This window comes from Poromitra crassiceps (assembly GCF_964638095.1).
Source record: "Poromitra crassiceps genome assembly, chromosome: 11".
NCBI classification, from domain to species: Eukaryota; Metazoa; Chordata; class Actinopteri; order Beryciformes; family Melamphaidae; genus Poromitra; species Poromitra crassiceps.
This window is the reverse complement of record NC_139643.1, coordinates 34,087,845-34,156,335: the sequence shown is the minus strand read 5'-3', so window position 1 is coordinate 34,156,335 and position 68,491 is coordinate 34,087,845. Positions and strand designations below refer to the sequence as shown.

The following is a 68,491-nucleotide window of genomic DNA, read 5'->3' as shown; positions in this document are numbered from 1 at the left end:
TTGCTCATAAAGAAGCTGTGACTTTCTGTGGTCTGTCTCTAAAACAAGGACTCCCAGCAGTCAGGACAGGAGTGGAGATTTAACATTTTGAGAAAGTAAACTAGAGAGGAGCTTGAAGAAACTTTTTGTACTTTTCCTGATAATCAGATCTGCTGAAAATGGCTTTAAAGGTAGACACTTTTTTAGGGGCCTTCAATCATAAACTAACTTTTTTACATAAGTAATATTCTTGAAGAGGAGGACTTCTAGATGGACAATATGCCCTGTTTTTGCTTTTGCTGTTGATATCCTTTAATTTTTTTTAATATTCTTTATATCTTATATTTTTTATATATTGTATTTGTTCTTAATTTATCCTATGTTACTTGTGCACCAACCACACCAAGTCAATTTCCTTGTATATGTGAAAACATACCTTGGCGAAATAAAGAATTCTAATTCTGATTCATGTTCAAGAACTCTGTCAGAGCTAAAAGATACTTTAAAATGCAAATAAAAGTTTAAAAGGCCCCTAAAAAAGTTGCATAGTATACCTTAAAAAAAGTCTTTATAGGCCTGAAACCATATAGCCATATAGATTATAATATTTATATTTTTCATTATCATGAGGATGACATGCACGATGCAGTAATTACAATTGTCCCTTCTATTTCAAATCAAACCACAAATTCTCACTTGCATGTGCACACAATGCACTCACACATCTCACACATGGTGAATGGTGATATATGACCACCAGCTCCACCATGATAACATCTTCTTTCATAAGAGAAAGAAAGAACACATGAATTGAGACTGCACATGTTGATCCAGTCCTACAACTTAAATCATATTTTAAAGTATTTACAGTACAGGGGAAAAAGGGTCACGTGTTTTGCGCACACCAACCTTGTAACTCATCCTCATAAAGCAGGGTCAAAGTTTATAGTGTCTTGTGATATAATGTGCCTGTGTGTTTGCCTGCTCATGTGAGTGAGAGAGAGAGTGAGAGAGAGAGAGAGAGAGAGAGAGAGAGAGAAGGGGAGAGAGAGCAGTAGGAAGGAGGGAGACAGAGACACAGGACCTGGACTAACTTATCTTCATGCTCCATGCAGTCTGGTGCTGTCAGCCATGAAGGAAACCTTAATTTCTCTTCCCCGTCCTTTCAGCTTAACCTCTCTGTAGCTCTCACACACACACATAGCCTACATGAAACATGAGAGGCCATCTGTGTGCACCTGGGCAGTGAAAAAGAATGGGCAGCCTGGTGAGTGCGGCCTGCTCTTCTGGACTTGGAGGAGCCAGGGAATTTATTTTGCTTCACCCTTGCCTGCTGTGTGACCCGGCTGGGGCGCTGCCCACCTGGAGAGAGGTAGGCCTTCTGTGATCCAGAACAACACAGACACATATTTAAATGAACAGGAACTCTTTCAGCTGGCAATCTCTACCGCTCTCCATCTCTTTTGTGTCTCTGCCTCTTTGTCTCTCTCTCTCTCTCTGCCAGGCCACAGGTGGTGTAGGTGTAGCTTGAGTTAATGAAAGTGCCAATGGGGTAATGAATTATGCAATGTAACTCGGTTTGCAGCCACCACCGGTCAAGCATGTGATCGATCATCAGACTATCCTGTAGTGTGCAGGGCTGCAGGCTACAAGGGATAAGTTTGACTGAATTGTGTGTAATATGAGTATTACACCATAGTAGTAGGCTAAGGATTTAAAGCATATAGCCTAACTGTAACATAATACGAGTAATAAGATAGCCATTGGTACAGTCACACAAAATGAGGAACAAAGGTACACCTGTTTTTACAGTATGATGTTAAACAGAGATCGTCTGTGCAGAACCTGGCATGGTGCTGTAGTAGGTTAAAATTGTTTGACAGTATGGGAGAGCTTACAAGAGATTACAAGATTTGTTTTTCATTGTGGTAAACCAGTGTGGGAAATACCTCATTCGTGAATATTCGTATTGTATTGGCTCTGTCAATCACGACTGTCACTGTATTGTGTTTGTCGCTGTCAATCAGTTACGGGTGTGTTGCCGCGTCATCGTTTTTCAGCCAATCGCAGGGCGACGTGGAGAAACAGGGCACCCGAGACGTAAAGCTTGCAACATGGCGACGCTCCGAAGAGAGTACGGAGACTGGAAATACAACCGTTTTTAAACGAGAAAATAGCCTCATATTCGCATGTTACGATGTGGTGGGGTTAGCCAAAGCGCATACAGCCTTTTAAACGATGCTTGCAGAGGTAAGTTCGTGCGGGCGAAACACACGCGTGTACTCTAGTTTGTTTTCCCAGTGACAGTTAGCTGGCTGGCTAGCTTTCAGCAGCTAGAGCTAGCGCCTAGCTTTGCCCCACAGGTAAACACAGCCAGGGCGGCAGACAGCGTTTCTGTTTTCAGGAAAGCATCAGCTATAGTGGCAGTTAGCCCAGGATTACACAGCTAATAATACGATGAGCTTAGGATGCCCGCACTCTGGCAACGCCGTGCTTGAATTAGCTCGACACAGGCGATGTCGATCATATTTCACGTTAGATGTTTATGAGTACATTTCTGTAACGTTAACGTTGTTATCACAACATATTCAGGTGAGATGGGCGTCAGCCATTTGACCGGTTAGCTAGGCACATAGATACCGTAACTTCACAGTTGAGAGAAAGTTGCCTACCTAGACTTGTTGGCAAACTGTAACGTTAACGTTACAAGTGTGGGATACGGAGCTTGCTTTGGCATTCTAGTAGTTTGCATAGTCTGGGTCTCGGTGACTCTGAGTCTGAGGCAGTTAGCTTATTCTGGCAATGAACCGCTGTGCCTGTGGTGATGTTTTCAGGACCATTCAATAGTCTTTAGTTTAGCACTGACTGCCAGTCAGAGTAGCTCGCTGACCAACTACATACATCTCCCATAAGATAGGCTTGAGCATGGCTGTGTCTCTTAAAATATTAATAGGGTGTCTTTAGTCCATGTTATCTATTGACGAAGCAAAGCCATTGTTGTTTGTCAGTGGCTCTTTTATGGTGGCTAAATGGTCTGCCACTGGGTTCTGATGTAGTATTTTGCATTGTTTGTGATGACTCAGTGACAGGTCTTTAGTGTGACCTGAGATGACATGGTATGTTAAATTGCTAAAATTGTGCAAGGATACGGTTTCCCAATACACACTTCTCTGGGTGTTACTGTAACACCCAGTCCTACCCATGAATCTTACTTCATACATCCTTTAAGGCTATTTTCAATAGATAGACCGGTTGTTCATGATGATATCTGTTGATTATCAAAATAGGCTACACACTCCAGTGACTCCACCTCACCTCCTGAGGGACAGGTGACCCAGGCCAAGATGTACTTGACAGTTGACACCTAGGGTTAAGTAGAGGTTTAACTTTGGTAATGAAGCTTTAGCCTGCACTGTACTATTCTACATGTATGACAGAGGTTGACGTCTGTGTAAATACTCATACAGGCCCATTTATTGTTGCCACTACCTCTGTGTAAAGTTGCTTTCATATGTAACCTCTAGTCTGAGGTGATGATCATATCGAACCATCCCACAACATGTCTGGCTTTGCACCAGCTTTAGAGTGTCATCTTTAATTAATTTTCAGTGTATTACAGATTAAATTTGCTAGGCTAGGTCCAAGACATGGCCCTCCACTAACTTACAGCTTTAATGTCTGTTAGTCTGACTCATTCTTCACACTTGTTATCATCATGCCAGGTCATAATCATATTAACATTCTGCTAATGAGCTGCTGGCTTTGTTCAGTTCTACTCTGCTCCAATGGGACCTCTCAGGATTTTGTTTTAGTCCATTTTTCTTTTGTTTTAGTCCAATTTTCTTTTCTTTTCTCAGATTTACTAGCTTGATACTTGATGTACTGTACAAGTGATTGATGTACTGAACACTCTTCCCGACCACCTAAGAGCTCCACAGACGGTGGATGCTTTTAAAAAGGGACTGAAAACCTTCCTTTTTAATAAAGCCTTTTAGTTTTGTGCTTTCCTTAGTTTTTTAGGCTTTTATGTTATTTTTTTTATGTTCTTTTTAATGCTCTTTTAATCTTTTATTTATTTATTTTTATTCTCCTTTAATTTTTTATTCTTTTAATTATTTTATCCTATTTTTATTTTATTTTTACTCTGTAGCACTTTGGGATTTTGTCCAAAATGAAAAGTGCATTAGAAATACAATTTATTATTATTATTATTATAAGTTCATCCAACAAGGAAGTTGGTTTGCTGATGCAAGCCAATGCTTGCAAACTTACAGCAAGCCGTCGTTTGACTTGACAAATATATGGCTGCACAGTGAAATGTTCTTCCTTCTATGTCTGGTGATTCTGTAGCTCATTGGAATTGATCAACAACACAAGGTCAGCTGCAAACACTGGCACGACTGTAGCTATGAGTGGTTTACTACTCTGAGGAAGCAACGTTCCTCTACATACAGTAGCTTGTTGAATTGTTAAAGGTATAAGTAAGTGAGTACACTAGTACTGTTTATTCAACAATAGGAACGTAGAGTTATCTCACTGTTTTTCAAAAGGGTGTTTATCCAGGCTAAATCTCATCAAGGTGTCTTAATCAATGCTTGGGGGCTAAGGACAGTAGTACTACAGTACACCGCTCTCCCTGGCTCTGGCTCTTGGAGTGGTTGCCCTGTCATGGATGGATTAGGATATATTGAGGGTGTTAATGGGAAAGGCTCTTTTCCATTTTTACGTTGACATTTTCATCTGCATTTTGACACCCCATAACTCCCTGTAACACGGTGACATGTCATGTACCCCCCCCCCCCCCCCCCCCCCCATTTTACCCCAGACATCAGGGCTGTGGAGGGTGAGGTGATTGTGGACTAGGGTTGTGTGTTGAGACTAGAACTTCTAACTTTGGCACCGATACCTAGGAAAATATCGATACTCTTGATACAATTTTCGATACGGTTTGGGTGGGGGGTGGGGGGGATTGACGATGACAACAACAAAGGCAGATGGAGGGACAGACACACACTTCTCCATAATCTAGGCCCAATAGAACCCATTAAAAACGTTGCACTTACACAGCAGATTAGCCCTGCTCTAGTCATCAGCCTATCGGAACACTTTTAGCTTGTTTGAAGCTAAAGATACCCTCCAATGATAGGGAGGGAAAAATGTGTAGTATATTTCATTAAGAGAAAGCACTGTTGGTATCGATACTGTTGTAAATGAGTATTATATCCATTCCAAATTGATCAATACTTACCGATACTATTGATACCTATTGCAAATGAGTATTGCATCCGTTTACATTTTTTAGTATTGATACTTATACTATCATTCCTTTTGACAACCTTAATGTGGACTACTGTAAAAAAAAACACACACTTTCATACATAGATTGAGCTGTTAACTTTTCCAGCAGCGCTAGTGGTTACCCCTGTTCACACAGTATAAGATACTATCTGTAAAATATGTGTAGAATGTCACATGACATGACTGTGTCGGATAAGTGAGGCGAGGCTATATGATCCATAACTCAAACCAGACAACATATTAAAAAGTACGCTTCACCCACATTTCCAAGTCATTCTTTCAGGTGAGAAATGGTGGGCGGAGTGTTCATCCGTCATGCGTGTTTGCTCTCCTGATATAGGCCTATCTGTTCCATACTTTATGCTAATTTGGTTCAGCAAGCATGGCTAAAGGCCTGTTAGCGGGGGATTGCACAGCGCAGGTTTAGTATTAGCAAGCAGCTAGATTTACCCAGGGTCTGCTGTACTGCTGTACTGTCTGCCTTGTCACTGTGGGCTGTCAGCTTTTTGACGGTGGAAATGAGCTGATGATCACCTTCAGATGACAGACTAGGTCAGGCAGTCTGGCTGGGTGGTGTTGGACTCCAGCCAATATCCTGACAACACCGAACAGACCAGGGCTAGATTTCAGCAACATTTGATGTAGGGCTGGGCGATATGGGCAAAATCAAGTGGCACAATATTTCTGACCAAATACCTCGATATCGACAATATTGTAGGGATGACAATTGGTACATTCACAAAATATTTACACAATGAGATTTTTGATAAATAATCATAAGTGATGTGGATATAATGACTAAGTGGGTAAAGGCAAATAATAGAACAGCTAGAACAGTGTGGTAAGTTCAGAAAAGTACATTACTTTACTGTAATGCAGCCTAAAACCAGGAAAAGACAACAGTCTTATTATCAGGGCCGTGCAGTGCTACATATATGTAGCACGTGCTAAGAAAACAAATCGGTCTGACTGTGCTATGAATGAATTTACCGCAGTAGCACACACGTGCTATACTGTTTTGAAACACTTTTCATAAAGGATGGTTTTACCGGTAATCAACCCACTTTGTATCATATATAATTTCGGTAATATGCACATGGGCAGTGTTCTGCCTTCTCTCTCTGTTTACCTCATGGAGAAAATGCTCCTGCTCCTGCCTGCAGAAACTCCGCCCGCCAGCTGCAAGTCATTAGGGCTCGTTGAAGCTCTCCATGCAATTCTCTGTGGATGTGCTGCATACTTAAACAGTAAAAATAAACAATAACAGCTGCCCTCGGAGCAGATTCTGCCTCTCCAGCAGAACCTCCGCAGCTCCGTTGTGACGCGTTGTGACGTAAAACGCGTCAGAACGGAGCGCTTTGCCAGAGGAGGAAATGGGAGATCTCTGTGAGCAAAACGGAGAGAGAAGGTAAACACTGTCCATGTGCTTATATTACAGAGATTATTAATGATACAAAGTGGGTTGAATACCGGTAAAGCCCTCCTTTTAAGGTTTTATATTTTATGTGCACTGTATGCAACATGAATGTCCTTTGCCAGTCACAGACCTGTTTAAGTGATGAACTGCACTACGATGGTAGTTAGTTATTTTTTATTCTGGTGGTCCTGCTGGATTAGGCCAGGATCGTCACTGTCATTCCCCTTGTGCTCACTCTCTATCAGGAATGAGCCGTGGATCTCCCACTGGACAGGAGAGCTGTAATGGGCTGAGATAACCTTAGTAGCGCTAGCGCTCATGGACCTGTGTATATACGCCAATGAAATAGAATTGTCCATGCCCAAATCTTCCCAGGCGTGCGTGCGTGCGTGCGTGTGTGTGTGTGTGTGTGTGTGTGTGTGCGTGCGTGCGTGCGCGTGTTGCACCAAGAGTCTGGGAAGTGATCATTCTGTCTCCAAGCCACCGATAAGAGCCAGTGTGTATACGTGCCGCCTGAATGTGTCTGGCGTCAAGGACATCAACTATGCACTTCAAGAATGCAGGACAGGTGTCTTTATGCCCCCATCATGCATTTAAGAATTCAGATTATGCACCCAATCATCTCGTGTGTGTGTGTGTGTGTGTGTGTGTGTGTGTGTGTGTGTGTGTGTGTGTGTGTGTGTGTGTGTGTGTGTGTGTGTGTGTGTGTGTGTGTGTGTGTGTGTGTGTGTGCGCGTGTGTGAGAGAGAGAGTGGGTGGGTGGTTGGGTGTGTGCTTCAAAGAGCATAGCTCAGGGTGTGTGTTAAAATCAGAGGAGATGAGCTGTTCTTTGAAATGCTAGTCTCTGTTTACAAAACATTCCAGACAGTCTGGATTTTGGCTGTGTGAAATTTAATAATGTGTGGAGGTGGAGGTGCAGATGCTGGGTGGGTGTGTGATGTGGAGGTGCAGATGCTGGGTGGGTGTCTTTGTGATGTGGAGGTGCAGAAGCTGGGTGGGTGTATTTGTGTGTTCCACTATTCTTGTCTCTGAATTAGGGTTACACGATTTCAAAAAAATACTTAATTGCATTTATTGACTGATATTGCCATTGCGATATGATGAGCGATACATCATTATTCTAATTTTCATTGAAAAATATATTGAAAGGATTATGGTGTGATTTTTTTGCGTGGATCTGTATGATCTGTACCAAACCAAGATGTTTTGTTACATGTAAGTCTTTAGAATATGATGTGTATGCCAGGACATCTCTGCAGCATGACAATATTTCATTTAAAGGGGGATTTAAGGCCTAATTATACTCTATGTTAAAGACGGAGACGGACAGAGCCTTCTGTCCGTACTCTGCGTTCATTTCGTGCGTTTTCTGTCCGTCATCTGAAAGCTTACGGATACGCATGAAACGGAGCAAAACCACACACACACTCACACATTTGACTCTCTACTGCCCACTGGTGAATGTATTGCTTAACATGATACCAACGTGAAAGACGCATGGAAGTATGTGGGCAGTGACGTTTGAAACGGACACATCTATTTACGCATGAAAATGGAGTATAAATGAGCCATTATCCCCCAGTTTTCTGGCAAAACGGGATGCTGCTTCATTTAAAAAAAGAAAGGCAGCAGATTCCACCCGCTAGTTTGTTCCAATGCTAATTGACTGCAGGTGTAGGTACAGGATCTACTCGCCCTACAGGATCGGCTCGCCCTACCGGAAGTGCTCGGCTCGGGGTCCACAACTACAGATGAAGTTAAACTCTCACATTTATAAAAAAAAAAAGTAAGGCTCATGTTTATGAGAAATGGTCCTGTAACACTTGAATCGTGATTATTGAATGTTGTTTATGATTCATATTTTTAATGTCTATCATGTCTGATAACATCAGTAGCTTAGCTTGTTAGCTAATCTAAAGATGTCGGCCATTTTGCTCACATTAATCCCACGTGCCCGACGTACAGCCAATCACAATGTGTGCCCGAGCCGATCTTGTTGCCGTTCTGAAATTGCACCGACACAGGCGCACTGTTGTGAAAGAAGCAGAAGAGCGTCTGCTCTTGTCTCACTATACTTTTCAGAATCAGAATCACTTTTATTGCCACAGTATGCAAGTTACAGTACATACGAGGAATTTGTCTTAGTGTCTGTAATGTATGCAGCGTAGCGGTCACATTAATATACAGAGATAAGAAGTAGGAAGATAACTAAAGACAATCGCAAAGTTGCAAGTGCAATCAAATCGAGTAAATATATACAATGTACATGAGTGGTGAAGTGTTCTGTGGATGATAAATATGAATTTACGTTGAATTTACATGAGCTTTACAGACTGAGTTAAATAAGACGTTAAATAGGCAGTGGATTTACGTGAATTTACAGTCAGAGTTAAATAAGAGTTTACATTGAATGTACATGAAATTTACAGGCTAAGTTAAATAGGCATTGATGTGCAGGGAATTTACATGAATTTACAGTCCCAGTTAGACAGGCATTAAATTAGATATGAGTTCCAGTTTTATGGGGGGGGAGTTCAGTTGAGTTGAGGAGGAGGTAGTGAGTTTGTGAGTGGGGGCGGGGGGGGGGGGGGGGTTGTTGGTGAGGTCCTTGGCGGAAGGGGTTTCCGGGCCTTGTTGGTGAGGCTGATGGCGGTTGGGAAGAAGCTGGTCTTGTGGCGGGTGGTTCTAGTCTTGGCAGACCTCAGTCTCTTGCCGTGGGGGAGTGTCTTAAAGAGTTTGTGGCCAGGGTGGGAGGGGTCAGCCATGATCTTGCGAGACCGCTTCAGTGTCCTGGCTGCATGCAGGTCCTGGAGGGATGGCAGGCTGCATCCGATTATCTTCTCAGCGCAGCGGATGATGCGCTGAAGTCTGTTGATGTCTTTGAGAGTGGCAGCAGCATACCAGACGGTGATGGAGGAGGTGAGGATGGACTCAACGATGGAGGTGTAGAATTGCAACATCGTGGCCTTTGGCACTTTGAATTTCTTCAGCTGCCGCACAAAGTACATCCTCTGCTGTGCCTTCTTGGTGAGAGCTCTGATGTTCAGCTCCCATTTTAGGTCCTGGCTGATGATGGTCCCCAGGAAGCGGAAGGACTCCACAGTGTTGCCTGGGGAGTCACCCAGGGTGATGGGGAAGGTGGGGCTTTGTTCCTCCTGTAATCCACAATCATCTCCCATTGTTTTTTGAGCATTTAACACCAGGTTGTTTTGACTGCACCAAGTCACCAGATGGTCAACTTCCTGTCTGTATTCCGACTCATCTCCGTCTGTGATGAGCCCTATGAGGGTGGTATCGTCTGCGAACTTCAGTAGCTTGACGGACTGGTAACTGGAGGTGCAGCTGTTGGTGTACAGACCAAAGAAGCAGGGAGAGAGGATACCGCCCTGGGCAGCGCCGGTGCTGATGGACCGAAAGTCAGTAATGTGTGCTTACCCAGCCTCACGTGCTGCTTCCTGTCAGTCAGAAGCTCTTTGTCTGCACTCAGACTGGAAATATTTACCGGAAGCAGCGCCATGACAGTTTGCCCGCATCGAGAAAAACATTATATTAGAGCTACAATATCCTTATAAATATGAACAACTATTATACATACCGATAATACATATATTGTGATTTCAATTAAATTTGGATCAGTTCAGTCCTAGTTTTAATGTGTATTTTGCTCACAGACTACTATTGTTACACTCATGGCTGTGTGAGTACGTCTTAATGTGGGTTGCGTAAGGAATTGCGTAGCAGTTTAATGTGCATCTCCCAGTTGCACTTGGTGTTGATGATTGGAACAGATGGTCCGTGTTTAAAACCCTGGGTAAGCTGTAATGACTCAAGAGTGTCAGTGAAGCCTGGACCGCCTCTCACCTCGTCACCCAGGCCACAGCCCTGCTCACAGGCTCCAGAGACTCACTGGCCTGCCCCTCACTGGCACCACTGACGTCAGACCGGACTGCCATTTCCAATGCATTTGAATACTTTGTCAGGTATTTAATTAATTTAGCAGGGTGGAGGCCTACTATATGACAGTATGTCCTTTACATTAATTTTGCTACAGTGGCCCGCACATCTGGAAAATTCACAGCCTTCACAGCCAGAAAAATCTAAATGTAACGGTAATTCATCATCTAGCTGCATTGCTCAGCACGATCCTATGTAGATAACACAGTAACAAATGCAAATACAGCAAGATTGTTCATATTTCATAATACAACTATCCAAATAAGATGATGATGATCCTGGGGAATGGGCCCAGCCAGGACTGAACCTCAGTGTCAGAGCCAGCCCTCACATTTACGAAAGAATGGTGAGAGGAAAAGGACAAGTACTGCAAAGAAAATGCTGCGAGTAATTGAGGTCTGCTCTGGTCATCCAAGTCTAGGCGGCTGTTTACTGTATAGAGCAGGGGTGCCCAACCTTTTTTGACCCAAGATCTACTTTTCAAGTAGCCAGCCTCCCGAGATCTACCAGTCCAGTTTCAACATCGCAAACGCACACACATCGTTTCCAGCCTGCAGTAACTAACCTCACAACACTTTCTCGTTGTCCCACAACCACTTGACATTAGGGCTGTGAATCTTCACTGGCCTCACGATTCGATTATGATTCAGAGGGCTACGATTCGATTCGATTACGATTATCGATGCATCTCGATGCATCTTAAATCGATGCATCACTTTTTTTCCCCAATACATGATTTCTTTTTTCTCACTTTCTTTTTTCTCACTGTGTGGCTACTTTTAAAATAAAAGTGCATTTGGAATTGCATTGTATTATGATCCATAATTAAAATAAACAACTGCATGTACTTCCATTATATTTTATTTTATTATTATTATTATTATTATTTTTAATAATCGATTTTTGACACCCTTCGCGATCGACCTTGGGTCAGTCAACCAGTAGACCGTCACCGCGATCGACTGGTTGGGCACCCCTGGTATAGAGGTTCAGTGGCTGGTATAGCTACTTCAAGATGATATGGGAAGTCAGGCCTTGTTATCGCAAGAACTGTTATCGTGTGTGTGTCTGTGTGTGTGTCTCCTGCTAGCATGTAGCCACCTGGTACTAATGAATGTGTCACTGTCAATAACGATGATGACTGTAACGAGCTGCTGAAAGGTTTGGAACACTGTCAACAGTGGAGAGCTGCAGTCTCTGTGCTTACTGTAGTGACTCCAGCAAGTGAAGGTGAAAGGCAAACAGATTAGTTGTGCTATTAAAGGTCAAGCAGTTGCAAATGTTGAAGGTCTGCATGGACTTGATGAACTTCAAGTTCAAATTGGTTGTCTCGTAAAAGGAGACATTCTTGTGCCACTTCCCTCTGTTATGGCTGAAAGAGAGTTGTCTGACGTGTCAGTCAGAGAGCTCAGGTCAGACAGTTCCTTCAAGATAGTCAAAGCTTGTGGAGGTATGAAGAGTTCTCTGACTAGTTTTCCTTGATATTTCCACCACTCCTAGCTCAACCGTATAGAGCTCAACAGTCACATGACGTGACATATCTTGCCCCAGGAGGTGAGTTTCCCATTCATTTTCTCCATAGACATCAAAAACCCATATACTGTATAACGAGTTTTAAGGCTGGAGCCAAACCACCCCGTGACCTACTGGATCAGGAGTGACCATAAAACATTTCACTTGAACAAAAACCAAAAAAATAAATACACGAAAAAAAGAAAAACAATGTTCTTTTTTATTTTTGCTCCAACTGAAATGTGTTATGGTCACTCACGATTCAGTATGTCACAGGTTGGCTTGGTTCCAGTCTTAAAACTCGTTATATAAGGATTTTTAAAAATGTCTATGGAGAAAATGAATGGGAAACTCACTTCCGGGGCAAAATATGTCACGTGACTGTTCAGCTCTATAGGAAGAGTTCTCTGACTAGTAGGGCTGCACGATTTATCGTATTTTCATCGTCATCGCGATATGAAAATGCGCGATGAACACATCGCAAAAGTCACGTGTTATCGCAAAAAAAAAAAAAGCTTCAAGAGTGCATTTTTGTTCGTATGACCCTCAACACAGGCTTTGAGAATCCCGTGCCACTTACTGATACATATGCTTAAATTAACACACTCGTATTGCAAAATGAATTTAGGCCCTCACTGTAATACTTCAGAAGTTGAATTTGAAGTTCAGCATTAATACATTTGTAATTTTTTGTCTTAGATTTACCTTTGTGTGTTATTGCAATATAAAAGTACATAATTGAGATTCGATTCTAGATTCTGGAATCGAGAATCGTTGGAATCGAGAATCGATTCTGGAATCGGATCGTGACCCCAGGAATCGGAATCGGATCGGATCGTGGCTTAGCTGGATCGGGGCACCCCTACCCATTAATATTTTTGTTTATAGCATTTTATTTATTTATCGCAGGTCATATCGTCATCGCAATATTGAACAGTGTTATCGCACATCGCAGCTTTTCCTCATATCGTGCAGCCCTACTGACTAGCCTTCTTTAACTTTCCACCACTCCCAGTCTCCAGCTCAACCGTATAGGAAGAGTTTTGTGCTGTGAGCTCAGACCAACCCTATTGTCTTCCCAGTCTCCTAACCCTACTATTAGAGCTGTCGTCCCAGCCGGTGATGGCTTGGTTGGGAAAGAGGCCAAGCCAGTTTGGACACATTCTCTACAGCCTGTCTGCATTGCCTCATGTGTTCTAAAGTCATGTTCAGAGATGCTAAAGTGATCCCATAGGTTTAAAACCCGTTCTGCGGTCTGTGTCGACCGGGCCTAGACTCTGACAGGGCTTAGCCTGTTTGGCAGGCTGGGCTTATCATGGGTGCCTTGGAAGCGAGGAGCTCAGTCAGTTGTGCCTCTAGATTTTGCTGAAAAGTTTCAAAAGTCAATATCAAACAAAACTACTGAGTTTAGAGAACTCACCCACTACAATGTACTTGTTTTGCTAATGCAATGAACACATTTATATTACATTTTGGATTTTCTGGGGGAAGGGGCGACACCCAGCACTGGTCTACTCTACACCCACTGGTCTACCTGGTTTTCCTAGTTTACCACGTGAATAATTTGTCCAACTCAACGTCATTTCAATAGCCTGCCTGTGTGTTGCGCTCATGCTATACATAGTAAGCTAAGCTCACCATGTTTCAGAGTGGGACACAGTTGGCAGCCAGGCTAATGCGTGTCATCCGATTGTCCATAGCTGGCTGTGGCAGAGAGAACAATGTGTCAGTATCCCGAGGAAGCTCTGTCTAGCCCTCTCTCTGGGTCTGTCAGTGCCTGGAGCTGCTCTCTAGTATCAGTCCAGGCTTGAGAAAGATCTGTCTAGCCCTCTCTGGGTCTGTCAGTGGAGCTGTTGTCTAGTATCAGTCCAGGGCCTGATGAAGCTCTGTCTAGCCCTCTCTGGGTCTGTCAGTGGAGCTGTTGTCTAGTATCAGTCCAGGGCCTGATGAAGATCTGTCTAGCCCTCTCTGGGTCTGTCAGTGGAGCTGTTGTCTAGTATCAGTCCAGGGCCTGATGAAGATCTGTCTAGCCCTCTCTGGGTCTGTCAGTGGAGCTGTTGTCTAGTATCAGTCCAGGGCTGAGGAAGCTCTGTCTAGCCCTCTCTGGGTCTGTCAGTGGAGCTGCTCTCTAGTATCAGTCCAGGCCTGAGGAAGCTCTGTCTAGCCCTCTCTGGGTCTGTCAGTGGAGCTGTTGTCTAGTATCAGTCCAGGCCTGAGGAAGCTCTGTCTAGCCCTCTCTGGGTCTGTCAGTGGAGCTGTTGTCTAGTATCAGTCCAGGGCCTGATGAAGCTCTGTCTAGCCCTCTCTGGGTCTGTCAGTGGAGCTGTTGTCTAGTATCAGTCCAGGGCAGCTGAGATCATCTCCGCTGATGATCAGACACCAGACACTGTGGCTGTCACTACCAGTACCACAAGCTGATAACCCCACAGGCAGAGCGTGAGCTTACGTGTGTGTATACAGTGTAGGGCTGGGTATCGTTCAAAAAATATCTATACGAGTATCGGTACCTTGACTTTGATACCCCTTCCTGAACAATACTTTTTTTGATACTTTACTCTCTCTAATAACAAAGATCTAATTTCAGTTGTAAAAAATTAGTCCAAACTTCTCAATTTCAACATTAAATATTTATTTAGAACGTTATTTATTTTACACACACCACACAAAATAAACCCATCCCACCTCCCTCCCTCTCCCTCTCCCTCTCCCTCTCCCTCTCCCTCTCCCTCTCCCTCTCCCTCTCCCTCTCCCTCTCCCTCTCCCTCTCCCTCTCCCCTCCCAAACCCATTCCTCCAACCTCCAACCTGTCACAGTCGGTCACCACCAGGCAGGTATTAATAGATTTGGAAACCAATAGGATATTGATGGGTTTCTGCTGTGGCACTGACTGTGCTGTCTGTCTTGCCCCGCCCATGTGCTGTCAGTCATGTTTTCACTCCATGAGGAATACCATTTATGATTTTGTTTTTCACTGCGTGAGAAAATGGAATTGTGGTGGCGTGTTCTGCGTTGAGAGTTGGTAGTCCTGGTCGGGATCAGACTTGTAGTGTTGCCAGTCTCCCGGCCAAGACACGTCACAAATTGATGTGGTCTAGTCTGACATGGTGACATTGTGAAGGACAAAAACTATTGTGTAGTCTGATCCTCCTGGCATTAGAGAACCTCACATGGTCTTTAAAGGCCTCAGTCGATGGCCAGTGGCCTTCAAGTTCGGCAGGGAACAAGCGAGTGGGGTGGGTGAAGGAGACAAGCCGGGTTATGATGTCCCAGAGGGGTGAGAGAGTGGAAGGCTGAGGAGGGTGAGGCATAGGACACCGTTGTAGTGGGCTACCAGGCGCCCCCGTGGTGTCGGGGGGGATCTGAGGCCGTATGGTTTTGCCAATGTGTTGGACAGGACTGGTGCACTCACTGTCTTGATGTTCCTGGAGGTGATGGTACGGTGTGTGCGCTGCTTGGGGAGGGAGATAGGCACAGTGAAGAGGATAGCATACCAAGGTGATGATCAGATAGAGCTAGGTCGAGGGCGGCACTGCAGGTGGGAGGGAGCTGAGAAGACCCAGCCAGCAGCACACTCTGATGAGGGGACATTTGAATACTGGGAGCTGTTTAACCAGGATGTCAGCTTGACGCCACGACCCGAGGAACAGGGTTTCTGCATCACCTGACACGACCCGAGGAACGGGGTTTCTGCATCACCTGACCCGACCCGAGGAACAGGGTTTCTGCATCACCTGACACGACCCGAGGAACAGGGTTTGTGCATCACCTGACATGACCCGAGGAACAGGGTTTCTGCATCACCTGACACCACCCGAGGAACAGGGTTTCTGCATCACCTGACATGACCCGAGGAACAGGGTTTCTGCATCACCTGACACCACCCGAGGAACAGGGTTTCTGCATCACCTGACACGACCCGAGGAACAGGGTTTGTGCATCACCTGACATGACCCGAGGAACAGGGTTTCTGCATCACCTGACACGACCCGAGGAACAGGGTTTGTGCATCACCTGCGGGTGTGGCTTCACTGGCTTGGTTTAGTGACAGAAGGTCCTGCTGGTGTTGCCATGTCTCAGTTAGGCAAATGAGGTCCATTTTATTGTCAGTGATGATGTCATGGATGAGTAATGCTTTGTTATTTAGGGAGCGAGTATTCACCTTATTCTTTGCCCATACAAGGATGCTTCTGCATGACGTCATTTCGTAATCGTCTTTCCGGTTTTAAACACAGAAGTAGAGTACGCCTACCGCAGTCATTTAGACTTGCCAAAAAGCTGTTTTCAAGCTAAAAAACCCCAAACTGTTTTAAAGTTTTAATATTTGTCGGGTGAGAACGTAACATACTGTATATGTGACCAGTTTATCAGAAAAACGCCTATTGGAAATCTTTAACGAGCAGCGAGGACCGGGAGCGCTGACTGTGCTGACACCGGTCGGACTAGCTATCTGTCAAACCCTACTGTAGGTTAGTTAGGCTACTGGCAGTGAGAAAACACTGTCGACGTGCTTTTGTAACTAACGTTAAATGCCGACCGGGTACAGCCATCGGCTCCTCGCAGCAGTAACGTTATGAACATGTAACTGAAGTTGGCCGCAGTGTAGCTTAATTCTGAATGTTGCCAAACTTCATTCATACTGACGTTTTATTTTGAAAATGGCTGCCAACTAGCGCTGAACCGGAAGAACAAATACGTTGTGTCAAATGCGGATGAGAGAAAAAGTGGGCGTGGTGAATAAGGTGAATAGAGAGGCAAAGTGACCGCCTACTTCCTGCTTCAGCACTGTACCAGAGATTTTCATCCGGCATTTATTTTCCCATACACATTTCGTAAAATGCATATTCAAATAGTTTTACTGGTTCAAACCAAACGGTACAGATATATTTAGAAACAGGAGAGATCGCATAACATTTCACTGGGACCAAAACATTTAAAAAAATGCGGGTTTAAAGAAAATTGATTCTTTTAAGTTTTGGTCCGAGTGAAATGTTCTATGGTCTCTCCCGATTATAGCGTTAGCTGAACCGTTTGGTTTGACGAAGTACAACTATTTTATAAGCATTTTACGAAATGTCTATGTAAAAATAAATGGCGGATGAAAGTCTCTGGTACAGTGCGGAAGCAGGAAGTGACGTTCCACTTTGGCTCTCTATTCGGCAGAGTTGTTTACAGAAGCAGGGGCATGCGATGTGTGCCAACACAAGCCAGGGACCGCAGGTTGCAAGTGTGCACGTGTGGTTAATAACTTATGAGGACACTGTTGTGTGTCTCAGAGGAAACACATCCCGGATCCATCTCGCACTTGTAGCAGCAACACGGCCACTGCCTTGAAGGTATCGAAGTTCAATACCCAGCCCTACGCCTGTGTGTGTGTGTGTGTGTGTGTGTGTGTGTGTGTGTGTGTGTCACTCTGTGGGACCTCTCTGTGTGTCACCATCATGGGCTATGTAGTGTGAAGCAGACCCCCCCCCCCCCCACACACACACCTTACCCAACCTCATGACGCTGCATATATTATGGTGCTTTGCTAAGCTTTGCATGGCCTAGTTTCATTTGTCCAGCCTGCACCTGCTGGCTGCTGGAGTGGTGAAGTACCCTTTAGTGGAGCATTGTGGCAGGCTCATCCTTCACAAAGAACCCCCAGTGAGGCACACGCACGCACACACGCACGCACACACACACACACACACACACACACACACACCTGCACTTGCCTGGAAACATGCACTTCTTACACTTCTCACAGAATGTATAAGAATGCCAACTTGGCTGAACTCCGAGATCATTTTGTCAGCATTGTGGGCCGGGGTAGTATAGTGAGTGGGCAGACGATCCTTCACCAGGGGGTCAAGAGCCCCCCCATGTCCACAACAAGCATGGGACCATGCCTAAGTGTTTTTGAGCACAACACTGAATGTGTCTGTAGCTGCTCCAGAGGCTGTTCTGGTGCTGCTGACCCTGCACTTGGAGGTTCCTGTGTGAGGGGACTGAGAAGAACATGTCTCTTTGGGGTTCAATAAAGTCTGACATTAGTATTTGTTTCAGACACACATTTAATGCGTGATGTCATCTGTAGTAAATGTAATGTGAGCGAGTATATCAGCTGCCGGCTTGGAGGTCACTCCAGTTTAAAAACCCTCAACTTGCTGTATCTGTGCCAGTGCTGCTCAGTTAGCTTTGGCCTGCCTGGCCAGCTGGCCTCGCCTTCTACTCTATAAATATCGAGTGGCTAGAAGTAATATTAGCTTTTTCTGTATTTTCTAAATGAAATAATGGTGCTTGTTGTTGCGTTAGCTTAGCTAGCACGTGATTGAACAGGGAATTACCTAGCTGCTAGACAAGTCGATAGCATTAGCTTGTTAGCTTATGTGGTAGGCTGGGTTGAAAAGAATATGGGTCGGTGCTTTGCTAGCTGGAAACTAGAGCTTTGTTTCCTGCACTGACAATAACAGGAAACCTGAGGATGTCACACGTGCGTACACACACACGCACGCACACACACACGCACGCGCACACACACACACACACACACACACACACACACACACACACACACACACACACACACACACACACACACACACACACACACACACACACACAGCTCTTTGTCTTTGTCTCTCAATACAGCACCCCATAAATTATTTTAATACTCTTTTTCCTGTGTTGATATCTGAAGTGCAGAACCTTTTTTCCTGCTCTGAGGAGACGTCATTGTACAATAGCCGCCTAATCATCTCATTTAGTCTGTGGCAGGCAGTTGCTTTTGATATTGATTTTTTTCTTTGAAGCAGAATGAGCAGTCGAGGCCAAACAATTTTTTTTATGTGAAAAGTGATGTCAGTGATGGGGTAATGATCAACCATCTTTCAGAGAGTACTCAGGAGATGAACAGAAAAAGACAGACCCAGAAGTGTTACTTGGACTAATAGCATGAACCCACCACAGGGCAACCTATCTTTTACCAATTCAAATAGATACATTATGCCTTTGTCAATATAAGTAAGCAACCCTCAGGCTGCTGTAGTCCCGGAGGTTTTAGCCTGTATGTTTTCTGTGTGTATTCCAGGCCAGTCTGTCCATCTGGGGATGGGGGGGTCTTGGAGTGGTGCTGTTCCTCGTCACCTTCGGACCCTTTGCCATCTTCTACCTGGCCTTTTATATCTTCTGCTTCATTGGAGGGTGAGCGGAAGTCTTCTAAAACCACACACGTCTTTTATTTAAGCCTGCTCTCTCACAGTAAACCACACACGTCTTTTATTTAAGCCTGCTCTCTCACAGTAAACCACACACGTCTTTTATTTAAGCCTGCTCTCTCACAGCAAGTGACCACAGTATTCTACACACAGTAGCCTGATGGATCTGTTTGTAGCTGTTCTCTTCCTCTCACCTGTGTGGTCCAGGGGCTTTGCGGTCACTCTGCTCTATGGCAAGATCAACTCGGAGAAACACCTGGAAAAGTGCGAGCACTCCTACCTGTCACCCACTCAAACTGGTATACTGAAGGTAAACATGCGCGCGCGCACACACACACACACACACACACACACACACACACACACACACACACACACACACACACACACACATGTCCCTAGTGCTTTGGTCCGATTTTCGATAATATACAATATCACGATATTTGCTATTTGACATCTTTTACAATATTGCCCCATGATGCTGTCGGCACAGGTTGCTGATGTAGGCTACCTTTTAATTCAAGTCATAATCTGACAAATGCCGGTTCAGCCAGTTGGCATTAAATCAAACCGGTTTAAGCTCCTAAACCGGACCGCACCGGCAACACCGGAAATCGACCCAACTCTAGTGGGAAACACCGCACACTAATGGAGTGACCTCCCCAAAACAAACAAACTCATTAGTTGCTAATCGAGTTCCGTCGATGCACTCAGCCAGCCAGTTACTATGCAGATAATGAAAGTTGTTATTGATTTGATTACACTGCCTCTCACTGGCTCTCCATCTCTGTGTCTCTCTCTCTTTCAGACATTGGATGAAATGAAGTTGGAACTGAAGCCCATAAAGATTGACAGGAGACTGACTGGCTCCAGCTTCATAGATGAACCATTACAACAGGTATGTGTTTTTGTGGGTTTAGTGCAACGAACCGGCCCACGCTTGTGAACATGGCACCTGTCAGAATTATGCTACAGCATAATTCATGTCAAACTTGATGGGTCTCTGTTTCCCCAAACATCAAGTTGGATAACATGAGATTAATAAAATCGTCGCACACATGACCAGGGTTCAATATTTAGATTGTGTGTGTGTGTGTGTGTGTGTGTGTGTGTGTGTGTGTGTGTGTGTGTGTGTGTGTGTGTATGTGTGTGTGTTTTTTGTGTGCATGTGTGTGTGTGTGTGTGTGTGTGTGTGTGTATGTTTGTGTGCGTGCGTGTGTGTAGTCCTTATTGTCTCTGTCTGTCATACACTGCATGACCCTAACCTTTCATGCACCATGCTCTCAGGAAGTGTGTGTGTGTGTGTCATTGGATGAATCTGTCAAATCCTGTCATTCACTGACAGAAAGTTGAAGTGAAAGTCGCTGTACTGTTAAGTTGGCAGTGTTGCATCCAGGCTGTCTCTGTCACGTGACTCATGCAAAAGCCAAAGGCTATTTATTTCAGGCTGGAAAGTAATATTTTCACCCACTGACTGGTGCAGCTGGTGACTGGTGCAGCTGGTGACTGGTGCAGCTGGTGACTGGTGCAGCTTCACCCACTGACTGGTGCAGATGGTGACTGGTGCAGCTGGTGACTGGTGCAGCTGGTGACTGGTGCAGCTTCACCCACTGACTGGTGCAGATGGTGACTGGTGCAGCTGGTGACTGGTGCAGCTGGTGCAGCTGGCGGTGGTCGATTCACAAATTCAACCTCCCAAATGATGGTTTTGTTGACGGTTAACGTTGCAGACAGGGAAGACAGATTTACCGGCACGATAATTGCAGGAGGAGGTTAGGTGCGAGTCTACCCAAGTAGCCCAGCAGGCTGGTCCGGGTGCTCTCAGAGAAGGGCAATCTTTCAAGAGAGACTCCAGCTACGGTATCTTGTCCGACATATGGCACTGGAGCACACGGATCAAGTGTATAATATATACTTTTATTGAAAGACTAACATTTCAACACCAAGTGCATCAGAGTCAAGATGCAATACTTTATTGCCATGTCAACAGAGATGATCTGAGTTTGTCTTAGGGCAGCTCTAAAAACAAGACAGATAACATAGAAAACACACAGGTGATTAAAAAAAAGAAATAAGTACAGCAAAAACAATTATCCAAATTGTACATTAAAAACAATATGGTGAGACGAACCATTATAAAATGCATTCTGCTACAGCATACGTTTAAGGTGCGTGTAGCTTTGTGCAGCTGCCGTCTGCATTCAAAATGTGGCTAAAAAGTAGGGATGCACCGATCCACTTTTTTCACTTCCGATCCGATTCCGATACCTGAATTTGGATATCTGCCGATACCGATGTTATTCCGATACCAATATTTTTCTTGAATATACAGTATAGGCAAAGATTTGGCCAATTAAAGATTTTTTTTTAAAATATACCTTGCAAAAAGCAGACAAAATTAAGAAAATATACAAGGCAAAGAAGGATACTATTATACATGGGCAAATTACGGCCAGCGGCCCGCGCTGGAATTGCAAATTAATTCCGATCCGATCCGTGAATTAGTGCCATATTGGCTACCGATATTGGATCGGATCGGCCCCATCCCTACTAAAAAGTGTGGACAGCCGATGTGCTGTTCCTGAGGCGAGATGTCCTGCACTTAAGAGACTGGAGTCTCCTACCGGAGAGCAGGGCTTTAGAAGAAGAGATTCAAGATTCAACATTCAAGATTTTTATTGTCACTCCATGGTACAAGTATCACGTGTGAAATTCTTGTGCTGTGGACTAGTGGGGGGTGAGAGGGGTCGGCCATCACCTTCTGCATCTTGCGTTTGATGACTTTTTTCCCCCTTTTAAATAACCTCCCATCAATTAAGACTAATTTAGTCCACTCTGGAGAGAAAGGGAGGAGATAACAAGCAGACAAATATGATTAAAAAAAAGGGGGAAAAAGAGCAATACATATTTAAAAATTACAAAAATATGACAAATCATCAGTGTCAAATATCAAATTTCATAATTCATCATTAGTATGAAAAGATACATAGGCTTTTAATAGATTACCTATTAATAGGTGCGAGGGACCTTAAGTGCAAGGAGGCCGGGTTTCCAGTTCCACCTATGGTTAAAAGGAGGGGAAGAGAAGGACGTTATATCAGTAAGCTCCACTTTCCTTGAAAACAATAAACAACATAGTCTATCTCACAATTGGCCCCTACATAGATTTACCGGCATTTGCCTGATGGCTGCTGTTATTTTCTGCCCTGTAATAGTACCAAGCTTTGAAGGTGTGGTCAGTGAGGCAGCAAGGCAGACACAGTTAAGTGCACACACAGCAGTTGGTGATGGTCAGATGACACAGCGGCTACTCGCTGTCTCTCTCCACTCCTGAGAATGCAAAGCTACAGAGATACAGAGCTTCTGCACAGCTATGCGTGACACCATGACACCATGTGTTCTGCTCTCTGGAAGAAGTGTGCCATATTGCCCTTTCTGGTACATGCTCTCTGTCATTCTCTTCCCCCCCCCCTCACACTGACACTAACTGACACCCATCCACATTCAAACACCCCTTTTTAGAACAAAGTGTTGTCTCTTTCTGAGGTTGGAGTGGGAAGACAGACACTTGGATCACTGTGTTTTTCGGTGATGTGATTACTGCTCGTTTGGTGAGACAAACTTGTCAGGCCACAGAGTCACTTAGTTAGATATGATGGAAATGTGGCTCCCATAGCAGCTGCAAATGGAGAAGATTACATTAAATGATCTGTTGGCTTGATTTAATCATGTGACTCAACTGCATCCCAGTTGTGTGTAACATGCTACAGCTAAAGCTTAAATGGTTCCCTCAGATCAAATCGCTTGGCTCTGCAGTCTACTTCTTGTTTGTTTGTACCAGATAGTCACCCAACAAATTTAATTTTCATTCAAAGAAGAGTCCCCATACTTAGCCGTATTTCATTCACACACTGCCCCACGCCTCTGTCTTCCGTCTGTCTGTCTCTGTGTGTGTCTCTCTCTCTCTCTCTCTCTCTCTCTCACACACACTGTTGTCTGTCTTTCTCTTTCTAGGTGATCCAGTTTGCTCTGAGGGACTACATTCAGTACTGGTACTATACTCTGAGCGAGGATGAGTCCTTCTTATTGGAGATCAGACAGACGCTGCAGAATGCCCTCGTCCAGTTCTCCACACGGTACTGGGCGCACACACACACACACACACACACACACACACACACACACACGTGTGCACACGTACAGACACACTAGGGTTGTCATACTAACTAATCATTACCTAATTTTATGAGTGAAAACTTGAATTTTTTTGTCTTGATATATCACTGTGTGGGCACATTATAATTGTCAATTCTCATTGATTGTGTGTGTGTGTGTGTGTGTGCGTGCGTGTGTGTGTGCGTGCGTGTGTGTGTGCGTCTCAAGGTCCAAAGAGGTGGACTGGCAGCCTTACTTCACCACTCGCCTGGTGGACGACTTTGCCACCCATCTACGCGTCTTCCGGAAAGCCCAGGATCGCCTCAGCGACAGAGAAGACAAGCGGAGTACGTGCGCGCGCAGACACACACACACACACACACACACACACACAAAGCGACATGCTCTCTCATTCTTGCACTACACATAATGGTTTCAACAATGATTGTGTAGTCCTCATTAGGCTTGCCGCAGTAGTCGGTGTTACACGGTGGTCGGCCACCGACACAGTCATTTCTTTTCGTTTTTCTCCATGGCGCAGAGCAACACATGCCAAGTCTCCTGGCTGGGCTTTGGGCCAATCACGGTGCTTAAACACTGCAAACTCCACACCACCCGGACGCACCGCGTGACAAACAAACAAATGCACCTTCAAAAGCCAAGCAGCCACAGTTCAAGTCAATTCAACTCGTTTGTTTTAGCAGCAGTTACGGATACACGGCTGACTTTGACGGACTAGCTTGTTTCGTAACTTAGTAACTTAGTTTAGTACCTGTTATAAACAGCCGGGTGGAGACAGCGGGAGCCGACTCGGTGTTCAGGAAATGCAGTCTTCGTTCCGGGAGAACACTACCGCTTATGTCCACAGGGGCCGCTAAAATCAACACAAAATGAAAGTTCCTTGCAGCTGCTTTAAAGTCCCTGGAAACCAGAAATATTTTTTTATTATTTAGCATTTTGAGTTCATCACATCACAGGAACCTACAGTATGTTAATAGGTTAACAGCCAAATTTGAACGATGATGAACGTCGCAAAGTATATAAATTTTGGTTTGACAGTCATGGCAAAAGTCATGAGAATCAATTAGATTTTAGAGTGTATTTTCTCCCGCCGACTGTGTGAGCGTGTCCTGTCTGCAGGACGTCTCCGGTCTCCTCCGAGAGAGAGAGAGAGAGAGAGAAACGGGGGGAGAGAGAGATGGAGAGATGGAGAGATGGAGAGATGGAGAGATGGAGAGATGGAGTGTGTGTGCGTGTGTGTGTGTGTGTGTGTGTGTGTGTGTGTGTGTGTGTGTGTGTGTGCGTGTGTGCGTGTGTGTGTGTGCGTGTGTGTGTGTGTGTGTGTGTGTGTGTGTGTGTGTGTGTGTGTGTGTGTTTTCGGTCGTTGCATACTGACAGAGAGGAAGATCGACTCTGCCGCTGCGAGTGAACAGCGCTACTGTGTGTGTCTCAGTGTGTGTGTGTGCGCATGCGTGTGTGTGATTCGATTAAATCTTATGAGGTGATAAGATCATGCATTTTAGCACCGCGCGCACCGCTCTCTTCAATGAGGAAATGGAAATCCAGACCTTGTAGAAAAGTGTCGATTTTTGGGGTTAGGGTTGAAAGTAATGTCAACCACTTTCTGAACCACACAATTACTCACATAAGACCCTAAATTTAATAGTTAGAAGGTTTTTGTAGATTTTAGTTTCCAGGGACTTTAACATTAGGTTTATGATCAATTCAGAAAATGTGGTGATGAGAGTGAAGAGTGATATTTGATGAACAGGGGACTAGACATGTAACGGTATGACAATTTCACATCACGATTATCGTGACCAAAATGATCACGGTTATCATATTTTCACGGTATTTGTAAAAAAATGCTGAAAATTTTCAAAAAGTACTGAGAGATCATTTTACAATGTTTTATATTGAAAACTCGGACCCAAAAAGGATTGATACACTCACTGAAATCATTTCTCCAAGGCTGCACGTTTGCATCTGGGAGACGGATGCCAACTTTGGTTGATGATGGACAGTATTTACCATGTTTTTCAAAGCACTGTAATCACGGTACCACGGTTTTAATGATAATGAAAATTTGAAACTATGGTTATCGTAAGGAATTTTATCACGGTTATCATTAAAACCGGTTATATCGTTACATCCCTACAGGGGACATAACGGAGGAGCTGGTGGAGTCATTCTTTGAGGCAGAGGTGGAGATGGAGAGGAAGATCTGTCGAGACATGGTGTGCACCTCGCACAAAGATGAAGAGGGTAAAGACATTTTCCAATGATCCGTGGCTTTACCTTTCACACTGTCGCACAGAACACATTTTACAAAAGTATTTGTTGCTATAGGTGGTGAAAACAAAACGTAAGCTCAGTTTCTGTGTCTGTGTCACTCAGGTTTCCTTCGGGATCTGTGCGAATTGCTTTTGTATCTGTTACTACCTCCTGGAGATTTCCACAACAAGAACATGAGATATTTCCTAAGGGTGAGTTGGTACATAAACACTCTGATGCATAATGTGGACATCATGTTATTTGATCACAACATAGTGGCTGATGCGATGCGCAATAACACAGATGCACACAAAATCACAGTCACACAATAATAATGTCACACAGCCTGCTTGGGAAATTAAGCTAGTCACCTGCCAGATGCTCCCACTTTGGCAGCTAAGAGCATTGTTTGTTTCTAGGCTCTTGGATAGACTATGCTGTATGCAATACTACAATGGAGCTGGACATTTTTGCATTGTAAATAGTTAGGACTACATTGTTAGTAAAAAATAATGATGATAAAACTTTGTATAGCACCTTTTAAAACCAAGTTACAAAGTACTAGATACAATCAAACACTCAAGCAGACCCGAGTAGTGCAGGCTGCGATCTCGCTCATAATAAGGGACTGCCATGTCAGAAATGTAAGTACCGTAGGTGTGTCAAGCCCTGTAAAGCTTTAAATGATATCAGTAAAATGTTCAAATCAAATCTAAAACTAACAGGCAATCCAATCCGTCAGAACCAGAAATCACACCCACATTTCGGGCAGCATGCTTGACACTAGTGGATCATTGAGCTGTAGACAGCCAGCTGATAATATGCACTGTAATGATTGTGTTATGTGTAGGAAGTGTTGGCGCGAGGCGTGCTGCTTCCTCTGATCAACCAGCTGAGCGACCCAGACTACATCAACCAGTTTGTCATCTGGATGGTGAGATGTGGCACTTATACCCAATCCATACCCCTTCCTATCACCCCTTGTCCTTTTGTTAAAACAATATAAATACTATACGCCCCCATCCAAATATGCAGACAATCCAAAAGGCAGTTAATATGCGATAGAAACTGACAATTGGCAGTTTGTGTTTGTGCGCGTGTGTAGATAACTGACTCGAGCTGTAATTACGAAGCCTTCATGAACATCCTGAAGCTGACAGACAAGCCTGCTGAGCTGGAGGCCGTCAAGGACAAGGTGCTGGAGGAGCTACAGTACCTCCGCTCCCTCGACACCGCTGGAGATGGTACCCTAGACATCAATGTGATCAAGAACCAGATTAACAGTCTTCTGTTTGTGAAGAAGTTGTGTGAGGCTAGGATCCAGAGACTACAGTCTGGCAAGGTAAAAACATTAACTTACTATGGAGACACCATCTTTTTGCCAGCCCTTGACACCCTTTGTTAAAAATATCCATGAATGAAACTAGCTGCTCTCTTGATTTGAGCTGTTACTGTGAGCGTCAAACTCTTCCTGCATAAATAGTAAAGCCCCATTCAGCAACTTTTCCTCAACAAAACACAGCGCCAGAAAGCTCTATGTACATGTTGTGACATCGGGTACTCACCACGTGATGAAATAATAATCCGTAGTTAGGTGAAACGTCATTTTCGTAGCAAATCCGCACGAGTTACTTCCTTGTTTTCCTGAACACAGCGCTTCCACTGTACAGCGCATGTGTGGTATGCCGCAGATGCTGCCCCCGGGACGCCGGCACAAAAAGGCTTAGTCCCAGGAGAGGCCTTTGGAGGGCGGGCTGGGACCCATAGAGGAAACATTCTCCCTGTTACAAGTCACTGTACCATCTTCAATGACTAAAAAGCTGTTATATTAAGGTGAAAAAGTTACTGATTGGGCCTTTAACTGTATCTGATCTGATCGTCAGATTGCTTAATTAGATCCCATCTTTATATAATCTCAAACTCTGAATTGGACTCGACTGGACTGAGAATGATATTTGATGGTATCTGCTAAGTGTTATAGACGTTGCTTATCCTGTCCTTGTGTTGTCTAGGAGGTGGATGCCTTGAAGCTGGCAGCCAGCTTTGGCAAGCTGTGTATCATCCCTCTGGATCACATCCTAGTCCACAACATAGCCCTGCAGTTCTTCATGGGTAATTCTAGGAATGCAACATCACACCCTCTACCACTGATACCAAACATGACTGTAGTCCTCCTAGAGATCCGAAGTCCCTCCCCTTCCAGTCGGGGCCTATACGAACAAGCATCGGAGAAAATGTGAATGGTGGTGAATGGCGAGAGACAATAATCTTTTTCATCCCGTTTGAATTGTGCCATGAGGTACACATATGATGTTTGTCAGTTTAAAAGATAACTTTGTCGTAAAACTGTTGCACTATAAGTTATTAGGGGTGTGCCGATTAATCGTATAAGCGATGTATCGCGATTAGTCACGTGACGATTAAAATCGATTCACAATGTTCGATTATCGATTTGCAAAAAATTGCAAAAACCGAAGTACTGGAAACTGGAATCACTGAAGAAAGCATGCAGGGTGGCTGTAACATGTGATGCGTGGACTTCAGTCGCAACTGAAGATAATGGAGGTACATTTGTTTGTTTACTTTAATTAATGGATACTGACAAATATACCTTGCTTAAAAAAAATCCTGTTGGGTGAAAAAGATGCATCAAAAATCGTGATTAATCGTAATCGTTTAATAATCGAATCGTAGCACCCTTAATCGTAATCGAATCGAATCGTGAGGTGCCTAAGGTGGCACACCCCTATAAGTTATACAGTAAATCAGAAAGACTACACACAACCAGTCCCGCCAGGCCATGTCGGTGTGACGTATATTGTGCAAAACGTGAGATGTAGTTGATTGAGCAGTTTCATACATATTTCTTGACATGCAAAGTTATCTTTTAAATTAAGGAAAGATCACGTGTACTTCATAGCACAATCCAAACCCCATTCATAATTTTTTCAGACGCTGGTTCGTACGCTGAAGCAGGAAGTGACGCCGACTTTGGCGCTGTATTACTTTTCGGAATGTCTCTCACTCCCACATGACCTTGTCCGAGATTATGAAAGGTCACTGCACTTCACACATCTGATTAGGATGGTGCGTGTGTATCTACTGTATGTAAATACCCAGGGTGCAAACTAGGAGTCAAGCCAAGTTGCCTCAGATCTGGTGTGGAAAGAATTACCACCTAAACATTGTGACTGGTCCTCCTGTGTATACCAGTCAGCATTTACCATTGGCATATACATTTAGTTGAATCTCTTACACAGAACTACTTACAAGTCATTCTACAACAACATTAGATGTGTGAAGAGCTGAAACATGCGAGTAAACGGTATTAAATTATGTTTGCCTTCAGCTGACTGTCTTATGCAAAGTGCAGCAGTGCTTACAAGATCACCAGAAATCACAAAAGCAACCAAAAATACGGAGCAATAAAGTGCAGGACTGTTTTAGGGCCATACAATTTCTGCAGCGCACACAAACATGGACGGAATCACAGAATCTGGTAATAAAAATGGAATCAACTGTAAAACATGGAATAATTGTTATAGTAATTGTTGTAGTAACCTATTTCATAATTGTAAAATAGGCCTAGGGAACGTATTCCATTTTTGAATGGATGTTTCGAGAGGGGGGGTCAGTCTTGCATCACAACTTGATTGTCACTTTGAGGAACCTGTCGAAAAGGCTGTCTGAGACGACCAATAAAAAAACAGATTTAATATGGCCCCAAGTGTTCCTGTAACCACAAATGAATGAGGAGAGAGTGGCAGCTAGAAAGAGAGGTACAATCTGAATGAAGGGGAGCGATAGCATGTCGTTTTTTTGGTTTATTTTATTTGGCACCGACTGGTGTGTGTCTGTCAATGCAGACTTCATGCAGGCGGCGGGGGCCCAGGCCGAGCTGTTCTTCTGGCTGACTGTGGAGGGCTACAGAGTGACGGCCCAGCAGCAGCTGGAGGTGATGCAGGGCTGGCAGAGGGACGGCAAGAAGCCCAGCGCCACCAAGGGGCTGCTGAGGGCCGCTGCACTGGGTGTTTACGAACAGTACCTCTCTGACAAGGTAGGAGCGCTGTTACCCCACTCACTCACATGCATTGCTTAAAGACCCCCTAAAGCCATGTTTTAAGATGTATATTAAAAAAAAGGTTTAAATCATTTTGTTAAAATCCCTAAAATGACTTCCCCTCCTTCCCTCTTTAAAAACTCCAAAGCAACCAATCAGGGTTATCTAGAACATACTGTAGCTAGCCAATCACAGCATACAAACAAGGGCTTTAACTGTTGAATACTGGACAGGGATTGGCTCCAGTATTCGTGATGCCACGAATCATGGAAATTACCTTTTCAGTGAGCACAGGGAAACCTTCCACTTTCAGCAGATGATTGTGGATACAGCCTTCTAGTGTCAAACTCTGCACAGACATAATTCTGCACAGTGAAGCTCACACATCCAACTGAAGAGACAAGAAGAAAAACATGTTTTTGACTTTAGGGGGTCTTTAAGTTAATTATTTCACAGTAATGCAGAAAAAGGCACCACTGAGATTAAAACTGGAGCCAAGCATCTGTTTCAGTAGCTGAAAAGATCAACTGATTATGCCCATCCCCTATAATCACATGGTAAATTACATACACACACAAAATCCTTTTTTCTGGTTAAATAGAGCAATTACTTGGTTTAAAGGTCTGCCTTTTTTTAGCCTGTGTGGTCTAATCTTGTGTGAAATGATCTCCTATCCTCTCTTCTCTCCTTGTCTCTGATCTCTCACCAACTCTCTCCTCCTCCCCCCAGGCATCTCCTAGGGTGCAGGTGGACGAGGCGTCGGTGGTGAAACTGGGGGAGAAGCTGCAGAAAGCCGACGACCCCACGCCAGAAATATTTGATGAGATCCAGAGAAAGGTGTGCGATCTTGTCTGCAGAGCATAGTTTTTCCCCTGTTTCAATCCTGCTTTCAATCCTTTCCTGTTCCTTATTTCACCTTTTTGTTTTCAAGGCCTCAGGATTTTTTACAGTAACTCTTCCCTTTTTACTGGAGATTTCCTGCTTTACAGAAGATTATTTTAGGTTGTTTGGATTTCTTTCCTTGATCCCTGATCCTTTGCATCTTTAAATGTGTGTATGTGTTTGCCCCTCCCCTCCCAGGTGTATGATATGATGTTGCGTGATGAGCGCTACTACCCTTCCTTCAAGCAGAGTCCTCTCTACGTCCGCATGCTCGCCGAGCTGGACATGCTGAAAGAGCCCAGCTACAGGGGCTCTGATGACGGTGATGGAGGTGTGTGTGTGTGTGTGTGTGTGTGTGTGTACATACATGTACATACATTCACAGGGCCTAAAATTCATTTTGCAAATTGTGGGGGGGGGGCTTATATTGAATCAAAAAATGCTTGCAACCATTGCTGAAAATGAACTAGAAAATACATTGATGTAGGGTGTGCGCCCTCGCAGCGGAGTTCCGGTTTTTCCACCAGTGCAGATGTTTATTGAACATTATTAGAAATTGTTGTAAATGTGTGCAGGAATCTTCCGCATTACAAGTGCCCTATCTGCGGGAATTGATTCAATTATGCGCAAAATTCTAGGCCCTGAGTTCATGTGCATGGTGTCGAAATCAGCTGAGCAGGGCAGGGTTTTCCTCCATGGGTATCAGTAGCCATAACTGAAAATGTGTACTATTGGCTATTGGTTCAACCTTGACTTAGCTGTGTGCCGTGCTTGGCTGGTCGACCTTAGCTATGTAGCTGAGTTGCTTGGGTCCGTTACATTTGTCCTGTTAACTTTGTTCGTCTGCCCTTCACTCCATAGAATCCTTCAACGGCTCTCCCACAGGAAGCATAAACCTAGTAAGTCCTCTTCACTCCTTACCCAACGCTGCCAGACACCGCCCCCGTCTGGCAGCATATATATATATATATATACACACACACACACACACACACACACACACATGTTGGTGGTTATGACAGTGTCATGTCAGTCGTCATATACACCCTCAAGTGTTACCGAATTCTGTTCTCATATGTTACTTATGGTTATTGTTGGATACTGGTGTTGATTATGTATTGTTATGAGCCGTTAGTGAAATGTGTGTTTCTTGTGATTTCAGTCTTTGGATGACTTGTCCAATTCCTGCCATGATGAATTTATGCAGCTACATGCCTTCATCTCTGACACAGGTACACACACACACACACACACACACACACTTACCATAATGCTTAATAGATAGATAGATAGATAGATAGATAGATAGATAGATAGATAGATAGACAGACAGACAGACAGCCATACATTCTGGCGTTACAGCAGCAGTTTACATCTATGACAGTCTATTTAAAATCAAGTAATCACTGTGGTACATCTCACTTAATATTTGGCATGTTTCCCAGACTACTGATTATTGAGCCTTAAACATCTGCATTTAAAAGACAACAACATCTGTCTCTGGGAAGCTCCTAATTTTAAGATCATGCTTTAGAGTCTAGTACATTCTTTAGATTTTAGTAGACCTTCAAGCTGTCTTTAGATTCCTCAGACCTCAGGTCCATTTATATTCTTGGATGAATTTCCCCCATGGGAATAAATAAAGGATAACTTAACTTAGCAAGTGCCAGTGATTCTTAACCCTCGGTTCAGTTTGACACGGGAAGACAAAGTATCAACTGGAACACAATACCTTGTTACATGAAGGACTGTAAATTAGGAATTGTCCTATATATGTGGAGGATCTTAGCCAGCAATTTTGTTTTAAGGGAGAGAAAAAAGATGCATGCATGGAAGATTTATGCTGGGCCCTTTATTTTTGTAGTACAGCCAGCCAGATAATCATAATTCATGAGAGGGGTTTGTGGTTTCTGATTTTGAAGTGTTGTAACTGCTGGTGTTGAAGAGTGTATGTGTTTGTATACTGGACATGTAGTATCCGCTACTAGCCCTCCCCCTCCCCTCTTTGTTTTTTCCACTAACCTTTTCACCTCCTAGCTTCATTCATCTGCATGCATCTGTTCTGTCACTAAACATTGTTCTGTCACTAAACACTGTTCTGTCACTAAACACTGTTCTGTCACTAAACACTGTTCTGTCACTAAACACTCTTCTGTCACTATAAACACTGTTCCAGTATTCTTTAATTTCTTTCATTCCATCACCTTTACCATTTTTCTGTTCTTCCTTTTTTCTTCCTCCTCCTGCTCCTCTCTCCCTGGCTTGTCCTGTCATCCTATCACATTTTCCTCCTTATTGTTATCATGTTTCTACACCCTTTGTTCTGCATTCTTCTCTTTCTTCTCCACACTTTCCACCTGAGCTTGCTTTCCTCTCTTTCTTTTCTTCTGCTTTCCATGGCCCATGCCATCTTCTTCTACTCCTCTTTTCCTTGGGCAACCATCCTGCTGTCCCCTACCACCCATACCATTACCCCACACCCCCCCACAACCACCACCACCACCACCACCTCCTGACCCCCTGCGGTTGAATTGCCGGGTGGGGGTAGCTGACGCTTGTCTCCCCGGCTTCTGGGGTGCTGCAGGGGTTTGCAACGACCATGGTAAGACCTACGCGCTGTACGCCATCACCGTGGTCAGACGCAACCATGACGGCACGGAGGACTGCTGGAAGACCTACCGCCGCTACTCCGACTTCCACGACTTCCACATGAGGGTCATTGAACATGTATGTATGTATGTGTGTGTGTGTGTGTGTGTGTGTGTGTGTGTGATCTTGTGTGTTTGACTGTGGAAGGCTGCATGGATGTACTGTATGTGTGATGTTGATGGAATGAATGTAAATATTCAAACCAGTATTACACTTCCATGACATGCACTTGCATTATGTTGCATATCAGGTGATCAGAATGAGTGAAGACTGGTTTTGTGTTTTGTGTTGTGCCAGTTTGAACACCTGACGGCGATCCTCAAGCTGCCAGGAAAAAAGACCTTTAACAATATGGACCGAGACTTCTTGGAGAAGAGGAAAAAAGACCTCAACGCTTACCTACAGGTAACGTGAATGTGTGTTGGTGTTGATTAGTTCACTTCTAAATGCCTATTTTGTCATGCATCATCTTGTACAGTGTATGTGTCTAACTGTGTGTGTGCTCGTGCTTGCGTGCCTGTGTGTGTGTGTGTGCGTTTGTGTGCGTGTGCCTGTGTGTGTGTGTGTGCGCGTGCGTGCGTGTGTGTGTGTGTGCGTGTGTGTGCGTGTGTGTGTGTGCCTGCGCTTGTGTGTGTGCGTTTGCGTTTGTTCCAGTTACTGATGACCCCAGAGATGGTGAAGGCCTGCCCCACTCTGTTCCCCTATGTCTATGACTTCCTAGAGAACAAGGCCTACAGCAAGGGCAAGGGAGACTTTGCACGCAAGGTAAGTTCATGTTTTAAAACAAAAATTGCATCGTTTGAATGTCAGCAAACTGCCACCAAATTATTGCAGTCAGTATTAAATTATTGTAGTCAGTATTCGGTGCATGTTATATCAAGTAAAATCTCAATACACAAATGTAAGTCAAATCACAAGCATAATGCAAAGATCTACGTGTTCTCTTATCTACACATTTAATCATAGATCATTTTTTAAGCAATAAGCCTTGGGATGCTATGCTTTACAGTGATAATTTTACAACAGCGAAGAAGAGTTATAGTTTGGTATGACACGTAATGATGATAACATACAATACCATGGTAAAAAAAAATGCAAATGTTAAAAGAGGACTTTGCCGCTTTTTAACCACCTTTGTATCATTATAATGTTGGTAATATATGCAGATGAACAGGGTTTACCTTCTCTGTGTTTCCTGCACCGATAAAATCCCCGTTGGCCTCTGCCCCAGCCAGCTGGTATGGGTGTCGTTAAGGCTCCACCGTGGATGCACACGCTCCACACGCTTACAGAAATATAAATAAATAAACATTCTGTAGTTCATACAGCCGCCCTCAGGCAGAACATCTGCTCACTTCCATCTCCAAATGACGGAAGTGCCTGGAATAAACTGCAGCGCTCTCAGCGCAGAAAACATGAAGGGAAGGTAAACACTGTTCATCTGCATATAGTACCTCCAACATTGTCATGATACAAAGCTGGTTGAAAAGTCCGCCTTTAATAATTGAAGAAGAAGATATTTTGTTATTAAATGTTTTTCTCCTGCCAAGCAATGTAGTTGTAGCATGTATGAGGGGGCAGTTTCAGTGTAATATGTAAATCAACATTTATTTGGTCACAGGTGAGCGTACAGTAAATCAGTTTTGAATGTGACCAACTAATGGCTGACTATCCGTTTTATAAAAGGCATTTTCCCTACCGTTCCTCTCCCCCTATCAGATGGACACGTTTGTGAACCCTCTGCGGAGCTCCATGAGGAACGTGTCCAACGCGGTGAAGGCCCTGCCAGACAGCTTTGCAGAAGGCATGACCAAGGTCTCTGACAACATGGGCCGCATGTCAGAGAGGCTTGGCCAGGACATCAAACAGTCCATATTCAAGGTATCACCATCATCATATACAGCACATATTGGCCACCTAAAGAAAGTAAATGTCTATTCTTGCATTTGTTAGCCTATTTTGTTCTAGTTTCATTGCAGTGCAGGAGTGTCTTTTGTTGACACTGGTTTGTTTCTGTGTTTTGAACCTATTCACTTGGGTGTGATTATAATGTATGGACTTCCAATAGGGGCCTGTTTATTTCCCCTTGTTCACAACTGATTTAACACTTTACATGCTCCAAGTGCAACAAAGATCAAGGCCGTATCTATGAAAAACAGCCAACATGTCTCCAACCAGTTTTCCATTCGTCTAACTGCTCCGAAATGCCTCTGACCACCCGGTGTCTTCTTTCTGCTTTCCCAGGTTCCTCCACTCCTCCCTAAGCCCGATTTTGACCCAGAACACTGTCGAGTCTCCGCCCAGCTTGATGACAATGTGAGGGTCTATAAAAATAGACAATAGGCATTGTAGTCTAGTTTCTGTAGTGTCTCGTAGAAGAAACAAACAATTTATTTCCTTGTGGCTTTTTCGTAAAATTGACATTCATCAATGATGTCTGTCTGTCTGTCTGTCTGTCCGTCCGTCCAGGTGGACGATAACATCCCACTGCGGGTGATGCTCCTGTTGATGGACGAGGTGTTTGACCTGAAGGAGAAGAACCAGTGGCTGCGCAGGAACATCAAGAACCTGCTGCAGCAGCTCATCAGGGCCACGTATGGAGACACCATCAACAGGTCAGAGAGAGAGACACGTTTATGTAGCCGACTGCCTTTTTAGCCATTTTAGCAAGCTAAGATAAGCACAATTGTGTTTCAACAATTTGATGGATACAGTGGTTGAGCATATAGTTTTGTGTGGCAAATATATCGTATATAGTTTTCTATTATTAGCCGAGGATTGCTATGTAGCTAGCGTACCACCATGGATGCTACTGTTTACAACAGCTAGTGTGGGATTTGCTGTACTGTGTTGAATATTCATTCATTTCACAAGTGCCATTTTGATGGTCAAGACAATTATCAACGGGGGAGGGTAAACGTTTTTGAAATGTGGCAGAGAGTTTACTCACCTATTTTCAGATCAACTGCAGAGCTCACAAAGTAGCGTTAGTCCCACAGGTGGGCTGAGACTAGAGCAGCTAGCCACAGGCGCCTTCTTCATGAAGAACAACGAATCACTTTACCACTGTCTTTTACACAATAGTGCTCATTTGAGCATCCAGGGGCAATACAAAATGATCCTCCTCGGGTCCGTCTTTCGTTGGGTCCTCCATCTGTGCTCTTACTTACTAATGTTAGTATGTCCGTGCTCCATTTTTATCGGTGAGTAAACACCAAGCAGCTGCAGCCTGGCTGCAATGCGTGTGACGTCACCATCTAGCTTTCAACATGGCAGCGCTCCACCAGTCAGTGTTGCCAGATACAGCTTACGGTTTCCAGGTCAAAAGCTGTTCGAAAACTAGCCCAAAATATTTGAGGAGGAAACCTGTACAAAACAAGCGAATCCTCCCCTCCACAGTAGCCTACCAATTATGCCACATAGGCTACATACAGTACACAGTAAACAAATTTACGGTAGATATTTTTAGACAATCGATATTTTTACGCAATCCAATCGAGCCCAATTGGCCGGAAAACCAGCCCCTCTGGCAACACTGGTAGCAACAGCACTCTGATGTGTGAAGGTGTGCGAGGAGTCGTGCATAGAGTCATTGGGACAGAGGGGATCATAGAGGCCAGTGCAAGCACCGGCCTAAAAAGGATATGCCCAACTGTATCCCTCACTTATGTTTAAAGCTCCACTAAACAATTTTCCAACCACTAGAGGGGGACAGAAACCCCAACACATTTGTAAACTCACAGCAAAGCTACTGGGCGATGGAAGGCATTCAAATCTCACTAACACATTACAGACAAACAATTACGAACATTACAACCATACAAAGCTACGAGTAACCACCTGACATACGCAAGACACGCTAGCATATTTTCCCTTGGTCTCCACAGGAAAATTGTGGATCATGTGGACTACATGACGTCACCAGAGCAGGTGGCAGACTACGTCAAGAAGTTCAGGTACCTCCAGCCCCGTTTCCTGCAAATGTCTCAGTGATAGGTCAGAAGAGCTGTGAGTAACCATCTGTGGCTCCGCCCACTTGTAGGGATTCATACTGGCCCAATGGAATTCTGGCTGAGACGCCGCCACGGCGGGACAAGAACATCCGCATGAGGACACAAGTAGCCGCCAAGACCAGCCTGCTAGGCATCATGCCAGGTGAACACACAGACACACACACAGACACACACACACACACACACACACTCTATGTGAAATTAACATTTTGGTCCACCTGCCAAGGGCTGGTGAAAAATGTACCCGCCAAGAGTAATGTGCAGAGAAATGTCACTCTAGTGTTTTTCAGTGCTATTTGTGTATAATAACATCAGCAACATGTGTGAAACATTCCATAAAGAGATGAGAACAGACTGAGTTTTAATTCTTTAAAGTTGTAGCAGGGACAATGTTAGAGAAGAGGCCAAAGACCGTATGTAACTGAGACATGCACATGTCGCCTCAAAATGTTACCAGCCGATGTGGTGATGGGTGACTTACTGATTTATATACCAAACCAATTTTACTGGCATTTGTTGGGTATAAAGGATTTTCTCTCTTATCTATACATCACTATATGGTTAATGTATGCAAAATCACCTTAAATAATCAAATTTAATGTTCATCTCATTGAACCAAATGGTAATGTTAGGTGTGATGTCATTTTTTTTCTTCCAAATAATATTCCTACCATACCTCATTTTATCAGAGTTTTTAAGTAAGTAAAATGTGCTTGTCATCGTCAATTTAGACTGCAGAAATGTGTGTCACGATATTCAAATATCTTTGAATTGAATTATTGCCCAGCCTGCAGAACGTGAACACCTCTGCAAGGCTAATGTTCCCCTCCAGCCTTTCTGGCTCATCGAGTAGAAACAGTATGGACAAATCGAAACCTTAGCAACGGTTTCTACTGTTACACCGCCCGCCACTAGTTACGACTCACGTCTGACCTGTCTCGCCCTCAGATGAGCTGAAGCACATCATCGGGGCGGACACCACCCGGAAGGGCATTTTGCGCGTCTTCGACATGTTCCAGCACCAGCCCATGAACCGCCGGCTGGCCTACGTCTTCCTGGAGGGCTTCCTGGAGACCATGTTCCCCCAGTACAAGTTTCCCGAGCTCTTCGTCAAGCTGCACTCCCGCTCGCCGCGGACACACCGCTACAACCAGAAACTCAAATCCTGCTCGCTCAAGAGGTGACAGGAGAGGACGGGAGATGGGCTGATTAGACATACACACACACACACACACACACACACACACACGGACAGACAAACACGGACTTGAGCGTGTAGAGTGGGAGTCAGGGGCTTGATGAGTGGGAGTCAGGGGCTTGAGAGTGGGAGTCAGGGGCTTGATAGGAACATTTCGAGACGTGTGATTTCTGCTCTCTCACTTCCCTCACTTTCAATGTCCCGCTCCAACTGTCCAGCTGACTGTCTGTCCAGATGGAAATGAATGAACAAGTCTACACTCACACACTCTGCCCTCCTCTCACTCTACAGTAACACACACACACACACACACACACACACACACACACACACACACATCCTCTAATTTGCACCACTGAGACTGAACATGGCAGTCTTTTAGTCAATCTATTTTTTTTCTCCCCTCCTTTTTTGACTTTTTATCAGAGCATTTAGCTTTAGCTGGGCCAGACAGCTATGCTTTCTCCTCGGCCCAGAAAGCAGACCACAAATACTGTCTTGTTTTTAACCTGCGGGTGTAGATAACAGACCCACCCCATGCCTTACCTTCCCCTTCCCGCTTCTGTCTGTTGGCTAGTGTAGGCTGGGTTGGCACAGTCTAGCATCTCAGTCAACTGGCCATTCAGCTATAATCAAATTTACCCTAATGTTATAGACACTATATCTGTAACAATTGGTCAAAACTACCCTCTTGTTGTTGTATACATGACATTGTATACGTTTTCATTGCAACCAAATATGTCAAAAGCACTGGGTTAAGAGATGCCGTTTTTAAAATGTGACTGAACAAATATGGGTCAAAATAGATGAGTTATTGTCTGTATTTTTCCCCCCATCCCGCCTCAAGGCTTATCTCAAGACATCCTGAGGCTTTTTCTTTTCACGGTGTTACCATCTATACCGCCCATAATCATCAAAGAATAGCCCCTCCCCCTAATGCTACTGTCACACCCCCTGACGACCAAAGCTCATGCTGTTCCATACGTGCACTCGTATGATGTCGTCATACCGTCAACATTACTGTGCTTTATATTGTTTTATCACGTGAAAATGGAAACCAGTGTGCAATGTTCACCTTAAATCACCTAACAGGTGAGGCTATGGGCACGGCCTAAATTGTGTTACAGTCGGTCCAGGTGGGAGGTTCAACTCTGGCTGTTAAAGCGTACTACCAAGTACGCTTCAATAAGAATGTACTCTCTGGTCTAGTCTGTATTTTGCTCCTTCAGAATTGTGTGTGAATGGGTGTGTGCGTCTGCGTGTGTGTGTGTGTGTTTAGAAGATGCAACCCTCTCCAGTCAGAAACTGTGCCAGTGTGAGCTAGTGAACCAGCCTTAAAACTATATACAGTATATACTGACCAAGAGATGCACGCTAGAGGTAGCTCTCCACACGACTGAACGTTACAAGGAAAAAAAGATAGAGATATGGAGATATATCCCTAGTTAATCACTTTTATTAAGAGAAAATGTCTTTAATTTTGTGCAATATTTTTCTTTGATGCATGTGTATTTGAATAATTATATACTGAAAAAAGTAAACCATATTGTTTTGAGAAATAGTTGAAAACGTTAAAGAACTCTCCTTAGAAATGTCTTCTTATCCCAACAACTTACATTCCGTTGTTGTAAAAGTACTATGTTTATTTTACAGACTTGTTTTATAAGTCTGAGGTTTGTTTATCTTTTTTTTCTTTCTTGTTTTTCACTCTTTCCCACCCTCTCTTGGAGAATCTGTGGTTGGGGTCCCGGTTTGGCAGTCGTGGGGGTTTTCTGTGGCAACCCGGGGGCTAGCTCACTCGGCCTCCAACTATGCTCCGGCATCTTTTAATTCACGAGTGGCATTTTATGCATTCGGGCCTGTTCTGTTGACTGTGAACAGATGTGATCTATGATGTTATGAACCAACAGCGGGAGGGACTGCCCCCTCTCCTCCTGTCCAATGGAATCACGGGAGAGCCGCGTCCTGTGACCAATGGAATCACTGCTAATGAGCACTTACCGTAGCGACTGTGGGAGAGGCCCTCCCATTGGCTGAACGGAGCCCCATTCTGCTGCAGTCATCAGATGGAATTCCCTCGTCTGCTGTGATTTGCTTGCACTGAGCAGCCCTGGTGGACTCTGATTGGCTGAATTTGAGGACATGAACTCGAACCTATCTTGCGCTAAAAGGGAGGTGAATATTTTGTCCCCTTACAGGAGGAGGTGATGTCACCTTTAACTGTCCGCACGCCTCTTCACACAGGAAGGCTTGTCTGTTTTTTTAAATCCCCAGTATATATGAATCTATGATAATGAAAATTGTGCATATCGGTGTACAGTATGTGTCAATAGTGTGCCTAAATGTACTGTCGACTCTATTTTCATATTTTTCTTTATCTAAAAAAAAAAGAATCAGAATGTCATGGTCATTTTACCCGACTGAAAAGGACTTTAGGGTGTTTTTTGCATCATGCTTATCAAACTCTTCCTTTGGAGCAGCTGTGCTCAGATCAGTATAACACTAATAAAAGGTAACTCAGACTAACTGACCCACAGTGTGTGTGGTGTCGTCAGTGTTTGCTTGCTGTATTTGTGATGTTTCTGAAAGATGTACAGGCCCTTTGGCTGGTATATATTTGTTAATAAAAACACTATTGATGTGGCTGATCTTCCTCTAGCTGCATCAAGTGTGCCTTTCCTGGATTTATTGTAAAGGTGTCTGTGGGCTAAGATGCTGCAGTTGCTTTCTACTGTCCAGACTAGTGTAATAATCAACCAATGCTACATTTATTAAATAGCTGAAGAGGTTATCTCCAAAAGGCTGTTGAATGTTCCATCATTCAGTATCTAAAATAGAGGCTCAAAACTATATTAGTACTGTCACTGTCAACCCTGTACGATCAAGTGAAATTTTGCCCATAGGCATGGATGGAGTAATTGCTTCCACAAGAAAATGTATTAAATTAAATTAAGTGCTAAAAGTCCTCAAGCAACAGCAACCACAGCAATAACCATTCATGGGTAAGAATGGTGGGATAAATATGTTTGCATAGATGTAAAGGCAGTCAGCATAAGTTATTTCATCCTGAGATTTTTGTCGTCCTCAAATCACAATAGTATGACAGTTATCTCAGTTTAAGTTAATGTCATTTCTGGAGTATAAAACTTGTGGAAAAATAGACAAATAATGGTAGAAAGACAGTCTGCAAAAACAAAAGGTTTTATTATTTTTACTTGTCACTGACAATATATTCTAATATGGTAGGCTCAGGCTGCTTCATCCATCTGCACAAGGTAGCTCAAGTCTTAATTGTCTTTGCAATTGCAATAGGCTACATAATGCAAACACATTGGACAGTAATTATATTAGGGCCAGGCCTTGACCCTTATTTATGCGACATGCATTTGCAGTCGAATTATTTTAAATCCTCTGGCATGGAGCTGGAACGGTCCTCAAGTGCAGCTTCTTGTGATTTGCAACTGCATCAAGCTACCTGGCAGAGTGGTGTACTCGTGTGCTGTACAACACCTGGCAGTCAATGTTACGTGTTATTTATTCTTTCTTTTTCATTTAACCGTCTTCAGGTCTTCCTTCCTGTGTGATTTCCCCACCGGGTCAGCAAGGATAACCATTCCCCAAGCAGCCAAACCTGGAAGACAGAGCTGTTACATGGCAGATCATGTCGACCTTAGTTGAAAACAGGTTTAGCGTCTGCAAACTCACATCCAGCGAAGGTAATCTGGGCCACTGTCCCAATGGAGGTCGCTCCACCGAGCCGCATCGTCTTTCGGGCTGCATGGTACACAAATGCCGCAGACGCGATCAAGCCGCCGCCCGACAGAAACCGACAGCTCCAGCAGCCCCCAAACAGCTGACTGGGTTTAGATACTGGAGCGACTCCTGACAGCTGACTGGGTTTAGATACTGGAACATCTCCTCCTGGCGTCACTGATGTCGACATTGTCCAGAGGAGTCGTGCTAATGCTAACGCTACGTTACACTTCCTGCTTACAAACGTGAAGACAACAGCGGACAGATTAACAGGAAAGATATGCGGGCAAATAGTTTATCCAAATCTCCTGTATGTGTGTAAACGACTCTTCGGCATGACTTCAAGGGGGTTTGGTGCTGGTGCTGCTCAAGGGTCAGATCAGATTTATTTCTAAAACTGTTCCGGGTCGGGTGCGTAGAGCTTCCTGTCTGATATTTTCCAAAATAAAAGTACGTGTTTATGTCAAGTAACGCTAAATGTCCCGTGGTCTGACTAGTGCTGCCTACACACTAGAGGATTTTCAAATCTTAACCGATTTTAAAAACATGAGAGACCACAGACATAAGGACAATTTCATCAGATTTTAACATTAAAGTCGCCTGAACGCACACACTAGACGATTCGGCCAGACTGCGAGACCACACACCAGCCGTTTGAAGTACCGACTCACAGCGATTCCAGCAACTAGACTGTAGGGTAGTAAATATTAGTGAATGTTGGTCAAATCCAAGTTATCTTACGGAGAACTCACCGAAGAAAACACGAATGCTTGAACATGGGGTAGTGGTGCACGCACTATTGTGGACGAAATGAGCATTACAACAACAAACAGCCTTTGCCTCACCTTTGCCTTTGACTTGTCTTTCGTTAGCATCATACCCAGGCTTTCAGCCTCCCTTCGATTTGAGTTAAACTCGGTTAAACTATGACAAACTTTGACTTTGGAGTTTGGACCTTTAGACCTGTCCGGCGACGCGTGTGTGTCTCTGTAGCTGCCATGCGTCCCCGGGCTGTAACAGCGTTTGGATTCGTTTCTGTTTTTCTCTTTCCTCCGTTGTTCACATCGGTCCGTGGTCAGACAGAGAGCACCAGCGGCTCTTCGTACCTCGCCGCCGTGTATGAGCACCGCGTTATCCTGAACCCGGAGCCCCATGTCGGCCTGTCCCGCCCCGCTGCCCTGCGACACCTCCACAGGAACCTGCGCGTCTACGAGGAGCAAGCTGCCCGGGCGGCCATGCAGGTAAGAACTGACAGCTGTCTATATGCTATTATTAGCAGTTTGGCTCTAACCATCTCTAAACTTGTAATAGCACACTCTTGACATATTAAGCTGCGGTCACCTGAGACTCGAGGTTGTATAAGCCAGTGGTTCTCGTGGGGTCCTTGAGGGGCTTCCAGGGGGTTCCCCAGCAAATTGATAAATTGTTATTAAACGTCACCATTATTTCATTTACTATAAGTGAACGCAGTTAGATAATGTGGAAGAAAGGGCTGTTTTGAGCATAGTCTCTCTGTTATCTCTCTGCAGACAGTCATTCTGGACAAAATCAGGTGGGCAAGAGTTTGGCACTAATGTGGACTAAAATAGGGTGCCAGCATCAAACAGGAAGTTTAATCTTAGGTGGATTATTAGTATTTATTAATACAGGCTGCCTCTCATATCTCCCACCCCCCTCTCCGCTGTCAGGGTGCCCAGATCCTGGTATTTCCAGAAGACGGTCTGCAGGGTTTCAACTACAGCCGCTCCTCCATCTCTGGATACCTGGAGACTGTCCCCGACCCCCAGAACGAGAGCTGGAACCCCTGCACAGAGCCGGGCAGGCACAACAACACTGAGGTACACACACACACACACACACACACACACACACACACACACACACACACACACACACACACACACACACACACACACACACACACACACACACACACACACACACACACACACACATTCAACATTCATTGATTCATTTAGAAACAGTGTAGGTGATTAGCTGACATCTTGCCCTTCACTCACACAGCAGCAAAAGTCTGTCACACTCATATTAAAAAGCAGAATGTGGTGGTCCTCTCCTCTCCCAGGTTCTCCAGCGGCTGAGCTGCATGGCCCGTCGGCACAACCTCTATCTGGTGGCCAACATGGCTGACCTGCAGCCCTGCAGCCCAGACCCCTCCTCCCCCTGCCCCTCTGACGGACGCTGGCAGTTCAACACCAACGTAGTTTTCAGGTGCAGTGCAGATCGAGTGGAAGCACAAAAGCTAGATTCACAAACACAAATCTAGTATTTACTGGGTTCCTACGCAGTATGGAAAAGTGTGGAATTAGATGATCAGCCTAAAAATACCAAGATTTCTCATCCATAATATTTCCCAGCCCACAGGAAGTGGGCTGTAGCTTACCCAGATAAACATATTGATGTGATGATGCAGACGGTATGGTCAGCTGTCTGTGGTTTCCTCTCTCATATTCCCCTGCTCATATCTCTGTGGAAGTCGGGGGGGAACCAGGGAGAGAGTTTTCCTCTAATATTTTGTTGATATAATCAGTATTTTTTTCTTCAGTTCAGTGTATGTGAACTAGTAACATTATTGTCTTTGATACAGGTCAGATGGCCTGCTGGTGGCACGCTACCATAAACACAACCCTTACTTTGAAGCAGCCTTCGACCAGCCGCCCCGCCCGGAGATCATAACGTTTGACACACCATTCGCTGGGAAGTTCGGTGTCCTCACCTGCTTCGACATCCTGTTCCACGAGCCCACAGTGACCCTGCTGGAGAGGGTAGATGTAGACAACACAGAAAACAAGTTTCTCCATTTCCATTTCCTTTTCAGTCTTCTCCTCTTCTTACTCTCTCTGTTTCTCCCTTTCAGGGTGTACGTCAGCTGGTCTACCCCACCGCCTGGATGAACCAGCTCCCCCTGCTGGCAGCCATCCAGATCCAGCGAGCCTTCAGCCTGGGCGCCGGCGTCTCCATACTAGCGGCCAACATTCGCAACGACCCGATGGCCATGACGGGCAGCGGCATCTTCAGCCCCGTCTCTACCCTCCACCACCACGCCCGGCAAGGAGATCCAGAGGAGGGCCAGCTGCTGTTGGCCAGAGTGCCCGTCTTAGACCCACTGTGGCTGGTGGAGAGAGTGTCTCCAAGTGGGGGGCCCTCAGGGAAGAGAGAGTTGCCAAGTGGGGGGCCACCAGGGGAGAGAGGGGGGGACATTGAGAGGGGAGTCAGGGGGGAGTCCTGGGCATCCAAACCTGTGGACTCTGAATACTGCCTGCAGGAGAAGACATGCCTGGAATATACGACTCCACCTCCTTCCACCTCTCCATCAGTCCCTCCCTCCTCCGCCACCTTCAGCTCATCCATGATGTATGACCCCTTTACGTTTGTCCTCCTGCACGGAGCAGAGGGCGAGCTGAGTGTGTGTGATGGACCCCTCTGCTGCCGCCTGCAGTACCGACAGTCACAGCAGGGTGGCAGTACAGAGCTTTACGCACTGGGAGCCTTTGCTGGCACCCACACCGTCAACGGGCGCTACGCCCTGCAGGTATGAACGAGGACCACTTTATTTTATATTTAAAGCCCCAATATGTAACTTTAGCTTAATATAAAAGCTTTTAAATCATTATGATAATGGAGAGAATGACGCCTCTGCAACCTGAACGCCTGTTTCCTGCAGCATATGAACTTTGAGGCTCCGTCCCGGAGCGTATCAAGTTGCCTGGAACTTTTAACTCCACTTTCAAACTAACGGGATGCTTTTATTGTGTACGCATAGGAAGTGAAACAGGTTTATTGCTTGCCGGCCTGATTAGCGGCACTGATTAGCCAACTCTTTCATAAAACAAGTCGAGACAACATTTGTGGATATTTGGAGCTATTTTCTTCCTCCAGCGAATCAGTTCTAAACACTGCAGAAAGGTAAACAAAGTAGAGAGTACAAGCAGAAACCGTAAAATAAGGCTGATATCTGAACATACAAACAGGGAAGCATTTATTAACATTAGCATTCTGGGGGAGGGGGGGTTACCCCAAATACAAGAACTACATAATGGGGCTTTAAAATATGTTCCCTCCATTTCCATGAACTAATTGCTGATCTGCTACTGTCTGATGTTGACTAATCAATTTATCCATACAAGGAAGTGGTAAAGAATGGAAATTTAAATCTGCTTGAGAAAAAACCTATTTAATTTACATTTAACTCCTCTTCATCTAAAGGTGTGTGCCCTCGTCCGCTGTGTGGGGTCAGAGGCCAGTTCGTGTGGACAGGAAGTGGAGGAGGCGGAGTCTAAAATGGACTTCCTGCTGGAGGGGAAGTTTGGGACACGATATGTGTACCCGTCGGTGTTGGCGAGCGGGCTGGTCCTGGAGCAGCCGGACCATCTGGAGTGGAGCGCAGATGGCAGGGCGGCCATGACAGTCTCCAACATGACCGCTGGACTGGTCACTGCCTGTCTCTATGGCCGCATGTATCACCTGGACCATGACTGAACTATGTGTGCGTGCGTGAATTAAATAGATGTAAGCGTCAGAAAACAGATTTTAAAATGGGATTCTGTACATATGATTGTCAGAGTGACTGAGATTAGTGATGATTTAGTGTCTGTCTCAAAGCAACCTTTGAACGAGTGACAACCTACCTCAATGTACCAGTCTGAGCCTAAATAATACACATTTCACCTTTTATACATTTGCATATTGTCTTTCGACTTCTATAATAGAAAACCATACCATACTAAATAATCAAAAAGTAATGTCTTTATTTATTCATGTCTCATTCTTTATGAACATTGTACCAAGGATGAGCTCATCCTCTGCCCAAAAGTTGCTTGTTCCTAAAATGCAATGCTGCTCCATTTCTTACATCTACACTCCCTCTCTCACATACACTATTTTCTCTCTCTCTCACACACACACACACACAGTGTCCGACACTTTTTGATTTCTCCAGTACAGTACACAGACAATAATAGTCCATTAAAAATAGGGTTCAACATCTCACTAATTGTAACACAAGCAAACTGGATTTTGTCTCCTCAGTATCTACACTATAATGACAGTAGCGCGTCTCTCTGTCCTTCGCGTATCTCGAAAACCTTTGGCCGGATCGACTTCAAACTGAAAACAAAGCAGCGCAACCAGATTAATGTGAACCCAGATTAAGAGTTTTTAGCCAGACATTGCTTCATTGATACCTTAAAAAACGCAGCACCATCCCATTAAAATGGCAACAGATCATGATTATTTGACTTTGGCAACATTGTGCATTTATTGAACTTGAAAAAACTTTCTTTGACTTTGAATATATTTGAACTGAAAATCATCAAATCATCAAAAAATAATAAAAAACCGGAAAGTAAAGTAAATGGACTAACTAAAATGAATGATATAAAAAAAAACATGATTATCTTGTTTTCGTAATTGTTGGAAGCCAAAAAATGTATTAATTGCACAGCCCTAATGCTATTTGTCATTTAATTAGCCTGTAATTTGTAATTTACAGTTGAAGTAGTAGGCCTACTGTTTTTGGGGATGTTTGGGGAGTAGGTGGTCCCCGAGTTTTTTGTATTGGTTAAGTGGTCCTTGGTCTGATGATGTCATCAGTGATTATGTCATCACCGATGACATTCTTGTGACATCACTGATGATGTCATCTATGATGTCATCCTTCCTCTACATAACATCAGCTCTCCCAGTACCTCATCCACTCTACAACAGCAAGGCGGCAAGTAAAGTAGCTCATCCTTCCTCTACATAATCAGGAAAAAGACAAAGTTGCTACAGGTTGGTAGAAGAAATACTTTTTTTAATATCCAATTTAAGCTTACAATCTTTACACATGAGGTGTAATAGTTTGTGCTATTATTGCTGACTTGTAAATGTCAAACCAATTAAGACAGTGTTCACATGCTAACTTATTAGCCAGTAACCAATAAGCCACTAGATGTTTGGTTTCCATTGAGTTGAACACAAAAGCAACACCTCAGTAAGCTGTCCACTCATGGCTAACACATCTAAGCTTATCAGGAAGCTAGGATTTGAAATTATGACAGTTTGCCTAGAAAAAGTCCATTACATAATAAGCCTCTTTGACAGCCACCATTTGGCTTACCACCACCACTGCTACTTACTAACTACAGATTACTTACTACAAACTTGGTACACTTGTGCACATATCAACTCTGACTAAATGTGCAATTCAGTGTCTATATTAATATTATCTGACATATCAATTACCAAATCCCAAACCCCAAATCACCAGAAGCTTGGACCCCGCATCGCCGCTTGCGGCTATATTTCACTATTAAGATTATCCTCTATCTGGATTAGACTGCAATTATCTTTAATACTCAACCAAACCTCTTTTCAAAGAGCTTTATCTGCCATTTAAACTGATCCAAAGTCTGATTCTATTCCAATCTATCAAATGTAGGTCACTAAACCTCTGCATTGCACCGTAACACGGGCGTTACGTTTCTGATTTTTTGCTGTTCATCTGTCATTAATGTGATGAATTAGGTAGTTAATTCTGAACAATGCTGTTCATGCTACATACCAAATTAATCGTCTGAATCTTGCGCATCGAACCACGTCTTCCTTTTTCGGATCAGATCAACACAGCGGAAGTTATAGCCGTCTTTGTACAAAGAAAAAGACAACATTTCAGATTATTTGGCTTTATGACATCACTGATGATGTCACAGTGGGGTTTATGACATCACTGATGATGTCACAGTGGGATTTATGACATCACTGATGATGTCACAGTGGGATTTATGACATCATTGCAAGTGGTGACATCACAATTGCTCGAGTGACATCACTAGTGACTGCCCCTTCTCCATTTCCCAATATCCAATCAGCTAAGGACATCTGTCTCTCCTGATCTGCTGAGCCAATCACCTAAGCGGTGGTGGTGGTATATAGAGCCCTTGCTACTACTGTATGTCATTACTCACATTTGTGCCATCATCCTCAGCTGCTGTGCCAGAGCCGCCATTCTTCTGCCGACGAACTCACACAGTGACACACAAGTTGTATTATATTATTTGCCTATTCAGAGAATTTCTCCGCGGTAAGAGGTAAGAGCTGGATTTTAAATATAATTATGCGATGAAAGCGAGTCATGGTGAGAGGAAAAACGTAACGTAACGTTATATGCACTGTATGCCACAACTACACTCCTTAAACCCCGTTGTTATACTCTAACTACACTCCTTAAACCCCGTTGTTATACTCTAACTACACTCCTTAAACCCCGTTGTTATACCATAACTACACTCCTTAAACCCCGTTGTTATACTCTAACTAGACTCCTTAAACCCCGTTGTTATACTCTAACTACACTCCTTAAACCCCGTTGTTATACTCTAACTACACTCCTTAAACCCCGTTGTTATAACTACACTCCTTAAACCCCGTTGTTATACTCTAACTACACTCCTTAAACCCCGTTGTTATACTCTAACTAGACTCCTTAAACCCCGTTGTTATACTCTAACTACACTCCTTAAACCCCGTTGTTATACTCTAACTACACTCCTTAAACCCCGTTGTTATACTCTAACTACACTCCTTAAACCCCGTTGTTATACTCTAACTACACTCCTTAAACCCCGTTGTTATACTCTAACTACACTCCTTAAACCCCGTAGTTACCCTGTAAGTACAGTGTGGTACCCCGTAATTAGCCTATAAGTACAAACATTTGTCCCCTGCTTCATAATACAGCCCGCGACCCCGTAGTTAGACTATAAATACAGATCTTGTTACCCTCTAGTTAAAGTATTTTTTCACTCCTTAAACCCCGTAGTTAGACTATAACTACACTCCTTAAACCCCGTTGTTATACTATAACTACACTCCTTAAACCCCGTTGTTATACTCTAACTAAACCCCGTTGTTATACTCTAACTACACTCCTTAAACCCCGTTGTTATACCATAACTACACTCCTTAAACCCCGTTGTTATACTCTAACTACACTCCTTAAACCCCGTTGTTATACCATAACTACACTCCTTAAACCCCGTTGTTATACCATAACTACACTCCTTAAACCCCGTTGTTATACTATAACTACACTCCTTAAACCCCGTAGTTAGACTATAAGTACAGATCTTATAATTCACTCCTTAAACCCCGTAGTTAGACTATAACTACAGCCCTAAACCCCGTTGTTATACTCTAACTACATGCTTATTTGCGGGCTGTATTCTAAAGCGTTACCAAAATTGATAACATTGTAAGCTCTGAATTGGGCATCAGAATATGCTTATCTTTGCTCTAATCTCTTTGTTAGTATATTTTGTTTTATTTGATCTGTCATGCCGTGAAGACTAACTAATAAATAGTCCTTCGCAAACTACTTTCTACAGGATGTTACCTTAGTCAATCCAAATGTCTTAGCTGTCATTGATTGTGTTGCATAGTTCTACTGTTGACAAAATGTGATATTGTAAGTCGCTTTGGACAGAAGCGTCTGCTAAATGTCATAATGTTAATGTAAACGTCACTAGCTCAAAATCTGTGCTATCATTTTGCAGAATGGATTACAAACCCCTTTTCAGGTTCAACCTTTTGTCCCGTAAGCTGGTCCTCAGCTCTACGCGGGAGGCGTCTGCTGTGGCCCGAGACTCCCAGAGGGCACGGCCATCGCAGCCGCCTCCCGCTGAGACGCCTGAAGTGGTCAGCGAGCGGGCAAAGGGTCGCATCCGAGCGGCCAGGGGAGACCCCGCGTGCTGCCAGCTGGTCCTCAGTGAGAGTGAGGTCCAGTTTGGTAAGTACCGGGGTCGAACCTTCAAGTGGCTGCTTGAGAACGATGCTGGGTGGACCTGCCACCTCCTGGCATCACACCAGAGGGAGAGAGCGGGTGCAGCAGCCACCACCGTGACTCCCCTCATGGCAAATAAGGATGCCCTGGACGCATATGCCAACCTCTTCCCAGAGATGGCGGCTGCCATCCTAACGAAGAGGTAAGAACCTGTAGTAAGATCCCACACCAACAGACTGACCTCTTGCTGTGAGGTGAGATTGCCAGGCAGGAACACAGCTAACTGATATAACAACATAACATAACTAATTAGTGAGGAGTAAAGCTAGGGAAAGAAGTGAGGTAAAGGCAGTGAACTGAGTGAGGAGAGGAAGGGTAAAAAATAAAGAATATAAGGAAAATCATAAAGTTCAGAACACACACACGCGGGCGCGCACACACACAAAACATTGAAGTTCTTTCAATTTACTTTTTGACTATATGAGAGAAGCCAAACAAAATGTCATTGCACCTGAGTATAACTGCACCTGTAGGGGAGAGTGGGGTGAGTTGTGCCAGTGGGGAAGTTGTGCCACCCCTTGTATCTAGAAAACCATAGAAGAAATTGGTCATGTGACCACACATTTTTGAAGAGGCATCCATTTTACTCACTCTGCAAAGAAGGGAGGCAGATTGCACAAGAGCTAAGCACATTTAAGTTCAAAAAACTGTTTTTTGCCTCTCAAAGTAAATTTTTTATGATCAAGGTTTATTGATTGTTGTGTCTGAACAATTATAGATAAGCTTGAAAACATTTCACACATGTGTTAGTGTTTTAGTAAGCTACAATATGAGGCTATACTGTTAGCATGATGTTAGCTCCAAACCAGCTATATGATACAAGTTTGTTAAAATGGTGGGGATGGGGTGATTTGTGCCAAAAGGCCTGGGTTAAGTTGTGCCAGTGCAGTTGCAGTTGATTTAGTGAAATTTTATTTCATTTTGTTCTTAAATGTTTAAATAGACCTTGTTGAAGAATATTGCAGTATTGGCAAGTGTAGCCTGGCTCTGTGATAGTTGATTTTGTTCATTTTGAACATAATTTTTATTTCTGAAAATGTTAAATATGTAGGTCAACTGCTGCTACCGTTTAGCCTTGTTTAACCCTGTTATAGTACACTGGACTTTAGTGTTATCTTTATTTTGTCTTGCTTTGATATAGCATTACAGTATATGAGATGAAAATGTTCTGTTTTACTTCAGTAATCAATGGCACAATTTACCCCAACGTATTCTCTCCAAAGGCACAACTTACCCCGCACCGGGGGCAAGTTGTGCCAAGAGACCACTTTTTTAAGAATAGCCATATTTTTTTAACAGTTTATTTAAGATCCAAAGGGAGTGTTCCCAGTGGTGCACAACATCCTGAAATATATTTACATATTGTAGTTGGAGGCATTACTGTCATGCCCTCACTTTAAAGACACCTCAAGTAAAAAGTGGCACAACTCACCCCACTCTCCCCTACCTGAAGATAATGACAATATAAAGATCATTCTGATAGGATGCTTCAGGGCACCGTGTCGGTGAGGGGGATGGACCAGACGCTGGTGGGTCTTGGTCCACACAGCCAGGAGACCTACGCCGGGCTCTATGAGTCCACCAGCCCTGTGCTCCAATCGTAAGTGTTGTAATGGATTAATTAATTGCAGTGATTGTGTGTGTGATGCTGTGTGAATCACTGCTCTGATGTTTTGTGCTCATAGCTATGTGAGCTGGGCGAGGGGAGAGCAGGTGAGAGCGCCAGGGTCAACCATGCACATGCTCCAGTGCTACGTGCTCGGCCGGGACCAGGAGAAGAGGGCGGCCGCTCCCTCCCCCCGGAAAGCCCGGGCCCCTCCACCCTCCAGTAAGTGTCCTGTTCTTTACATGGTAACCTTTCATGACCTGGGTTACACACAACCAACAGCTTGGGGTTCTCCTGTAATTCTGTTTCTTCTTCTGTGTGTGTGTGTGTGTGTGTGTGTGTGTGTGTGTGTGTGTGTGTGTGTGTGTGTGTGTGTGTGTGTGTGTGTGTGTGTGTGTGTGTGTGTGTGTGTGTGTGTGTGTGTGTGTGTGTGTGTGTGTGTGTGTGTGTGTGTGTGTGTAAGCAGGCGCTGCATCTGCAGCCCCTGAAGAGGTCTCGGACGTCGAGATGCTCTACATCACTGAGCCTGAGACCTGTGAGTACACGCAGGTTTGAGGTTTGCGCGTACGCACACATCCAATTCAGAATTAAACGTGTGTGAAGTATGTTTAAATTGACTAGTTTGACCTGTTTTATGTTGTCAAAAAGGGTCTATAGCGGGTATATAAGGTAAGTGTGGCCATCTTCTGGACAGTAGCTGTAGCTGCACGTCTCAAGTGCCTGGTTGATTCTATCAGGCTCTGCTTGCTCCATTTCATTTAATCAATCATCTCAATTATCTCTTGATCAACGCTCTCTTGTAACCTCCTCCTGTGGCGTAGTCTAGTGCTCTGTGGCAGGCCCGGTTCTACGGGGTTGCAAAAGCATGCATTGCACCCTTATTTTAATTGTCTGCATGCTCAGTTGAAAAGTAAAAAAAAAAAAAAAAAATTAAATAAATGCTACAGCTGCACACTTACTGTTTAAACTTGAATGATAGTTGTTGTTTTTCTTTGTTCTTTGATGTGATTTTATGGCTTTTTGGCACCTATATGTAACCTTTTAAGGTTGAGATAATTGTATTATCATTATATGGTCCAAATATTTCAGTAAAGCACACTTGAAATATTCTTACTTGGGTGGTATCATTCTACTTGAAATGATGGTCAAATGCATTATTTTTAGTAAAATAACATGTCAAATTTTTCGAGTGGGCCCGGCCTTTGGCCGGGCATCTGCACCCCTTCCTATCTAGGATGCACCCCTAGTCATCTTGTTCTGGAACCGGCCCTGCTCTGTGGTGTAGTCTAGTGCTCTGTGGTGTAGTCTAGTGCTCTGTGGTGTAGAACATGTAGTTGTCTCTTGTAAATAATCCCATCTGCCTAAACGTGTCTGTAGAGTAAATAGTTGTCATTTACACTTTCACCTTGAGTCATTCACACAGGTTTTTCTTTCATTTCACTGAAATGAAAGAAGCTTTTTCTTTCATTCCTTTATTTTATTGCATAGTAACTCTTTTCTGATTTCACTTGCATAGTTGTGCTAGCCTGGGTAAACCCAGCCTCCACGTGACCTGCTCTCAGACCTGCTCTCAGACCTGCTCTGAGTCACTAGTGACTGAGAGTCTAGTGACCTGCTCTCAGTCACTAGTGACTGAGAGCAGGTCACGTGGAGGCTGGGTTTACCCAGGCTATAGTTGTGCTATTCTCTCATTTCAATAGTATAGCATTTGTCATTGTGCTTCCTAAAGAATGACCTGTCACTAATGCATTAGATTTGACACCTTCTAGTGTTATACTGGTGTATCAACAATATGCACTCCAGTGACAGTCTGTCATTTGCAGCTAAGCAGCTTATCCCTAACAGCTAGCCCTTACCCTAAGCAGCTAACCCTAACCCTTAACCCTGGCTGAACCACCAGCTTGTGCACCACTAGCTGATGCCCCACCAGCTCACGCCCCACCAGCCGAGGACCCAGCCCATCACCTCCTCAGCACGGCTCAACAGCCCACTGTTGCCCACCGCCGCATCCTGCTGCGCGAGAGACCGGCACAGCCAGTGGATCGTCCGCTCAGCGGTGCAGAGGTACGCCCAGTCCAGCTGAATATCTCCATTATTGACAGTGTGAATTTAGAATGAGAATCTGAATGATCTTATATTAGGAGATATGTTACATTCTTGTGCTGTCTCTGATGGTGGAGCTCCACCATCAGAGACAGCACAAGAATGTAACATGTGTGTGTGTGTGTATTGTAGCTGCTCCCTAACAGCTGGAGGAAGACGCTGCCAGAGGAGCAGCGGGAGTGGGTCGGCCAGGCCCTCTTCCGGTACGACACCAATCGTGTCGGCGTCCTCAAGGACGACCTCCGCCTCTGGTGGTTTCCTCCCGGACCCCGGCTGCTCTACACCCAGGCCCCCGCTTCACCCCACGCCTTCTTCCAGTGCCCCTTCTTCCTCTGGAGGCCCCTGCGGTTTGTTCACTTTCTTCAACTAATATCGTTCATGACCAAAAATAGCATCTTTGAGCAATTTCAATCTGGATTCCGTGCCCAACATAGCACAGAAACAGCTCTTATCAAGGTCTCAAACGACCTACTGCTTGCAGCTGACTCAGGGGCTTGCTCAATGCTACTCCTGCTTGACTTGAGCTCAGCATTCGATACAGTCGACCACAGCATCCTTTTAAAACGTCTGGAAAACTTTGTGGGCATCAAAGGCACTTCCCTTGCCTGGTTTTCCTCCTACCGTTCAGATAGGTCCTTCTCCATTGTAATGGGAGAAGTCTCCTCATCCTCTGCCCCCCTCTCATGTGGTGTTCCACAAGGTTCGATTCTGGGTCCTGTTTTATTCTGTATTTATCTACTTGCTCTGGGACAGATCTTCCGCAATCACAACATTAATTTCCATTGTTATGCGGACGACACGCAGCTATATGTCCCGCTTAGAAGTGGCGAAACAGACAACATTGTACGGGCGATGGCTTGTCTGTCTGATGTGAAGTGCTGGATGTCACTTAATTTCCTCAGACTCAACGAGTCGAAAACCGAGGTCATTCTGTTTGGCCCTCCCAACTTGACCGCAGAATGGCGTAACAAGCTTGGCAATCTATCTGGCAATATCAAACAGACCACCCGAAATCTGGGAGTGATTTTTGATTCCGAGTTAGGTTTTGACAAACAAATCACAAAGGTAGTCCAATCCTGTTTTCTACAGCTTAGAAACATAGCCAAAATCAGAGCCTTCCTGTCACAAACGGACCTTGAAAAAGTCATCCATGCATTCATCTCCTCACGACTAGACTACTGCAATTCTCTATATTCAGGACTCAGCCAAAAATCAATTTCCCGTCTCCAGCTGATACAAAATGCAGCAGCCAGACTTTTAACAAACGCCAAGAGACAAGACCATATTACACCCATCCTCGCCTCCCTTCACTGGCTTCCTGTTAAGTATAGATGTGATTTTAAGATTTTACTGGTTACTTTTAAAGCACTACATGGCCTTGCTCCTAGTTACATTTTAAATTTATTAGCACCTTATGAGCCTAGCCGCTGCCTGCGTTCCTCTAGTCTGACTCTTTTAAATGTTCCGAAAACCCGCCTCGCTACTAAAGGAGACCGGGCATTTGCTGTTCGAGCCCCGCGGCTATGGAACTCCCTTCCTGAGGACGTTAGGCTAGCAAATTCAGTAAAATCTTTTAAATCACTTCTTAAAACTCACTTTTACAGGAACGCCTTCTCTTAAACATTTACAGCATTTGTCGTTGTTTTTATTTATTTGATTTGTATTATTTTAATGATCCTATTTTATACTGTTTTATTTTGGTGTTTTATACAGTTTTATACATTATTTTTACCTGTGAGTATGTATTATCTTTTACCATGTTTTGTGAAGCACTTTGTAACTTTGTTTTGAAAAGCGCTATACAAATAAAGATTACTTACTTACTTACTTCTTTGATTGTTGATGTGTACTATTAGGCCTGTGCATTTTATCATCAACTGTGAAGCACTTTGTAGTTGCTGTTTGGAGAAGTGCTATATAAATCAAGTCTATTTACTTTCTTACAGCATGTGGGCCTACAAGCTCAAGTGCCCAGCTTGTAGGCATGATCTCCGCAGCGTGGGGCACTACAGGACCGTCCGGAGGGTGCTGGACAGGAACGGCTGGTACTTCATGGGCACAGAGTACCTGGAATGCGGTTCCAAGGACTGTGGGAAGAAGGTGGCGGCCTGGGCGCAGGCCATCTTAGAACAGCTGGACCTTGTGCACCGCGAGCAGTTCCCTGCTGTTCTCACGTACAAGTAAGTCAGTAATGACTTGAAATGATGAAGTGTTAATGGATGGAAGTAAGTCAGTCACTCACTGTAATATGTCTTCTTATTGACATGACCTTCCTCTCTCTTTATGTCTCTGCACTTTTGTCTAACAGGTTGGCCTGCGACAGGGCAGTGATTGCCCAAGTAAAGGAGCGCACCCTTGGCAACAGTGGGGCTCGCCTCCACGCTTATCTGGTGGAGCAGCACACCAGAGAGTGGATGGTGCGGTGGACGAGCTACCTTTCCGTGCTCCGCAAGCTTCGCGTGCCGGGTGCAGCGCAGCCTCAGGTGACCGTAACACCCATGCACCTGGTACCTGGCTACCAATGGCTGATGTCCGTCTACGTCCGGGATGCCCTGCCCCGACTGGACGAGGCCAAGGCCAGGGTGACGTCCATCTTTGGAGACATCCTGAAGATGGGCTCCGCCAAGAAGGCAAGCTTTAGTTATGATGTTGTTGTTTGAAGAAGCCTACTTTAAGTAATTCTGTGTCATGTAATGTGTCGTAATGGGCGCCTGGATTTTTTTAACGTCTGTCATCATTTCATTTCACAGCTCACCAAGAAGCTTGCGGGCGGTGCCGCCGACACAGCTGCCTGGGTCACAAACGTGGGCAATGAGCACGGCCAGGTCCTCATGTCCGTGCTCACGGAGGCAGAGGGGGACTGCCTCCAGCCCATGGCAGACGGACTCGTGCGGCGGTATCGGGAAGCCGGGAAGGCCCCTCCAAAGGTCTTGTACGTGGACCGGGACTGCTGTTCCACCCGTGGACAGTCGAAGATCACGGCCATGTTCAGCGGGTGGGACCAGCTGGTCGTCAGGCTGGACGTGTGCCACTTCATGCGTCATTTCGCAAGGTTGGATGATTTGAATACTTGGGATGATTTAGACAAAAGTTGTTTCAACAGGTGAATTCAGTATTAGTGATAGTGCCAAGGCTTACCGCATGATTCTGAATAATTAATTCTCTAATATTGCTTTCTTTCAAGGGGCGTGAGCACCGAGAGCCACCAGCTGTATGGCCTCTTCACGGCGAGGCTGTCCTTTGCCATCTTCGAGTGGGACAGCGGAGATGTCGCCCACCTGACAGAGGCCAAGCAGTCCCAGGAGGGGAGCGACGCCCACATCGAGCTGTCTCCCAAGGAGCTCGCCCGTCACTGCCGCCGCCGCACACGAGGTGTGGAGGAGACGGAGCGGCTCGTCCAGGAGGTCCTGGATCACTTCTGGGACAAGAAAGACAGCTTGGGCGTCCCGCTCATCGACCGAACCAGGATGGAGGAGACCTGGCGCATGCAGCGCCGGCACCTGGCCTGCATCCAGGATCCAGAGGGAGTGGAGCTGTACGCGGAGACGGGGCACGTGACCAGGGGAGGGGTCCGACTCCCTGTTTTCCGTTGTGCCAGAGGCTCCACTTCCCTGGAGTCCTTCCACCGCCACCTGTGCCGGTTCATTCCAGGTAAGCATTTCAATTTTGTAGCTGGGGCAGAGAAAGGGAAGAGCAAAATGTAAACGGCTGGCTGTCTAGAACTTATTTTCTCTCCACTCTTGTGCTAGGCACTTCTGCCAGTGCCCTCCACTTCCAGGTCTTCCTGCTGGAGGGCCTGGTCAGGTGGAACGAGAACCGCGCCAGGTCAGCAGTGGAGGGTGCAGACCGGACGGCACTGCGCTGCTATAGTGCCCCGCTCCAGCACGTTTTCCACCAGCTGACCCAGGAGTTCACGGGACGCACGCTGGTGGAAAATTATACTCGCCCCAGGGAGTACACAGGTGAGTCATCGGGGCGAGCCCATTTTATTGAAGCAGGCACACAGCCTGTCAAGAAGTAAACTGATGTAATGTTTTCCAGGGGAGCTGATTGGGGTCCAGTACCTCTATGAGCAGACAGGCAGAGCCCCGCTGCAGCAGGAGCTGGATCCCAACGTTCGAGATGGGAGCGAGGAGGAGGAGGCTGGAGATGGAGAGGATGTGTTGGAGGAGGACGAGGATCTTCAATTCCACCTCCCCGAGGATCAGGCCCTCTACTACAGGTTGGACGACTCCTCCTCTGCTCCTTCCACCTCAGCTGCCCTGACCTCTCCTTCCACCTCAGCTGCCCTGACCTCTCCTTCCACCTCAGCTGCCCTGACCTCTCCTTCCACCTCAGCTGCCCTGACCGCTCCTGCTCCACCTACTGCGGCTGCCCCCTCTCTACCAGCGCTGCCGCGCACAACTAAGTGGCGGAGACAGCAGCAGATGAGGGAGGAGCTGCAGAGGCGTCAGGCAGAGCAGGAGTGTGCTCTACTCCAGACAGTGCCAGTGCCAGCAGGACCACGGACCACCAGAAAGGGCACGACACAGGAGCAGAAGTGCCGCAAATGTAAGCGGCCCAGAACATCTGAATATGGGCACAGCTTTTTCAAAGGCGAGCACTTCTGCTCCCAAGCTGCAGGCGGCCTGTCGGTCGATGAGTGGAAGGCGGAGAAGAGGAGGAAACTGGAGGAAGAGGGTCCTGGGAAAGCGCTTTAAAGCCCCACTCCAGGCAGTTTTCCACCTGTGTATAATCCTGCTGTACACTGGAAATGAAAAACTGCACGTGCCGTCATCAACTACGTCACCAGAGCTTCCGCATCCTGTGTGTTTTTTTGGCCGAGCCTCGCTCACACCTTCAATACTATCTGTGTCTGCCTTCCAGCCGGTCAGACCAAAAACAGTATGGCTGCCTCCACTCCGCTTAATGTTCACCCAGAAGCCACATACTGTCATGAATATCAGCATAACCAGCCAACAGCGTGTGAGCTCATTTAAGACTTTGAGCCAAAAATAAGGTTATTTGTCAACCAAATGCAATGGAAAAACTTCCCCCCCCCAGCAAATCACGTCCAGCTTGGCCAAAATCTCATCAGTAAATGGCCTTCCATCCAAAACCATCCAGAGACTTCAATATGTCCAAAACTGTGCCGCCCGGATTCTCACCAAAACACGCAAGTCAGAGCACATCACCCCGGTTCTGCACTCCCTTCACTGGCTCCCAGTTAACCACCGCATCACCTACAAACTTCTCCTGTTAATATACGAGGCCATTCATCACACCGCTCCAACCTACCTCCAAGAACTTGTCACCCCTCAATCTTCACCCCGGACACTCCGATCATGCAGCTCTAACCTCCTTGCGAGGAGGAGGAGGCTGGAGATGGAGAGGACGTGTTGGAGGAGGAGGAGGGTTTCGAGGAGTGGGGGGACCTTCACCTCCTCGAACTTCACAACGTCCCACTCCACCATCTCCTCCAGCCCACCACTGAGCCTGCCGCCGCACACCCAGCTCCATCGCAAGGTGACGCCCCCGTGCTGGAGCCTGCCGACCTAAGTTCTGTGTTATTGTGATTCTATTGCCTTTCTTCACTGTGATCATGTGTTTCTGACTTTTGTCTTTCTAATACTTTTTCCCCCCGTAGGCATTTGATTTGTGTCTGCTCATCTTCTAATATATAAACTTGCCTTGTGTTCATGACATTTCCAAGGAGGCGGTCCTTGACGGGCACAGAGGCTACCAGCACGTGGCCAGGCTGGCCGATGCCTTGGTGGAGCTGCGTCACCATACATACGTGGCCAACCTGCAGGCCAGGGAGATCATCGCCCTCTGGGACCAGCTGCCAGCTAGGGACAGGGCCCCCATCTCCCTCTCTCCGTGCCACCAGGACCAGCTGGCCAAGGACCGCTTCAAAACCAGCCAAAGGAAGAGCCACCTTCCAGGCGTGGAAAGTGTGAACCGGTAAGCATTGGCAACATGTGACTCAAATGCTTTGTTTTGTGTTAAGTCTGCCCTGTCTAACGTGCTGCGTCTGTGTGTCGTGGGGAGTGGCAAAGGTGTGGCCACATCTCCTAAAGACAGCCGCCTGATGGAGGCTGTCTTTATGGCTGTGCCACATCCACTATGAGGGCCGGAAGATCGCTGGTGATGCGGTGGCGACTGGTCATCGCGGACTACCAGCTAATCTGACTGAAAGAATGTCTGGATTTTTCTGAATTAGTAATTGTTTTCTGTTTTTCACCAGGAACGATGAGCGTTGCAGAAGGCAGGCAGTGGAAACGCTGGCCGTAGCCGTGCCCCAGCCCAGCGGCCCCCGGACCGCCGTGGACCCCCTCCCCACAGCCTGGGCCCTGTTGAAGGAGAGCCAACAGCCTGACCAGCTTCTTCGATACAACCAGAGCAGGAGGCTAATATCCAACAACCAGCGAGTGTAAAAAAGGCCAGATACTAGGACCAAAAGTGCAGCAAGTGCAAGCAGCCCAGACGAAGGGAGTTTGGACACAGCTGCTTCGATCATGAACACTTTTGCTCAACAGCTGCAGGCCGCCGGTCAGTTGAGGACTGGTTGGCAGAGAAGAAGAGGAGGAAACTGGAGCAACAGGGGTCTGGAGAAAAGCCTCCTTATTATATTAGATATACATATGATGATTATTATTATTCCAGACAGACACACAAATGGGAAAACAGAAAAACAAACATGTATTGTCAACATTCAATCTTACAACCAGCCGCATAAGATGCTTATATGGTTGTAAGCAATATTGTGCCTGGAATCCATGCGGTCCACGAGGGAACCAGCCTGTCATCCATCTCTCAATCATGTTTGGTCCTTGAATTTGAGCAAATTGGGCCTGCAAAGTTCTTGAAAATAGACATGGCTCAGTGAAAGTGATTTCATTTCTTTATTTTGCAACGGGCTGAGGTTGAGTTTGTTTTGATTTGATGTGCAACAGCAGAGTTGATTAGTCAATTAGTCAAGTTGAATTGATAATCTGTGGCCTCTGTAAAGCCTGCCAGCTATCCATTATAACTATATTACTGTGTTGTGAGTCCTTTCTCTCTCAAACTAGGTCATGTTTGCTCCTGGAATTTGAAGGGATTGGGCCTGGGAAGTTCTTGGAATTGATGTTTGAGATCTGGCAAACCTTTAACTGCTCTGAAGCACTATCTGTGTCCACCTGCACTCCCTGTAAATATTCAAAGTACTGTTATATAGTTGGATTAGAATGACTGCCAAGAAACGTTTGCACTTCACTGACACAAATTGGACCACGGACCACGGACCCCCATAGGCTAAGATTTTGTCGCTGACTCCCCCTTTTGATGACTTGATTTTGTGACGGCCCTCCACATCTCCTGGCCCTCTCTTGCAGGAGTCTGCTGTACACACTATTCTGTGTCTCTTCCCTCATGACCAATGCACCTTCTGACATCACACTTCTATTAGTTGTTCTATTACAGGAATGTGTATGACACCCATGACTAAAACAGTCCTACAATCTGTCATTGTGTTACTTATGGTTTGAATTAGAATGGGGGAGAGTGGTACACTTGTTGCTGGAGAACGACCTCTGGGGGTCCCCGGGTCCCACTTTGACAACCACTGATGCTCTGAAGCACCTTGAATTTCTAAATGCACTCCCTGTAAATATTGTACAGTTTGTAAATATTTGATATGGCTTCAATGATGCAAACTGCTGCACTCAATGTAAATATTGTATATAGTTTCAATTTTGTGTTTTTAATAAATGGGAACCTCACCCAAAGATAATTCTCTGTGGACATTCACTCACTTAACTAGTGGAAACACTATTTTGAACAGTTAGTCATCATAGATGGAAAGAGCTCAGTGCTGTTTTATGCTGTCTTTCGCCTATCCTCATTCATTGGTTTGTTTGTGTGTGAAGGGCTAGGTAATGTGGCCTAAATGTTTCCCTATTGAACTGTTTGAAAATTGATGCACTCTCTTGGCAGAAAATAATATGGAATTTGAATTTGAGTCGCCAGCAAGTCGTCAGAAGTCGTCACTGCACGGAATTGAACCGCGTCCCGGAACCAGGAGTGCAACACCAGTGACTTGGTTTTTCAGGCTACAGGCGACCCATGCAATCTAGTGTTTGTATATTGTTTAAAGTGACGTTCAATTTGGGCCGTTTGAAGCCAGATTTGGGCCATTTGAAGCCCGATTTGGGTCGTTTGAAGCCAGATTTGGGCCAGTTGAAGCCAGATTTGGGCCGGTTGAAGCCAGATTTGGGCCGTTTGAAGCCCAATTTGGGCCGTTTGAAGCCCAATTTGGGCCGAGTCCAATTTTACAATGAGATGCACCCACTTTAACCCTGAATAAAGTAATAAAACCACTAGTAAACCAATAGGCGGCGCCTGGCCTGCTGTTCAGTGAGTGGCCTGACTGAGGGCACCAAAAAAAAAGAAAAAAAAAAAAAGAAAAAAGAAAAAAAAAAATTGGTGCCCTCAGTCACATGATGCCCTACGCAGTCTGCGTACTCTGCATAATGGGGTGCGGCAGGCCTGCCTCTGCAACCTGAACGCCTGTTTCCTGCAGCATGTGAACTTCGAGGCTCCGTCCTGGAGCATATCAAGTTGTCTGGAACTTTTAACTCCATTTCCAAACTAACGGGAATCACAGGATGCTTTTATTGTGTACGCATATGAAGTGAAACAGGTTTATTGCTTGCAGGCCTGATTAGCGGCACTGATCAGTCACTTCTTCACTAAAACAAGTCGAGACAACATTTGTGGATATTTGGAGCCATTTTCTTTCTCCAGCAAATCATTTCTAAACACTGCAGAAAGGTAAACAAAGTAGAGTACAAGCAGAAACCGTAAAATAAGGCTGATATCTGAACATACAAACATGGAAGCATTTATTAACATTAGCATCTAGTTGGGGGGGGGGGGGTTCCCAAATAGAAAAACTACATAATGGGGCTTTAAAATGTTCCTTCCATTTCTGTGAACTAATTGCTGATCTGCCACTGTCTGATACTGTCTAATTAATTCATCCATACAAGGAAGTGGTAAAGAATGGACATTTAAATCTGCTTGGAGGAAAAAACACTACCGTAAATTCCGGACTATAAGGCGCACCGGTCTATAAGCCGCACCTTCAAAGGTGACTATTTTTTTCTTATATAAGCCGCACCGGACTATAAGCCGCGGGTGTTTTAATGGTATTTTTTGTTTTTTTTACAGTGCACACAGTGTCCGCGGTGTGGTGAAAAGAGGGCAAGAGAGGAAATTAAAACAGAAGTGGATTTATAGTTAGAAAGAGTGCTAAAGAAGAGAGAATTCCGTTTTTTATTTTTTTATTTTAGTTACTCACAGTACTATTGACCAGTCCAACTCAAAAGATATTCGGCAGTTTCACTTTGAGCTCTTGTTCCGCCGCTGTCCATCAATGGTTATGACGAGTCTCGCTGGGTACAGTACGCCAAAGCGATATCCATTGACTTTAACCTTTTCGATGATGCTGTTGTATGTTGCGCGTTTCTGTTGCACCAACGCGGAGAGGTCCTGCCGGACGAAAAAGCGCGTACCCTCCCAGGTGAGGGGCTTCTTCCCCGCAGCCTGGAGGATGAGTTGACGGTCGGGCCAGCGGAGTAGGCAGATGAAGATGGCCCTCGGTGGCAGGCCGGGGTCTGGACGTGGCCGAGGCGCCCGGTGTGCCCTGTCCACCTCTGGTGGTTTCTCGCCTTCCTTCAGGTCCAGGATGTAACACAGGATTTTGCCACGAAAGCGTCCATGTCACCAATCTCAGCTCCCTCTTTTACATTGATCAGGCGAATGTTATTTCTTTTACTCCTGCTGATTAAGTCATCAACCTGCGTGTGCAGCGTTTCGATGTTTTTGCATTTTATCCACTTTCGGACTCACTGTGTTGTTTTTGTCCTCCAGTGCGCTGATGCGCTTTTCCGCATTAGAAACTTTCCACGGTTGCATTATTTTCTTTAGTGAGTGAGTGGATGGACTTCTGCACGTTTTCAAACTTGTTTTCAAGCTGCTCAAACCTCTGAGCGATGTCGGACTTAATCGATAGTGTTTCACGGAGTAAAAGTTTAGCCCAAGCCGTGTATCTCCAGCCTCCAGCAGGTGAGCCATTTCCTCATTCATGGCGATGATTGCTTCGTCTTTTTCTTTCTGCTTACCTGTGTTGTGTTATGTTATGTTATGTTATGTTGTTAAAAGAGGGCAAGAGAGGAAATTAAAACAGAAGTGGATTTATAGTTAGAAAGAGTGCTAAAAAAGAGAGATTTTTTTTTTTTTTTTTGGAAAAAATCCATAGATAAGCCGCACCGTTATATAAGCCGCAGGGGCCAAAAAAGGCCAAAAAACGGGAAAAAAGCCGCGGCTTATAGTCCGGAATTTACGGTAGTTAAATTTAACTCATCTCTATCTAAAGGTGTGTGCCCTTGTTCCTGTGGACAGGAAGTGGAGGCGGAGTCTAAAATGGACTTCCTGCTGGAGGGGAAGTTTGGTACATGTGTACCCGCCAGTGTTGGTGAGCGGGCTGGTCCTGGAGCAGCCAGACCATCTGGAGTCAGGCGCGGACTGCATAATCTGGCACGTCGGGCAAATGCCCGGTGGCCTGGCCTGGCCTGAATTTTTTTTTTTTTTTTTTTTTGGTGCCCGCAGTCAGGCCGCTCACTGAACAGCAGGCCAGGCGCCGCCTACTGGTTTACTAGTGGTTTTATTACTTTATTCAGGGTTAAAGTGGGTGCATCTCATTGTAAAATTGGACTCGGCCCAAATTGAGCTTCAAACGGCCCAAATTGGGCTTCAAACGGCCCAAATCGGGCTACAAACGACCCAAATTGGGCTTCAAACGGCCCAAACGCACGTCAGCCCGTATCGGCCTGGCCTGCTTGGTATCTACTGCCCGGCCTGAATTATGATCCCAGTCCGCCCCTGTCTGGAGTGGAGCGCAGACGGCAGGGCGGCCATGACAGTCTCCAACATGACCGCTGGACTGGTCACTGCCTGTCTCTACGGCCGCATGTATCACCTGGACCATGACTGAACTGCATGAATTAAATAGATGTGAGCGTCAGAAAACAGATTTTAAAATGGGATTCTGCGGCCTCGTGCCTACGACTGAATCACAGCAGTGCTGATATTAGCCAACAGCAGCACTCCCTCTCGTGTGATATTGCTTAATTATTGCTAACAATGGCTAGCGAGTGGATCTGACCAGTGAACAGTGAACTTCCCAGCTCAACTTTTCTGCAAATGGTATGCTAACTAAACAGATGTGACGTCATTTAGCCTCCACATCCCAGTTCTTTTGCGATAAAGGAACGCACGATTAGTGTCCGTCTCAAAGCAACCTTTGAACGAGTGACAACCTACCTCAATGTACCAGTCTGAGACTAAATAATAGTATACACATTTCACCTTTTATACATTTGCACATTGTCTTTCGATTTCTATAATAGAAAACCATACCATACTAAATAATCAAAAAGAAATCTTTATTTATTCATGTCTCATTCTTTATGAACATTGCACCAAGGATGAGCTCATCCTCTGCCCAAAAGTTGCTTGTTCCTAAAAAGGCAATGTTGCTCCATTTCTTACATCCACACTCCCTCTCTCACATACACTCCTCTCTTGGTCGCTCTCTCACCCACACCCACACCCACACACACACCCACACACACACACACACACACACACACACACACAGTGTCAGCCACTTTTCCTGTCTCCAGTACAGTACACAGACAATGTAATTACAGAGTTGCGAGTTAAAAACCCATGGGGCACCTCACTCTGCAGCCGACTCCTGAACCGAACATCCACCTGCTGTCAGAATCGGCTCCCGAAAGACAGACTGGGATTCAGTCTCCTGTCAGAACCAACTCAACAAACGACCTCCTCTCCTGTCGGAATCGAAAAGTGGTTCCGAAAAACGGACTCAGCACTACTAATGTGCGTGAGTGACAGCCATCAGTGTCTGCCATGATAGTTTGGGGAAGAACTTTGAATAAAAATCCATAAGTACAGCAGGGAAAAGAGTCTATCCGTCTCTTGGTCCCTTAGGATTGTCCCTCTGCCTTTTCCTCAGATGAAAGTTTCCCAACAGAGTCCAAAAAGCAGCCCTCTGAGCTTTTCTTCAGTAGTTGCCCTTCTAGTATAGTAGAGGAAAAAACATTGGGAAGGCGTGAAATCAATTCAGAAAATATCAGCAAAGAAAAAAAAAAACACTGATTTGACTTGACTGAAAAAGAAAAGGACACTGGTCTGTCTTACTGACCATACAGAAATGTAGTGTGTGTTCATCTTTCATTATTCCGCCCTCTTTGAATTTGTTTTTGTCCCCTGGGACATGCACCTTAATGAAGTAAATGCATCTGGTTGTATTTTAAGAGGCTTATCTACACCAACTGGTGTGGGGAAAAGAAAGAAACTGCCCAGATCACAAAAAATAATCCACCCACAGTCTCTGTTCTCTTCTCATCTGTTCTCTGTGATCTCTGTAAGGCTCCTGAGTGGGTTGGCCAGTCGCCAGCATTTCGGGGCCGTAGCCAATAGCGCTGAACCTGGGTCGGAGGGCGTGGCCTCAGTACGTCTCCGAATCGGAGTCGTTGAGCTCGTCGTCCGCGGAGAGCGAGGACAGTGGGCGGTCTGGCCTGCAGTAGGAGGCGTTGTCAGGCCTCAGAGGGGGCAGGGCGTCGAAGGCCACGCCTTTGGAGATGTGGTTGGAGGAGGGGCGGTGGTTGACGACTGTCCGAGCCATTGAGAGAGCAGGCAGGGTTGCTATGGTGACCATGGGGGAGGCGGGCATCATGGAGTTGAGGATGAGGGCGAGGCAGTCAGCCACGTCCCGGTTGGGAGCGCAGGCCAGTGCAGGGGTGTAACCTGGGGACAGGACAGGAAATGGTTGGTCATATTTCCGTGTAGAGCTGTAACGATTAGTCAATCGACAGAAAATTCATTGCCAGCTATTTTTATAATCGATTAATCATTACAATACTAAAATTCTCTCGTTCCAGCTTCTTAAAGTCGAGCTGAACCCAAAAATGACTTTTCTTTTCTCTTAGTTCAAATACCTGGGTATGCAGTGCACCTATTTAATAATGTATGCAAAAAAAAAAATCACAAAAATCTAATTCCTTTAGTTTTTCACACTTTTTCACATCAAAAGTTCATTTTTCAAGATTTCATTGATAACACTAATCTACAGTTTGCTGACGTCACCTAGTTCTATCAAATTTCTACCCGATTTCAACCAATCATATCACGACATGCAGCTGTCAATCAAATCTTCATTTCAGGATAATTTTCTCTTCCAAATGAAGTAGAAAATGGTGCCTAGTGCCTGTCATCTGGCAGAATTCCTTCCTATCCCATAAACTAACTACTAACTTGGTATGAAACATGAACAAAAAACAAAAACTATAATCTCTAAGAATGCAAAGAAATGTAACTGGCTTGTTAAAACGCGCATTCCAGGAATAGCGTATTTACAGAAATAGCGTAAAAGGCGCGCGCTTGAGAGCGTGGTTGTCAGGGGTTGCCCCTCTGAGATTTCAGGCGGGCGGGCAGCACCCATGCATCTGATTGTCCGCTCGCTCCGCACGAAGCAGGTGGCTGCCTGGTA

General features: G+C 45.0%; 3 protein-coding genes across 3 annotated transcripts in view; 2 read left to right on the top strand and 1 right to left on the bottom strand.

Moving 5' to 3' along the window:
- The first annotated feature begins 19,226 nt into the window (after nt 1-19,226).
- snx13 (sorting nexin 13) lies at nt 19,227-41,201 on the top strand. Its single transcript, XM_083646893.1, has 24 exons — nt 19,227-19,342; nt 19,564-19,666; nt 20,165-20,254; nt 23,371-23,492; nt 23,740-23,858; nt 25,672-25,776; nt 25,909-25,997; nt 26,636-26,719; nt 26,891-27,127; nt 27,798-27,897; nt 29,652-29,842; nt 30,575-30,682; nt 30,926-31,058; nt 31,589-31,626; nt 31,890-31,959; nt 33,312-33,454; nt 33,674-33,781; nt 34,031-34,141; nt 35,096-35,257; nt 35,621-35,692; nt 35,846-35,991; nt 37,264-37,332; nt 37,419-37,531; nt 38,338-41,201. The coding sequence occupies exons 3-24, from the start codon at nt 20,177-20,179 to the stop codon at nt 38,571-38,573; spliced, it is 2,634 nt and encodes an 877-aa protein (XP_083503019.1). The 5' UTR covers nt 19,227-19,342; nt 19,564-19,666; nt 20,165-20,176; the 3' UTR covers nt 38,574-41,201.
- Nucleotides 41,202-42,248: 1,047 nt separating this feature from the next.
- btd (biotinidase) lies at nt 42,249-46,840 on the top strand (the record flags this gene model as incomplete). The annotated part of the gene is made up of 7 exons (XM_083645991.1): nt 42,249-42,368; nt 43,420-43,581; nt 44,029-44,178; nt 44,427-44,572; nt 44,949-45,126; nt 45,219-45,893; nt 46,568-46,840. The coding sequence occupies 7 exons, from the start codon at nt 42,249-42,251 to the stop codon at nt 46,838-46,840; spliced, it is 1,704 nt and encodes a 567-aa protein (XP_083502117.1).
- A 19,734-nt stretch (nt 46,841-66,574) lies between these two features.
- Nucleotides 66,575-68,491, bottom strand: part of LOC310785127 (serine/threonine-protein phosphatase 6 regulatory ankyrin repeat subunit A-like) — a 34,343-nt gene continuing 32,426 nt past the window's right edge. The window contains exon 29 of the mRNA XM_083646111.1: nt 66,575-67,749. Coding sequence (XP_083502237.1) covers nt 67,451-67,749 — 299 coding nt within the window. The 3' untranslated portion in view covers nt 66,575-67,450. The remainder of the gene's footprint in view (nt 67,750-68,491) is intronic.

Coding starts and splice junctions, on each gene's coding strand:
- snx13 (XM_083646893.1), top strand. CDS start 20,177: ATGAAGTTGGAACTGAAGCCCATAAAGATTGACAGGAGACTGACTGGC. Junction 31,059..31,588: donor CTCTGATGACGGTGATGGAG/GTGTGTGTGTGT, acceptor TTCACTCCATAG/AATCCTTCAACGGCTCTCCC. Junction 37,333..37,418: donor GACTACGTCAAGAAGTTCAG/GTACCTCCAGCC, acceptor GCCCACTTGTAG/GGATTCATACTGGCCCAATG.